Below are 72,089 nucleotides of genomic sequence, written 5' to 3' on the forward strand. Positions count from 1 at the left end.
ATGTTAGAGGTAATTTGATGATTGTTAAGGGGGAACTGTTAGGTAGGTATCAGTGAGTATGTCAGAGAGTGTTTCTGTTGCTGAGAATGGATGGTTTCTGTGGAAATGGAGGAGAGAAGCATGTAGCAACTGTTGTACTAGCAACAGCCAAATCAGTATTGCATGTACAGAATAATCAGTGCCTCAAAATATCAAGCTTGTATGAAGGAATCCTATGGACTGGTAAATAAATTGCATGCCGGTTCACTGTAACTCCTTTTTATTCAGCCTACAAAGTTGCATATAACTTGCTACCCTGTTGACTGTGATTGTGCCCATAAATGAATCAACTGACTATAAAATATTGCCACTGTCAAAAAATAGCAAAAATAAAACAAGCACAAAAAATACAGTTTTATTCTTTGTCTACTGAGGACTACCACTAAATTACAAGGAGAATACAATTACTGAAAAAAAACATGGTTTAGGATTTTATGTATTATTAACACATTGGCACAAACTGTGGACACTACATTGATTGCCATTTTAATGTGTTTCCAAAAGGTGGGACAAAAATGTTTTGTTGTAACTAGGGAAGGGGCCTTAATAACAATAGGAATCGACTAGTGCACAGTTAGAATTTGTTTAAATTACTCCAGGACTTCAATATCTCAGTGCAGCTTGTCTTTCTGTTCTTCATCTTACTATTCAGAATGGCGACAGTCTATAAGCATGTACAGCCAGGAAGGAGGAGTGTAGTTCAATTACTCAACTCACAAAAATTAGCAACCGCAACAAAACATCAGTCATCTTAGAGGATTGCATAATCTAACATGTTTTTGCCAGTCAGTATATGGAACAAGAAAATTCTCTTTTCTTCTTTTAAGGAACAAAGGTCAGCCTTCAGTCATGCAGGACCGTGCAGTTGTGGACTTTAAGAAGGACTCTTTGTTTGAACTAGTAGATTTGATGACTATACTATTTATCTTAACATAATGGGAAAGTTGGAAACAAGTTATCCATTCCAGGATCCTAGCCAAGGTGTTCAGTATTGAAATGGGTCTGTAGCTGCTTGTTGCAACCAAAGATACTCCCTTTACAGACATTGATTAGTGGAATTGGGAAAGCTTTCCTGAATAGCTGACCAAGACAGCTTTCACTAGTTTTGACTAGTATATAGGATAGCTACCGAGCATGATGCAAATGTAATTGATTTTTTGGGGGAACCTTCTGTCTTCAGCTTTTTGCTTTTGCTAGTAGTTATAATAATCACTAATCCACTGTGAGATATAAGCTCTGGTGTGTTCCACAATAAGAAAAGAGTTTGAGATAACAGACCAGACATACTACTGTGATGTTTTCAATGACTGCAGCTTAGCTACTTGCTATATTTGGCATATGTTTTTATGTTACCTCTCTGGCTACCCTTTTGTTGTAATTAAGAATATGCAGAATAATCCATGCCTCAAAAAATCAAGCTTGTATTCTAAGTCAACACAAATAAATAACATATGTGTTAGATCTTATTCACACAGGCATGTAGAGAAAATATGTGATCAATATCAAAAGCAAATCAATATTTATTGTAGCTTGCATTTCCTTAGCTCATCACAATACAAAGGCAAATACATAATATATAATAATACAACCAAACTACACTAGAATTAAGGAACCTGGCAAGCAGTAAAAAGATCAAGTTGTTAGAAAAGCTAAGCCTTACAAAGTATGCATGGTGATTCAGTACATTTGTTGTCCTCAAAATATCTCTACCTACTTCCTGTACAGAGCTAGGTGGAGCTGTACACAACAATTATGGGATGGGTTATACAGTACAAGCAGGCATCTGGAAGAACACTATTCTCAGAGCTCACACAATATTTATCCTGGACATGCACAGTTTTATGGCTTGGCTAAATACTGAAGAATTCTTTGTAGAACTTTTTTAGAACTCAATGGTCTGGGACAGAGTAGTGTTGGGAAAAGCATATTTTATTGAAATTACCTTGTATGAATGAAGAGGGGAGGGTTATGTAACAGTTGCGGCACAGCCTCCTTATGTAAAATAACTAACTATGGTGGTGGTGCTGTGGTAGCGTTGTCGCCTCACAGCAAGACGTTGTCCTGTTCAATTCTCATCTAAAGCGTCTTCTGTGTGGAGACATGCGTGAATGGGCGTACCTTCGTTGAAGGTTGTACGTCAGGGCTGGCAACTTTGTATGTAAAAATCTGCTGCCAATCATTAGCGGACCAGAGTTCCGCTGTGGCAACCCCTAACTGGGAAAAGCTGAAAGATACAACAACAACATCAGCTAAAAAAACAAAACAAAAAAACTCATGAAATGACAGACACATACACTCCTAGGCTATGGTGGGCAGTAATACAGTAGTCAGTAACAATTATCATAAATCTGACTCAGCCGTAAGAGATACTTTTACTCTTACTTGTATTGTGTCATTTTTGCTCTTATATGTAATGTGTCATTTTTTTGTAAACATACCATCTGTGGAATTAATGTTATCTTGTTGGTCCTCTCAACAGTCAATAAGAAATGTCTATGATAGACAAGGAAAATGTAATTATTCTGAATTGATGAAATCTGGAAATAGTCAAGAAAAACTATGAGCAGTATCTATTCCTAGAGCTCTCTCACTTATGTTATTTATGTTTATTTTAAGTGAGTTTGCAATATCTTCAAAACATAGAAGACCATTGTTTGCTACCATTAGTAAAATAGTTATTGGAACCAGAATCACATTTACTGGCCAAGTATGCACACATACTAGGAATTTGACTTCAGTTTGACTCACTCTGCAAGTATGAATTACCTAAATGACATACATGCAACTATTAAGAACAAGACAAATAACATACATGCAACTATTAAGAACAAGACAAAAAAAAAGTAAATAAGCATTTACATACAAGGTGCAAAGTGCAACTCAGTGCAAGAAATACTGAAATAAACTCTGAAAGAAACAAGTATTAACAATATGTAAGCAATACTGCAGAATCCTCAGAGGCTTGGTAAAAAGAATACCCCAGCCTAATAAGCTGAGTCAACCATTTATGAACCTGATGGTCTGAAGTAAAAAAAATGTTCTTATATCTGCTTGTTTTGGTGCATATTAATCTATAATGTCTGGCTGATGGTAATAGTGCAAAAAGATGGTGGCCTGGATGTGAAGGGCCGGTGATGATTTTCCCTGCCATTTTCATGACTTTGAAATAGTACAGGTTCTGTAATGAAGGTAAACTAACACCAATGATATTTTTGGCAGACCTAACCATTTGATGTAACCTAATTTTGTCATGATTAGACAGAGATCCAAACCATACTGTTATGGATGAGATGAAAACAGACTCAATGACTGCTGTATAGAACTGAATCAACAGCTCCTGTGGGAGGTTGAACTTCCTCAGCTGTTGCAGAATGTACATTTGCTGTTGTGTCTTTTTTATGATGGACCATACATTGGTCTCCCACTTCAAGTCCTGGGAGATTATAAATCCCAAAAACTTGAAGGATTCCATAACTGATACAATAGCATTAAATATAAAGCGAGGATGATATTGTAGTACCACTCCTAAAATCTGCTATCATCTCCAAAGTTTTAAGAGTGCTCATTTCCAGATTAGGGCCAGATAAGAGCCAGCTGCTCAGCCTCCAATCTGGTTGCAAACTCATCACCATTTCTGATGAGCCAGATGATAGTTGTCTTGTCTTGACAGAGAGGTCCTTAGAGGTGCAGTCATTAGTGTAGAGAAGAAAGCAGTGGGCAAGCACACATCCCTGGGGGGCACCTGTATTGATCGTGTGATAGTTAAATGTAAATTTCCCGAGTTTCACCTGCTGTTTCCTGTTGGTTAGAAAATTGGTGATCCATTGACAGATGGTAATAGACAGAAAATGCAGACAGGGTATTATGGACAGGAAAGGGATCAAAAGGCTGAATTTAGCCAGTACCTGTTGTATTTCTGTTTTCCAGGAAGTATATAAAATATAATTGTGAATTCTTTGCCCTGGAATGCAATACAAAATAGGGTGAATGATGCTTAAAAAGCTGTCTCAGTGAGTGATGTTGTATTTAGCTTTGCCTAGACTTTATCTTGTGAGAATCAAAGAATCAAGCACAGAAAATGGACTGGAAAAGGATTACATGGGCTCAGCTAGTCTTCTGTTTACCCCTAACAATGAGAAACTCCCACTTTAATCCACAAACATTAACAAACATTCCTTCATTTTGCTGAATTTTCCATATTTTAGAAAAGGCTGCTTCTAGCAAGTGCAACTGTGAGAATTAAAAAATCAGAAATTGACTTACATTTCACCTGATTGTCTCTGTTTTAAGCTGCACATCCTCATTATTCCTGTCCTGCAGTTCCCTTATTTAAAGGCAGGTATGTTTACTTCCAGTAACATTTCTCTTACTACTTCTGGTACAGAATTCATACCGCAGTCATGGGTCCTCTCTGAGCAGTTTCTATCATATGTTTGTTAATGTGGAAATACTAGATCTAAAGCTATAAAACTACTTATGGTGAGCAGGCTGGGGAGGGTCTGACCATTCTCTATGGCAAAAGAATATTAGCCTTTCCTCATTTTGTGAGTTTTATGTCTCTCTCTGCATCCCAAGATTCACCCAGTTTTTCTTATTGCCTTTTCTCAATGGTATGCCATATGCAATTTCATTGTGATAGATATCCAAAGATCAGTGACCTTAAAATCTTATCTATCAGGACAGATGAGCAGCCATCTCTCTGTCTTTTATAGACTTCTCCATGGAAACATATGTATAGTCTTTTGAGCCAAGAAATACTTAAGTCTCCATTCCTTCACAGAACAAATGGTAACTCAAATACCTGGTTCAAGGAACTAAACCATCATTAGATAAATAGGACATGTTGTGATGGAATCATGTCCCAGTATATCCCACACCTCTGGATCAAACGTCTACTGCATGTCAAGCACTGGACTGTCATTGCCTATATCAGGATAAGTCTTCATAGAATTGGGTGGACAGGCTCAAATTCTCCCCAGTCTAGCCATGCCTTTCTTTAGGACAAAGGTAACTTCTGAATGGAGCTTTTTTGGCTAAATTTGTACTGGTCTTTAGACCGACTAACTAGCACTTAAAACCTAAAGGTGTCTCTGCCACCCTTGCTGAAAGCACATTATCCTACATTATGTAGTCTGGCAAAGGGTTTTCCCACCATATTGTACTAAACTTCATTATCCTGCATTCATTTTAACTGCTGCACTTTAGAACAGTATTTAAAAATGAATGCTGTACATTAGAGCACTCAGGCAGTTTTGGCAAGTCTTATCTCATTACATTCTTATTGTCTTGTGCATACACTCTGCTGTAGAAGGTAATATAATCTGTGAACAACCTTTTCCCCTCAGTCCTGCTGCTGAAACAGATAAAACATAGCTTTTGCACTGCCCCCTACTGGATCCCAGCAATAACTGCCTCTTTCCCTCTCTGCACCATTTACCATCAGTCTTCACCATCTTTTGATCTGGAGATGCTTCAGACCACATACTATTCTTCCACCCATTGAATGCAGCACTGTCTTATCACCCACTTGAAAGCTATACTATCTGACCAACCATTCCCAAACTGCATTAAATTAACACCCACAAAAAACTGTCAGAATTGTGTTTTGGTTGGCACAGTGTCACTTGCCTACCTTAAAAGCCAAGAGAACTTATTACTATAGATTTATGACAGTTCATTCAGTTAGTATCAGTCAAAATTCTTTTCAGACATATCTAATATGATCTGTTCACTGTGAATCCACGCTATCTAAGTTCCTGAATTGCAATATTTTGTATGTATTGAGTAAGTTTTTCTGTCATAAAGGATTTCATTATTTCATCCACTAACTGGTCTGTAGTTTCCCCATCTTTATCTACATATACCCTTGTGAAGTGTAATCATGTTTCCCATTCTCCAGACCAGGGGAGCCTTTTTTGTTTTTTGTACAATTTTCTAGGGAGAGCTGTAACCTTAATTGTGTATTTTATATTTTGTCATCTGGGTTGTCCATCTGGTTTAAGGCCTATTTTCAGAGAGGGACCAGTGAGTAAAACTCCAGAAGTGTTAACATGATGGTTTACAAGTAGATCAACTACATTAAAATAATTGCATATGGCAATATTATACAATAATTAAGTATTTCAGAAACAAAGAAAATATTACATATCCAGTCAAAGAAAACAAAGTAGATGCAGTGTAGTACAATATAAAACTCAAGAGTAATACACAAGGCAATATAATAGCAAGATATTCAGTATGGCAAACAAACAAAATGTGTATATGCAACATGAAAAAAAAGACTACTTACAGTATATTAAAGACAAACAGGAAAAGTGGAAATGTTTCACAGCTATAATAATAGTAATAATAATAATAATAATAATAATAATAATAATAATAATAATAATAATACAAGGATAACAGGCAGAACTCTTAGATGGGTCTGAATAGCACTGAAAGTTATGATCACAAAACTGATTGCAGTATATGCATACTAAGACTGCGAATGAGTTGGTGGTATCTCAGAGAATCCTCCTCCCTGAGGTGCAGCACTTTCAGATTTAGTTTATATAAGTAGCAGGAGGGAGAGGCACAATTCCCCACACAGGAGGGGTGGAGGGTACTTGCAGTAATTCTAGATTTGTGCTATTTCACATGGAGCTGCTGTTTTGCCATCACACTTGTCAGCATCAGTCATATTATTTTGTGATGGATCCTAACAACTTATCAAGGGAAAAAAAGATGGAAATTAGGGAAAGTGGAAGAGAAATAAACAGGTAATAGCATCAGTTAGCAATGACAAGGGCAAAGAAACCTGCAAGAAAAAGGATAATATGCACCTAGAACAAGGAAAACAGAATTAGGTGAAGAATGGTAACAGCAGAAATCATAATGTAATGGTAATTTTTGTTGATACTTCTAATGGACTTGCGAAGACTGTTTCAGACATCAACAACATTTTAGAGAAACGGGAGCATTGTCGCATTTGCTGTGTGTTCTTGAATGTTTTATTAATTGGATTTAATGAGTGCTGCCTCTTACTAGAGACAATTAAAAAATGTAGTTGAATGGATTGTATTTTTGCATAAAAACTAAACCCAGTTTATTTCACTGCTGAGGACACAGTCATAAGTCCTAGACAAGGGCGACAGAGTAAATCTGGCAAATCTCTTCTGAATACTTTTCATTATAGAGGTTTACTGCCTGCAGAATGTCCCTTAACTGGGATGTGGCCAGGAAAAGATTTAGAGAGCAGAACAGAGGAGGTTAGTTAGGTAAAGGTAATAGTTGATAATATAGCCCAGTTACTGAATGCACTTTTATTCTTACAGTGTAATCAATGTTGTTACCTAGAACAAGGAAGCTAACAATAACAACACTAAGATATGTAAAGCAGTGCAGACATTTTGCAAACACTTCACTACTGATAGTGATGATGGGAGAAGGGGTGCTATGATAAGTGTTACTGCCGGAAAGGACTGATTACAGAAAAGAGGACTAAAACCAGTTTTCAGATTTACAAAATATCTACTGAAACCTATGCTCTACGACTATTCTAATATGATATTGTCATATCATAGGTTCATAGATTGGTACGAGTCAAACCCTGCACCTTAGGTTTGTAAGGCAAACACCTTAACCATTAGGCCACCCTCCCAACCAGTCAGTGTATTGGTCTATTTTAGATCCGTTGCCAGCAGTGAACTCAATGAAATAGGCTAATACCCACTTAACTTTCTATGTTTGATTGTCCAAACACCTAGAAAAGCACTTGAGGGTGTTACTTATAAATGCTAGAGTAGAAGTTTTGTTACTGTGTAGCTTTTGTTTGCAATAGTTTGAAAGTCCTTGGATAAGTGAGGAGACAGGGCAGGTACAACTCCCCCTTGTTAAGACCATCACAGAGGTACTCAGAAACATACCTTTGAACTGTACAGATTTTTGCAGACTGTCCAGATTTTTGCCTCGTATTTTTGGTCTGTTTTTCTCAAAATTGTGGTTTTCTAGGAAATCATTGACAAATTCATTGCAGACAGAGGACAGAAAATAATGACAGACATTGGAATCTCAGATTTCATACCCTTCAGAAAATTCATGCAAAGGTAAAACCTGTTATTCTATCAACTTTCTAAGTTGGTACAAGCAATATTAAAAAAATGTCCCTATTTTTGGGGTTTCTGTACCCCCATTATTTATGTCTTTGTCCACATTTGTTGCTCTAAGAGGTTGAGAGGTATGTTCAGAAATACAGATCAGTATTTACTGAGTGACCACTTCTGAATTCATACTGAAGTTTGATGAGGATTCTCGTGGACTCAACATAATGGCAAAGCTGGAGGTTGACTGCCTTTTCCAGGACCTTAACCAAGATGATCAATATAGAGATAGCTCTATGGGTGTTTGTTTTTATTTATTATTTATTAGCATTTATTGACCAGGAGAGTCTGATTTGTAACAGGGCCCCTTTTCAGCAAAGACCCAGGAAGAAAACCTCCATACTAAACAGATTAATTTAAAAGAAAGAGAAGTACAAGAATAATAAAACAAAACAAAACAGCTGTCAGTTAATGTTTAAGAGACAAAACAGTGGATTTTATACCAATGAGTATGCAGTTCTAACTATTAAACCAAAAGCAAATCAGTACAGAAGTATGTTATTTGCATTGTACATGTTACAGATAAGGCTATAGGTCTAAACCAAGCAGCAGCAAGAGAGAAAGACACGTGAGCAATCAACAGAATATAAGCAGGACAACTACAGTACAGTATACGTTATTAACTAGAGTACATTATTAACTACAGCACAGGGTACATCAACGTACATTATTAAGTACAGTATAGTGCACATTATTAACTGCAGTGCAGCATACATTAAGTACAATACCGTGGACATTAACTACAGTACAAGGTACATTACTAACAGTGTACATTATTAGCATTGTTTTGTAGGTTTAAGCTTATACAGATTGGTTCAATAAAAGACTCCCCTCCCCATGTTGTTCAGTGGCCTCAGGAAAGCTTGCTTCCATAGAAGAGAGGCACAACTTTCTTGGGTGCTGCTTATAACAAGCAGTTGTGGGATAGCTACTAGTTATGATTCATACGTCTCCCTTATCCAGCAGCTTACTTAGTGACACAGACTGATTTCGTATAGGCTGATGACAAAGTAAGGAGCAAGTCTTACATTATAGCAGTTCATGCTACAGTGATTCATGGGGACAAAGCTGCCTGCTTTACTAGTCTCATCCCTAGTGCCTAGTACCCATGGGTTCTCAGTTAACTCCTTGGCCTAAGCCACCTTCAGTCTCATGACTTTTTTTCCTTGACTCTTTCTTCTATTAACAAACTTTGACTTGAGTTTTTCCAAGAGCAACAATCGACTCATTACAAAAATATATTACTTCTGCATCAAACAAAAAGCAAAATTCATAAAAAAAAATATCAGTGAAAATCCCTGCATATAAATGTTCTGCCAACAGTCCCAGACACCCAACACAGTAATATGCAGTCACTATATTTAACTTTACCTCATCCCTCCTGCCCTTCTTATTGCATCTATCACACACACACACACACACACACACACACACACACACACACACACACACACACACGCACGCACGCACACACACACACACACACACACACACACACACACACACACACACCTGTATTTTATTTCATTTAATAATTTTTTTATGTACTAACCATTTGTTACCTTTTCCGTCTGTAATTTCATGTATGTGAACTATACTGTTGCTTTGTGCATTGTTAATGAGGCTTACATATGATGTTGCACTGAAAAGTAAATTATTGAATTACTTGCTTATCTTATTAAATTCTCCATTATAACTCCATATGATATGTGAATGAATTGTGCATAGTCTAAATGCAAATATATCTTGGCATGAATGACTTTCAAATAGCAGATGTTAATAGGTTCATAGGTTGGTACTGGGCTATCTGCCCGGAGGCATATATTAGCCCAGCCACGTTGTGCGGTATTCACCGCCCCTTTAGTAGTTCCCTAGACCCTTGTACTAGCAGCTAGTACCCTTGGCCCCTATCTAGTAGGGCTGTTGGTGTGATCCCCGGTGTGAACTTTCTGTTACCCATCCACTCATCAAGGTTCCTCTTGAAGAGTGATAGTGAGGGGCTCTGTCTTATGTAGATCGGGACCCTGTTCCATAGTAAGGGAAGTCTCTGCGAAGGGAATCTATCTCTCCAGCATGTTCTATTCATTGTTGTGTTGAGGTTTATATCCCTAGAGCATGTAGCTTGAGTAGATTTGGTTTTGCTAAGATGGAGCATGTTCAACAATTCTGGGTTGGACATGGCTCTGTACGTTAGACAGAGATCGCCTCTGAGAAAACGGTATGTAACAGAGAACAGTCTTAGCTTTTTCAATTGTGCTGCATAGGGCAACTGTTTGAGGCCAGTAATCCTCTTGGTTAGGTACCTCTGTGGTCTCTCCAGCTGCTGGAGAATGGAGATGTCTAGCCAGGTACATTCCAATTGGTGCATTGTACTCAATAATGGGTCTGATGAGGGAAGAGTAGAGGGGCACCATTACATCCTTAGATCTTGATGCAAACCCTTTCGTGATCAGATGGGTCACATAGAAGGATTTTCTAACCACTTTGGCAACATGGTTATCAAAGGAAAGCTGACTATCTACTTGGGTCCCTAGATCTCTTATTTTTTCTTCAGATTTCAGGGGATTACCTCCTATGTTGTAGTTTGCAGGTACTCTGTTTTTTCCAAAGGGGATTACTACTCATTTTTTTGCATTTAGCTTGAGACCATGGCTTTGGCACCATGCATCAGTCTCATTTAGGCCCTTCTGGAGGATCTCCATGTCGGCCAGAGACTCTATTATAGCACCCAGTTTTCAGTCATCCACAAACTTAGTCAGCCACAGCCCTTCCATGCTTGCCTGTACTTCTGAGAAGTATATGCCAAACAGGAGGGGCCCCAGGATAGAGCCCTGAGGCACACCACTCGTTACTGGTCTGGATTTGGACATAGATCCCACTACTCTTACTTTATGGGATCTGTCTGAGAGCCAGTTTGCGATCCATCTTGTGATGTAAGGGTTTATGCCCAGGCTGGTGAGCTTATCAATAATACCTGAATGGGGAATAGCCAATCACAGCCAATATTTACCATGTATTTAAAACATGCATAAGTTGTACATTAATGGCTACAGTTTATCACCAAAAATGGGAAGGAAATGTCTTCTCTGAAACTTCTTTAGAAGAGTGTTGTAGTGGCAACATATATAAAGTGCCACAGGAGGAGTCTAACTGGAGCAATATAAATCAAACAAACTTTGCATTACATGATATACTGTGAAAATGTTTCTTTTTACATGGTACAATTTAATGTGACTTACTGTATGTAGCACTATCTTCTGAATGGTTCTTGTGTCAGATTAATTATTTTTAGTTTATTTATTGGTACACATATTTATATATTACTTTTTGTAGCCTTACAGTACAAATACATCAGCATAAAATTAAGACAACTGGGGAAAAATGTTCCAATTTCCGAAATCTCTCTTACCGCACTGAGGATACTAAGAGATATGACAGTTTGCAGTGTGTGAGCTGGATTCAATACCTAATTAAAAATAAAATCCATGTGTGTTTCATAAGGGGTCGGTGTTGGACTATCTTTACATTGTGTGTGTGTGTGTGTGTGTGTGTGTGTGTGTGTGTGTGTGTGTGCGTGTGTGTGTGTGTGTGTGTGTGCGCGCGTGTGTGTGTGTGTGTGCGCGTGTGCTCGCGTGTGTGTGTGTGTGTGTGTGTGTGTGTGTGTGTGTGTGTGTGTGTGTGTGTGTCTTTTTCATCTGGAAAAAGGCAAATGTAATGACAATTTGAAGTGTTGTAAGAACATGTATTCAGCCTTTGCTGTGTCCATACAGAAAGGTGCGGCCACAGACCCTTAACTTTATCACATGTCTCCTGCCCTTCTGAGACATTGCTGATATGGAAAAGTGACATCAATAGGTAATAACACCAGGCTGATGTAAACAAAAGGGAGGGCCTCACTATCAGTGTTGCCATATCTAGGCAGAACGTATCTTCTTGTCCATAAAAGTCTGTGCAGGTACCACAATTTTGTAAGAGATTCTTGCAAAGTCATCTGTGATCTACTGACCAACAGACTGCAGTCATGGTTCATTGGGATGCAAGCGAGAGGAAGGCTATCACCTCTGTCTGGGCAAAAGTTGACTGTGAAGCAGATGGCCTTCAGGCTTTGCTAAGGTAGGGTAAATGTTCTATGATGATTTATATGCAGCTTGTATAAAATAAGGAGATTTGCACTGGCATAAATAATTGTACTGTTAAATGTAAGCAACATTCAAAGTTGGTAGTCTTAACTAATTCTTTGAGTTTAAGGGGGGCATTTTTACACAGCAGGTGAAGCTTCTACATGAGTCATTCATATTACAAAGCATAAAACAAATAAAGCTTGCAGTACGAGTTTATTTATAGAGCAGCAAAATATAATTTAACAGCCATACACTCACAGAACCATATTCAAACTTTAAATATATGAGAGCATCATAGTGCCCTTAATTATACATTCTGTATTAATTTTACATTAGTAAAAAGGTGATCAGCTGGCATTGTTAGTCTTAAACCTTAGATGAAACTCACCTCTCAAAACTTATTCCTCCTGTCAAAATTCACTCTTTAATATTATAACATGTGTGTTAGGTATGTTTATGAATGGAGCTATGTATTATGAATGTAGGTCTGTATTTTTTAAGTGGGAGCTCTTCCATTCATCATTTTTGTTCATTCATATGTTAGACTTGTCACATGATACAAGACTGAATTTTGATTGGAAGGACATGTTCTAAAGGGATATGCATGCCATCTAGTCTTTTATTTGGATATTGCTAATTTTTCGGTGAAATATCTCAATGTTTTACTGTTTGTTATGTTTAGCTTTGTTAAATAATGTAATCTGTTTATCTTTAAGTGGGTTTCTGGTACAATCACGAAGGAACTTTTCAGCACTGTTAATCACCATATTCTATATATATATATATATATATATATATATATATATATACATATATATATATATATATATATATATATAGCAGCTTGCATTTTTGTCTCTCATCTGTTTTAAGAGAAAGTAATAAAGACACACACACACACACACACACACACACACACACACACACACACACACACACACACACACACACACACACATACACAACAAGTCACTATATACTTTTTTGCTTCCATCCATAGTTCTTTAGTTCTCTATATGGGAAAGTCCTTTGCACAGAGTGAAAGCAAACAGTAACAATGAGAAAGTAGAAGCTCTGTTTAAAATCCACATGGAAAGGTCAGGATGATAAACAGGAATAAAGATATGGGGCTTCAAATGTCAGAAAGTAATCAAACTGGAAAGGGCTGTCTGCTGTAAAGGAAGTCATTGAAAGGTAGACATTATGTTTCAAGTCCTTCTAATGAGGGGAACAGTATCCTCTTTTAATGAAAGCAGGATCTGTTGGGGTGGATAGCATACATCTAAGTCTACAAAGCAATCTATATGTGTATAAAGACCACTTATTGTCTGAGGTGAATGAAGTGAGATAAGTCACTGCAGTCAGATGGCTGCAGTGTAAGGTATGACACAAGTGACTGTCAATCAAATAAGATTAAAAATGATCATTACTTGCCTTATTAAAGCAGAATTGGTTATGGGCTATGGGATCTGGAGATAATTAGGATAGCATTTTTCATGGCCATGAGAACTGAAAGGACCTGGGGACCAGCAGATAGGTAGGTATGACAGTATCTATTGAGCTGCTGTGAGAAACTATTACAGAAAGGCAAAATGTAATTTGTGATGGACAGTGGTAATCCCGTTTAGGAGAAAGGTGTGTTTACACCACAAAGACCATGACAAATAAAATTGTCTGATGTTGCTCATGATGTAGGAGCAGTTGATAATTCACTAATTTTGTTTACTAATCAACTACTTATGCATTTTGTTAACTTTCTTTGAAAATGTTAATCTAGGAGGCAGGAGAAACAATTATAAGTTTCACCCAATAACTTTTCCAAAGTAGGCCTCCAGAGCTGGAGTTCAGAGCTACAGTTAATACAAACTATTATTTAACAATTGTATTTGCAGTTAAATATGTCTGAAGAACCATACAACACTGAATTTACTTAACAAAAGCTTTCTGATCTGAGGTTAGGAATTTTAGTAAGAGTTAAGTGAAGGGCTAGTTATGCCTCTAGGAGTATTTAACACCAAGTACATGGAAACACTTGACTTCATTCATACATTTATCATTTAGCATTGTTGAAAAGGAACAAACTTTCTAAATGGTGGTAACTCATCAGACATTTTAAGTAGCAAGAATATATTCGTAGTGTTTATTTATCAGGCTGTATAATGCTGAAATATAAAAGAGACTGAAGGCACTAGGAATGTTTGCCAAAAAAAAGGACTATAACTGTCTTCCAAAAAGTGCAGCCATGAACACATACAAGCACAGGTTTAGAGTGCAATATTTATTAATGGGAACAGCTAAAAAAGCTGAATCATTTCTGTTTTACTCACAGACCTCTGTCAGCACCAATGGAATTATACTAATAGTTTTTAAATATAACAGGGATGGTAGTTCCTTAAACTAGAGTTCAGGAGCTGGAAGCTAAGTATGAGAAGAGACAGGAGGAAATGTTAGGATGCATGTGTGCAGAAGCATTTGTTTGGTAAAAAAGGGAAGTGAAACTGGCATGCATTGATACAAAAATGGAAGTAGATACCGAGGCTGCTGGTATTTTAAACACATATTGTAATACACAATATCTGTATATCTTAGAAGAGAGAGGGGAAAGTAAGGAGGGACAAAACATGGATAGGACTAATCTGCAAGGAACAAAGTATTTGAATAGAGTTAGAAAAATGCAAATTATTAGGGTGCCTTTTTTGTTCAGGTTTCAGATAAACAGTGTTTCATTTTGTTTGTAATACGTAGCTATTCACATTTTGTACAGCTCTTTTCAGAAAGGACCAACCTCTCTCTAGTCAATCAGGCAGTATATTTTACATGCTTCTAGAGCATTCTAAAGACTGCTTAATTTGAAAGTAGAAGTGAGTCTGGTCACTGCAAATAAACTTTACATTCTGTCCATAACAGCCTTTCATGACAATGTTTAGTGAATAGAGTTGCTACTTTTCAAGTTTACAATGTCTCAGATAGAATAAGAAGAACTGAACTACATCAGTATTCGTTATGCAGCGATTCCTCAGAAGTCATGTTTTAATCAACTTACAATGTGTTCAAGTTTAAAATGACAATGATAACATATACAGTGTTTCTCTTTATATATTTCAGGCTGCTGGTTGTATACCCCTGGACTCAGAGGTACTTCAGCAAATTTGGTGATTTATCTACTGCTGAAGCTATTATGTCAAACCCCAATGTGAAAGCTCATGGACTTAAGGTGTTCTCAGCACTCGATGAGGCCATCAAACATATGGACAACATCAAGGGGCACCTAAAAGAACTCAGCCTTCTTCATTCTGAGACACTCAATGTGGACCCTGCAAACTTCACTGTAAGTTCACTGAGTCAATAATCTACAAAGATGGGGAATATGCAGAATTTATTCAGACATAAATATTAACCGGAGATTATCGTACTGCATGAAATAGTGTTTTGCTTATAAACACATGAGTTTAATGTGGTGTTTACTTTGATTTATATTCCTTTTCCAGGGTTCTCTGGGAATACTAGGGCCTCTATATTTGATCACACTTCATCAGTTGTTAGGGCTTTTTGACATCAGACACGAGTCTGCAACTTTGCAGCCCAAGTAGCTGCACTACACATGTACCTTTTTGACCAATTCATATTCTAGTACTGGGACTGAAGTGCAGCATTAAAATTATGTGTATGTGGGGGGTTAGGGGTGCAACACATCTAAGGTATTATGCCTTGTATGAGATATTAAACTGAGGTCTCATCTTCCTGAAATGCAAGCAGCATAGGAAGATGTTAAATATCTCATGGAAAATCCTAAAAAAAGTGAAGGCATTTTTATCAAAACATTATCACTATACAAATAACCCCACTATTCAAAATTACTTCCATTTTAGACCTTAAGAAAATGATTTTAGGAAAAATACACAGTAATCTAGGAAGCCTACCATATACATCCCATTTCATCACCTGATACCTGAGTGAAGAAGTATTATTTATTTGTTTTTATGACTCAGAATGTATATTTCAATTGCATAACCACACCTCAAATGTGCCCCTAAATTCATCTGCTCCTTCCACAAGACTTCTTCATCCATATCACATATTTCATAAATGCAAACGCCATTCTCCAAATCTTGGTCCTTCAGTACACACACACACACACACACACACACACACACACACACACACACACACACACACACACACACACACACACAATCATGCGCACATGCAGACCCTCCCACCACACAGACCCACACACTCGCACTATGAATCCATATAAGCCATAAGCAACATCCACTAAATTACAATATGTTTAGCTTGTTAAGAAAAAGGGCTGTTGAATCTTGTTTATATTGTCATGCCTCTTTTAGGTGCCTTTTCTTCTTTAGAACTTTGTGTTTGTGTTTCTGTATGTTATGATCTCATTAACATTCAAACAGTAATAGGATAAGAAATAAACCAGTTAGGATCCAAGGCATAACCTGTTACATTTATTATTGTTGAATAAAGCTGATGTATCTGTTCCTCTTATGGATGAATATCCTTTGTTGTCTAGACCATTTGTAATATGCCATTTTTCTTGTTTGGTGCCCCTTCCATTTATACTTCTTTTAATTTCTGTTCCATTTCTTCAACCCCCCCCTGACATCTGCACTTTCAAGCTTCTTTTTGGCACTACTTTCCTGTTCTGCAACTCAATGACATCCATATTAATTTACCTAATTAATAATACCTACTCTGCAACTCAATGACATTCATATTAATTTGCCTAATTAACAATACCTGGAATGTAAAATCCAGAATTTCTTCTAAAACTATTAGAACTTAAACTAAGGCCATGCAATGCAGTCTGCTTTAGATTACACATTACCTAACTCGTTGTTTACCATCAAACATTTACCTTAAGTATCTCATATTGTTTTGTCAAACACCCCCTACTTCCCATTTCATTCCCTTCTTTATATCAAAATATAAAGTGTCCACCCCAGTCAGACAGAAATTAGCAAACTAAAATGTTTTACTATTAAGTGTCCATCTCATCTTTGTTTATTGTCTTGTATGAAATATGAATTTATTCATCTTAATACTCTTTTATTTTAATTAATGCCAATAATGAAATAGATTTGCCTTAAATAAAATGCTCACAGTTGAATAAACTGAAGCTATCTTCACTATCAGAAAAAATAAATATTAAAATGTCCATTTATGTTAATCCTTTACACAATACAAATATTTTCTACAAAGATTGCATCAGTTTTTGTCTTCACTAAACCTTTCAGTTCTACTTTCAGCTTCTGTTTATTCAAAGTGCTTTTAACATTAACATTTTAAAATTAACAGAAGTTATGCTTATTTAGTTTAAAAGTTTTTTTGCTTAAAATTCATTTTATTTCCCATTTTCCCCTCTTTTAGCCATCATTTATTCCTTGTCTAATTTACACTCCCACTTTCAATTGCATTTTATCAGTTTCTACTTTTTTCTGTTTAAAATTTTCTACCATCAAACCTTACATAGGAAGTTCAGATGTGTCTTCAAATGCAGTATAAATTTACTTGGCCTAGGCTTTGTGGTATTTAACTCTGAAAACTCCTTCCCAACAGTAATTGTCTTACTGAGCTTTCCTACCCCATTTCTTTGCTCTCCACCTTCGCATCTTCATCTTTGTCAAACATCACATGCCTGTTTCCATGCTCTTGATTTCTGTTTTGCCCAGCTTCAGTCATGTTGTGTATATCTGCATTAATACCTGCTTGCCCTAACAGCAAGCTTTATATTTATGGCATTTCAGTACTCGTTCTACATTTTTATTTACTTAAACATCCATCTTTGGTGTAACCAAACTGCATTAATAATTGCACTCAGGTGCCTTGCATTGCAACATAAGCTGTTGCTGTCTGTCATATTTATGACTGTACCTTATTTGTCAAAGTAATATAAAAATACCTTGTTCCATAACCCCCTCTGTATTCATTAACTTAATTTTCATTTTCTGCCTCCTTTCCATCTAAATAATCAGTACATTCAGAATCTGTGAAAGTGGCTTTATTACTTTAGACCTTCAGGAAACAATTTCACAAACCTTTTGAAAGAAACTCCTAATGTTTTCAACAGCAACTATATTTCTGGCTTTAGGTTTTGTAAGGGAAATTGCAGTAAAATCAAACCATGCAGCCCACAGTCTAACCTTCTGATATTTATCAAAATAATTCAAGATGCTGTAATATCTTGACAGAAATGTCATGATGTGGTTCCATTTCAAAAATAATTTTGCTGAAAAAATATACCATAAATGGCAGTGAGAGTTGGGATATAACTAAGAATGCAAGCACATTTTAATATAATGGAGCAATTTAGAGAGATGTTCTGGTTTAACAGAGGAGTCAGACCATATATAGCACTCATCTCTAATATGTAAGGTAATACTTTTAGAAAATAAATTATTGAGGACTATCAAAGTTAATATTAAGTGTAGAACTGGTGTTAAGTCCACCAGACTGTCTAGCTTTAGACAAATTAATAAAGCATGCATGATAAATGGTAAATTAGATAGAATAATAGGTCAGGTTTGTTCATTGATTGATAATACACAAATCTGTGTGTGTAATAAAGACAAGCAATGTGCAGGAGTAAGGTCCATATGTGCATATGTTACCCTGGTTTTAACATGGTCAGCTCTTTTCATTTCACTTATAACTATTTAACACCCTCAAATGGCTCTGCAAGTAGACCCTCCAGAGTAATTTATACAATAAAAGCAAGGTCTTCACTTTCTTATTTAACAAAGTACATTTTTCATCGGCTTGAGTTTTGACTGAGGCTGTTGAAGCTGTAGAGGACAGAGCCAAAGAATGCTGGCTAGAAACAATGCCCACGGTATTTCCATTACATGCCTTGGAAGTAAGTGGTCTGGCAGTAAATTCAGCTGGTAAGCCAAAGATTCTAACATGCCACTATGGTTCTGCAAAGTCCATGTCACTATCCACTGTCAGAAAGTCTCTAGTTATAGTTGTCATGTGTTGACTGTCTTGTCAGTAACCATAAGACAGCAATGAGTTTTCGAAGTCCTCCTCCCGAATCTGCTCTGTGATAGTGAGTAGTGAAACAACAAAGTAAAATGGATATATCTTCTTCTTCTTCATCTTTCGGCTTTTTCCCAGTTAGGAGTCGCTTGATTTAAAATCAGATATTGACCAGGAGTGTTAAAAGTAAAAGAATTAAAGGCAAGACAATAATCTATGCCTTGCATTTTTCACTGAGCATGGAATATAAACTCTCCTAAAGGGATGTAATGTAGATCAAGTAGTAGAAAAATAAGTTTTTGAATGCAATCCATTCGGTCTTACAAATTTTTTGTTTTTGAATTTTTTAAGAGTTACAGACCAGAAGAAGGGTTGGGAATGAGTGTGGCTCAGAGTTCCGTGTTGATTTGTAAAATATATATATTCTTGCCATCAGTGGCTACATAATTTGGAATATGAAAGATATGAAACAGCACTAATAAACCAAAAAAAAAGTGGTATTAATTGCCAAAAGTAGTGAAAATATATAATGAAATGCAAGACATTACTCATCAGACGCAAACAATGAAAGTGCAGAGAAAACAACTTAGGTGTTAGAAAACATATTGCTCATTTATTTAACTGCAAGCACATTTCATGTGACTAACATCAAAACATTTCCTGCCTTATTTTTCTGTCTTGCACAGACTACCAAATTTTATATATATTCCATTACAGGATGATGCTCAGACAGTGGATGTTCATTAAAAGGCATATGATATTATTTTGTAGTAGTATTTGTATAGATTTATAGCTAGTTCATATATTAACACACAGATTATTGTAAAAAGTAACAACAGTGATATCCATGAAATATAAAAGTACCTACAATCATTGAATAATTCTAATAGTATCACATGATTTTGGGCATTCAGTGTGTAATACAGGCTGCCACATAAATGAGCTGGCATGGGTTATAAGCTGAAGTAATATACAAAATTCATCATAGCAAGGCAGTAGAGGTCACATGAGTCACAGCTGTTGTTTGGGAACTGCAGGGATGACAACATCTTTGCAGTGTAATTAACCTTAATGTGTAAACTGAAGAGCTAAGATTTCAGTGCTGTAATCATAGGTTCATAGGTTCATAGGTAGGTACTAGGCTATCGGCCCAAGGGCCTACGTAAGCCTGGCCAACAAGGTTCCCTGGCTTACACCACTGTCGAGCAGAGGCACAGAAGTGATCTCCGGGGTGTATTTCCTATTCCCTATTCTCATCAATATTTTTCTTGAAGAGTGCTAATGAAGAACTTTGCTTGACATAGATGGGTAGCCTGTTCCAGAGTATGGGAAGACTCTGGGACAGGAATCTATCCCTCCAGCATGTCCTATTTATCGTGGTGACAAGGTTTAGGACCCTAGAGTGTGTTGCTTGGAGGGATTGGGATTTCTTTAGGTGTAGCATGTCCAACAGCTCTGGGTTTGACATAGCTTTATATGTTATGCAGAGATCACCTCGGAGTAGGTGATATGCTACGAAGTAAAGCTGCAGTTTTTTGAGGCGGTCAGTGTAGGGCATTTGTTTGAGGCCAGTAATCCTCTTTGTGAGGTAATTCTGTGGCCTTTCCAGATGCTGCAGATGTCTTGTGAGGTACATTCCAAAAGGGGCGTTGTACTCTATAATGGATCTAATGAGTGTCGAGTAGAGAGGAACAATGACCTCTTTTTTCCTGGATGAGAACCCTTTTATGATGAGGTGTGCCATGTAGAAGGACTTCCTGACTACTGTTGCGATGTGACTATTAAAGGAGGGACTACTGTCCACCTGGGTCCCAAGGTATCTTATCACACATTCAGTGTTAAGTAGATTGCTGCCTATGTGCTAGTTCATGGGTACAGAGTTTTTACCAAAGGGGATGACACTGCATTTTTTGGCATTAAGCTTGAGGCCATGGCTCTGACACCAGGCTTCTGCTTCAGCAAGGCCCTTCTGTAGGATGTCCACATCATTTGGGGACTTGACTATGGCTCCTAGTTTGCAGTCATCTGCGAACTTCGTTAGCTAGAGGCCTTCTGTGTTAGCCTGCACTTTAGAGAAGTAGATACCAAACAGGAGAGGTCCCAGGATGGAACCCTATGGGACTCCACTTGTCACTGCTTTGAGGTCAGATTTGGAGTCTGCAACTTTTACAGTGTGGGTTCTGTCAGTGAGCCAGTTGGAAACCCATCTTGTGACATAGGGATTTATACCTAGTTTAGTGAGTTTAACTATAATTCCAGAATGGGGGATGATGTCGAAAGCCTTGGCGAGGTCAAGATAGGCTGTGTGAACCACCTTACCCTCATCTACGGCTTTGGTGACTGCCTCAAAGAAGTCACTCAGGTTCAGGAGGCATGATCTGCCTTTCACAAAACTAAACTGTGTGGGATCCAGAGTTTGGAGGTTACCAATGTCTTTGTTTATGAGTTCCATGATGATACATTCCATGGCCTTGCAGACCAGGCTCATCAGGCTACTAGGTCGATAGTTCCCGGGATCAGTGGTGGCTCCCCCTTTGTAGAGTGGGATAACTGTTGCTGTGCTCCATTCAGTGGGCACAAAACCTGATGCGAGGTTATTACTGAACATGGTTCTTAAGTGGGGAGCCAGTTTGTTCTGAAGTTCATGTAAAATGCAGCCTGGGATGTTGTCTGGTCCCATGGATGATGTGTTTTTGGCTTTAGAGAGTGCAGCTTTTACCTGCATAGTTGTGATTACAGGGACTCTGCATTCTTCCTGTATAGATATGGGCCTTTTAGGGGGTGAGGGGGGGTAAAGTTAGCACTGAGCCTGTCTGCCAGGATGTTGGCAATATCAGTTGGTTCTGTAATTTTTGTGCCTTTGTGCTGTAACTCAGAGCAGATCTGGGTGTTGCCATTGAGATTCTTGACATAGCTATAGAATGCTTTGTGGTTGTCCTTAGAATTAGTGGCAGTTTTGTTTTCATAGCTAGCTTTGGAGGATCTTATAAGGGATCTCAGCTTCTTACTGAGGCTGACCAGGGAGCTCCTCCACTCATGGGATTTTACTCTCTTTTGCAACAGTTTCTTCCTTCTGTTGTACTGTTTGTTTATGGCAGGGGACCACCAGATTGGCTTCCTTTTTTGGAGGATAGCGTCTTGGTTCTGTTTAGGATAGCACCATCCATGCACTCGTGTAAGTGCTTATAGAGTGCATTTGTGTAGGATTCAGCAGTTGTAACTGTATTGTCCATCTGCATGGGTGTCATGAAGTTCACCACTTCTGTCTTAAGAAGCATGAAGTTGGCTTTGGAGAAAATTCTTACTGTGGTTTCCTTAATGGGGTTGGGGGCGGGATGTGGATATCAAGGGTGATTAGTTTATGGTCGGATCGGACCAACGAGGAGTTGACTTCAGGTGTGGAACACCGGTCACTCATGTTGGTAATGACTAGGTCTAGGATATTGTTGCCCCTGGTGGGGGTGTGGATAAGTTGATCCAGGGCATTGGAGTTTATGAATTCCAGAAAGCATTGAGCTAAGGAGTTGGTACACAAGTAGTTTTCCCAGTTAATGGTGGGGTAGTTGAAGTTGCCCATTATTAGGGTGTTCGGTTGAAGCCTAGTATTTTCCAGTACATCAAGAAAAGAGGAGTGGGAATCCTGGGGCATGGTGGGGGATCTGTAGCAAGCTACAATTTGGATTGCAGTTTTGCCCAGAGTTAGTTGCACATGGATAACCTCGGATGCATTATGCTGATCAACTAGCCTGGAGGTGTGGATATCCTTAATGAATTTGGACACACCTCGACCTTTGGAGTGTCCATATTCATTAAGGATATCCACTTTGTCATCCACAATCAAAGCATTTTTACTGGGATGAAGCACATAGTCATTTTGTTTTAACTTAATTTCATCAAGCTACACTTGGGAGGCTTCAAATCCATACCTTTTAGTTTTATGAAATAACACACCAGCAAGACATGGTAAGATATAAGTTTTAGTAAACTTATAAACTAAATAGTAGATTTCAAGTGTCCATGTGTTTGTCCCTACCTGTATGTTATTTACAGCTGTACATTTGAAGTATAGTTTTATTGCTTGAGTAGGGTAACATCTGTATCTAATATGACTAAATAAAAATACTTTCAACTGATTCAAACTCTTTTTGTTATTTACAGCTTCTGGGAAACTGTGTCCTGATTGTGCTGGCAGCCAAATTAGGTGCTGAAGAGTTTAATTCTGAAACTCATGCTACCTGGGAGAAATTGATGGCTGTCGTTTCAGCAGGTCTGTCCAAACAATACTACTAAATCACCCGTGTATGGTACAGAAGTTCAGAGCTTATCATCTAAGGAACATCTAGGAGTCACTGTCAGTGGACATCAAGATTGTGAATCAGATGTTTAATGTTGAAAGGCAAGAAATTTTGACCATGTATGAAACTGTTATAAAACCTGCATGTACCAGAGAGAAATCCTTGGCACACAGTGCACTTTTTGACAGTTTAGGAATTATGTACCAATAATATTCATGAAAGAATTATTTTGATGTCACCCGATCTTTCCAACAGACAGTATTCCTGTAAATATTATGTTAATCTGTATTGTAAAATAAAAGATATGTAAACAAGTTGATATTGTCATGTGAATTCCTTGCTGAGTGTAATTTACCATAAAAGATCACAGAAACACTGTGAATACAGGAGGCTGACATAATCATAAAATGCTTAAGAGAGGATTTCTTTGCAGAGGAAAAATATACTCTTTAATCTCACTACATAATATGCATGAAGTATTCTCAAATATTCTGAAGTGCTTTGTAAATGGCATTTTGATCTAGAACAAGAATCTTAATACTTTTTGAAGTAATATCTCACGCACTGCAGTTTATATAATCTGCCAAGTACTATTCTGAACTATAGGTATCTATGAGTGTCTGTGATTGTTTTTCACAAGTCCACAACACGAGTTTAGAGACAGCTTACATACTATAAAAATCTATGAAATTTCAGTAATCAGAGCCAAATTACACACAGATCTTTAAAATCATATAATTATTCAGGAGATTATTTCCCAACGTAGTATATAGTTAGATTTGTTATTACATTTTAGATCATATCACTCATTAATTGAAAAGGGAAATAAACTTGTAATAGAAATTATATTGTTAATGCTTGGGGGGGGTAAGTTGCATTCAAAAGTACCTGCCAACATAATTCCTATCTGTCTGCAAAGGGTTCCCAATTGCCTCCCCTTACAAAGCGCACTACTTTCTCCAATATAAAAAAACAAAAACTTTCTGAATTTTTCACACGACTTGAATGTTTGTATAATGCATTATTCATATTTTTTTTCTAATTGCATAATCATGTTGATAAATTCTAAGTTTTAATGCATTTATAGTCTTTCCTAGGAACAGGTAAATTAAAGGCAGTAACTTTTGAATGCAACTTATCTCCCAGGCATTAAGGACAGAATTTCTATTACAAGTTTATTAGTCAACTAAAGGTCCAAGACTCAGATTTTAACTACTCAATGAATATACTAACCATTTTATAACATTACAATATTATTTTTAGAAATATATGTAACTTATAGAAGTGTTTTAGTGATTTTAGAGGGACTATTGTTATGTACAATATACTTTCACGTTAAGTTAATAAAAGCAATATAGCCATACAACCACAAGAAGGCAGTTTGATCTTTAAGATTTAAAAGTTGGTGATGGGAGAACTGTTAGTTTTAATCTGAAGAAGTTTGCAATAATAAAGTGGACAAAAGTGCTCATTTTTCAATAAAAATTGTACCTGGAGCTAGTGGGCATCTGTGTTTTTTGTTTTTGATAATTTTACAATATAATAACATGGACATTATATGATATACTCATGTAGGAACCATTTTCATCTCGGTAATTGATATTTTAGACAATGCTGAAAACTTCATGTTTGACCATATGTTTATTTCAGATCTGTATAAATGCCAACACTTTATGAGATAATTTTGATATGAGTTGATTAAGTTTTGAGAACATACTATTCCTAGATGCTTCAGATGGATTGTAATACATTGTAGATTGAAAAGCTCTTAATCATCAGTTGGAGAACAATAATTATTATAATAAGTCTGGTTTATAATCTGAGAGGTCTAAGATTATTTGAATAGCTGTAAATAGTATTGGATTTTTTTCTGAAGGTTATGAAGTCTGAAACGCAAATGTCATGCCATTATGTAGGGACTTTAATCCTTAGATCATCCCAGTGATGTCTCCAAAAAAATGTTCATGAGGAACAGACCAAAGAGGCATAAACTTGACATTCTGTGAAAATCAATACAGTGGAGAGGTGTGCTAGATCAAAGGCTCAAAATATGAACAAATGTAATACCCTTCATTCTGTGTTCACCATTCAGCTCCCCTTCAGTTTCCTAAGCTATTAGGTTGCTAACCATATAGATTCAGGGCTGTCAGCATGGTTATGATGCCAATGAGGTCACAACTCATTAGAATTGCTGAATCCCAAAAAGTTGGATCCATGTAGGAATGTACACATCAGTGCTTGTGTTTATGGGTGGAAACTGTGATTGCTTATATCATCAGGTGGGTGTATCAGGTTGCACTTACAAAGTGTTACATGTAGGTCTGTCAAGTCTGGAAATGCAAGTAAGCAGTGCACAATTCACAGGTTCTGTTTCATTAACATCCAACCTCCTCTTCATTTGTTTGCAAACTATGTTTTCTCTGTCATGTTTTTAGTATTATTCAGTATAAAAGAAAAGAACAGAAAAAATAAAAAAAGGGAGAAATAATTGAAATGAGGAAAAGCAGTCTATGACATGCACAGTAGAAAATGTTAGTATATGTGAGATATGTCTACATAGGTCTGTAGTTCATCTTTCACTCTAATGCACCTTCAAAATACAGGATGAGTGCCTTATCCCTCTTTGTCACAGAAACAGCTTTGAAGCAAAGAACTGAAGTCATTCATAACACAACCAACTACAACAGCATGTACACTGACATCAAGCCATACACCACCAGGTTGAGCATTGGTATAATGATTATGATATTTGCCTTACAGACACAAGGTACAGCATTTGATTCTCACAGGAACTAATTGGATATGCTTAAATCTATGAACATTTTTTGTTATTATATTTGGACAATGCACTTTGAGGGTCATTCTGCTCAATGCTAGAAGTCTAAATTTCAAAATGCACTCACTCGAAGTACTCCTTAAAATAAAGAACATCGACATTTGTGCTGTAACAGAGACCTGGTTCAAGGCAGCAGAAAGCACCCCTGCACTTCCAGGCTACAACTCCTTCCACATCTTTCAGTCCCAGAACTTGGACCGAAGCTCCAAAGGCAGTGGTGTTTCCATATTCATAAAGGATGCGCACACCTCCAGACTGGTAGCTCAACATAATGCATTTGAGATACTTCAGGTGCAGCTAACATTGGGAAAGACAGCGATTCAGGTTGTAGCCTGCTATAGGTCCCCAACCATGTCCCAAGATTCACACTCCACATTCCTATGCACCCTGGAGAATTTTAGGGTCCAGTCTAACACTCTAATACTGGGCAACTTCAACTAACCCTCCATTAACTGGGAAAACTGCTTATGTACCAATACACTTGCCCAACGCTTTCTGGAATTCATTAATTCTAATGCCCTGGACCAGCTCATTCTTACTCCCACTAGTGTACCAACATCCTTGACCTGGTCATTACTAACATGGGCAACCGTTGCTCTACACCAATAGTCATCTCCTCCCTGGTTAGATCCAATCACAAGCTAATCACCTTGGAAATCCACATCCCACCCACCCCCCCAACAAAGGTAACCACCATGAAAAACTTCTCCAAAGCTAACTTAGGGCTCCTAAAAACAGAGGTGGCTAACTTCAAGGCACCCATGCAAATGGAGAATAGTTGCATGACTGCCAAATCATACACCAATGCACTATACGAACACGTACACAAATGCATGGATCTCACCATACCCAATAGAACTAAGATGCTCTCCTCAAAAAAAAGGAAGCCAATCTGGTGGTCCCCTGCCATAAACAAACTCTACAACAGAAGGAGAAAACTGATGTGGAATAAGGTGAAGTCCCAAGACTGGAAAAACTCCCTTATCATCCTCAACAAAAGGTTGAGATCCCTCATCAAATCCTCTAAAGCTAGCTATGAAAACAGAATTGCAGCAGATCATAAAGACAACCACAAGGCCTTCTATAGTTATGTAAAGAATCTCCATGGCAATACCCAGATTTGCACTGAGCTAATGCACAATGGCACCTCCTATACCAAGCCAACAGATATTGCAAATATGCTGGCGGACAGATTCAGTGTAACTTTCCCCCTCTCCCCCCCCCCAAAAAAAAACAATCACAATACCACTAGATTGCTATGCACCCAGTATTACTGCTACACAGGTTAAAACAGCACTGTCCAAGGCCAAGAATACAGCTTCTATGGGACCTGACAGTATCCCTGGCTATGTTCTAAATGAACTACAGAGTGAACTGGCACCTCACCTGTGTGCCCTGTTCAGTCACAGGCTCACCTCAGGCTTTGTCCCTACCGAATGGCGTACTGCTGCAGTCATTCCTCTCCACAAAGGAGGAGCAACTACAGACCCTGGGAACTATTGTCCCATTAGCCTTATGAGTCTATTATGCAAAGCTATGGAACACATCATCATGGACCTAATAAACAAGAATATAGGGAATCTCCAAACTCTGGATCCTACACAATTTGGTTTTGTGAAGGGTAGATCATGCCTGCTCAACTTAGTTGACTTCTTTGAGTCAGTCACCAGAGCTGTGGATGAAGGTAAGGTGGTTAATACAGCCTACCTCGATCTGGCCAAGGCCTTTGATACCATTCCCTACTCAGGAATCATAGAAAAACTTACTAAGCTAGGCATCAACCCCTATATCACTAGGTGGGTTGCAAACTAACTCACAAATAGAACCCGCAGTGTGAAAGTAGCTGACTCCAAGTCAGACTGCCAACCAGTCATGAGTGGAGTCCCACAGGGTTTGGTCATGGGTCCTCTCCTATTTGGTATCTACTTCTCTGAAGTCCAGGCCAACGCAAACGGACTCTGGCTGACAAAGTTTGCATATGATTGCAAGTTGGGAGCTACTATTCACTCCCCAAGTGATGTTGACATCCTACAGAAAGGCCTTAATGAGACCACCAACTGGTGTCAGAACCATGGGCTTAAGCTCAATGCCAAAACATGTGTCTTCTTCCCCTTTGGGAAAAACTCAGTTCCCTTGAATTACCATATTGATGGTAGTCCACTGAACACAGAAGACGTTATAAGAGATCTAGGAACACAGGTTGACAGCAACCTCTGTTTTGACCACCACATTAACACTGTGGTCAGAAAGTCCTTCTATGTGGCACATCTCATTACTATGGGTTTTGCATCCAGGAAGAAAGAGGTCATTGTCTACCTCTACTCTTCCCTTATTAGGCCAATCATCGAGTACAATGCCCCATTTGGCATGTACCTCACTAGACACCTGCAACAACTGGAGAGGCTGCAAAAGTACCTCACAAAGAGGATCCTAGGCCTTAAACATTTGTCCTATATGGACACATTCAAAAAACTCCAACTATTCTCTGTCTTATATTGTATACTTAGAGGTGATCTCTGCTTGACTTACAAAGCCCTGTCTGACCCAGCTCTGTTAGAAATGCTACATCTAAGGAAATCCCAATCCCGCCACACCACACGCTACATCTAAGGAAATCCCAATCCCTCTGTACCACATGCTCCAGAGACCTCAACTTCATTACCACAATCAACAGAACATGCTGGAGAGACAGGTTCATAACCCAGAGCCTGTCCATGCTCTGGAATAGACTTCCCATACATGTCAAGCAGAGCACCTCACTGGCCCTTTTCAAGAGAAGTCTTGATGAGTAGATGGGAAATAGAAAATTCACCCGGGAGATCACTCCAGTGGCTCTACTCAACAGAGGCACTAGGAACTAAGATTGGGTGGCACAATGCCAGGGTAATGCTATGGGCAAGGCTTTTAAGGCTCCAGGGCCATTAGTCTAGTACACACCTATGAACCTATGAACCTATGAACATAGTGCACTTAGTGATCACACAACCTGTTATGATTATTGCTTCAAATATACAGTTCTGTCTTAACATTCTGTGTTTCCTGATCATTCATCAGTTGTCTGACCGGTACTTTGAAACATGCAATCTATAAGCCATGCTATATCATTACCCTTAAAATGTGTGAGGATATTAACTGGCAATAATATGATATGCATTTGCAAACAACTGAAGGGCAGGTTGGATGGCACAAACAAGCATAGACTGTGCTTTTGGGGGGGCAAAAGTGAGTTACTATTATGGCACAAACAAGGATATGTTGCTCTTGTTACTTTCCTTGTTTTGCATCCTACCTGTTGTTTGATCTTGCGAGGGTTGTGAAGTCAGGAACTGTATTATTACTTTTTAACATGTCTCTTCAATGATTTTTAAGTACAAACATATGGCACTAAACTAAGGGCATGCAGTGATCATCAGTACTATTGAGAGGTATGACTGTGTAAAACTTTGATGCCTGAGGCCTACTACTTACTAATGGACACATACCATTCAAATATGTCTCTGCTGTCACATGTTATAGTAATGTTTGTGCATGTATGTACCTCATTATAGCATTCTTCCATGGGTGTGTGTGTGTGCACATCTGATGGGTGTCATCAGCCATGATTAAAGTGTATAGCCAGCATCCCCCAGTAAATGGCTCTGTGGGATGTCCCCCCTAGCAAACACTTGGTAGAACTGTGATGTGTGCCAGATATAAGAGTCATGATAACTGCCAGGCCTACTACTTACTAATGGATGCATATAAGTCAAATAAGTGTCTGCTGCCACATGCTACAATAATGTTTGTAGAAATCTTCCACCTTTTACTTGCTTGTTTCTGTTGGATCAGATTGTGGAGCATAGCACATACTGTGCATATTTGTGTACATGTGCATGGATTATATTGCAGGGCTCCACCAGATGTATCTAGGCATTGAAACTGTGACTTCAGACGCCCAAACACTTGCTTTATGATGTTTCTGGTTTGTGTGTGTGCCTTATTATAGCATTCTTCTGGGTGTGTGTGTGTATTTCTGACGGATGTCATCAGCCATGGTTTCAGTGCATAGCCAGCATCCCCCAGTAAATGGCCATTTGGGATGTTCCCCCCAGCAAACACCTGGTACAGCTGTGATGCGTGCCAGATATGGGAGTGATGATAACTGCCAGGGTTGACAGTACACACATTCAAGAAAATTCCTGGGCATTACACACAACTTGGCAGTTGATGGAGTAGTATCCCGTGCAGTTCATGTAGCTCCTACCCTGCTCACCAGGTCATGCCTTAATGTGTACATGAGAGCAATCTATGGTACTCAGTACTTCAGGGTAGTGTGCTACCTGGTAGCACTGCTGCATATTGCTGGCCCTCTCCTCAGAACTATGGGGATCTTCAGGATATATATGCACAGAGGAGTACTGAACTTCAGCAGATATGCTCCCATTTTATCACCTACATACTGCATATGCTGGAATGTATTTAAGAATAACATGAAGCAAAGGATTTTACACTTTTATCTGTATGCATTAGTTAGAAGTGTACTGATGGCATGGGCCTGTTTGTCAAGCCATTTCAGAGGTACACATGACTGACAAAACTTGAAAATGGAATGCTGTGATAAATATGTAAAAATGTGTCAGGGAAACATCCTTTGATAACACTTTTAGCATTTCAAAGAGGTTTTATTAGCAAAACGAGTAATTTGCCTGTTATTTTGTGTGTGTGTGTGTGGGGGACGGGGGACGGACCAAGGATGAATTACTGTTATGACACAATCAAAAATGGACTGTTCTTTAGGGGAGGGATCAAAGGTGACTTACTGTTATGGCACAAACAAGGATATGTTGCTCTTCTTACTCTCCTTGTTTTGCATCCTGCCTGTTGTTAGTATTTCACATATCTAGCCTGTTTTATGTTTCTCCAGTGGGTAATACTGAGTGGCTACCTTTTCTGTTTTATCTGGAAACAGCTATTTTGTAGTGAAGTCATACTTGTGTATATTAGTATATTATACTTCTGTTGCCTTTTAGGACACCTATAAATATGTCACTCAGGGGTGTCAATCCACGGAGAACCCCTTCATTGATGCTGAAAATCAAGTCATAGTGGATGGGTTTTGGCAATATGGGGCTTTTCTCCTGGAAAGGGGACAGGGAAATATGGCTTGTAAGATGCAAATATGGCAGCAGATTGCTCATAATGTTAGTGCCGTGGGTGGCCATGGAAGAACTTAAGAACAGGTGCACCACAGGGCCACTGACATGATAACATCTGCAAGGAGTAAGCAGCTGAAATAGTCCGTGACCAAATGGTCACCATGTGTGGGTCTGCTAGGGAACTACCACTAACCCCAGTTAAGAGGTCCTTGCTAATCTGAGAGATCCAGACAGCTCCCAGAAGAGAGCAATACAGCATGTCCTGGATGTGGATGCAACACCTTCCCAGACAGTAAGCACATTTCAAGAGGAGCTTCCAGGTAAGCTTTGATATCTCAACAATTGAATACCATTGTATAGTAAAACAACTGAAATAAATAAGTTAATTCTGTATCAACATGTCTTGTTTTGGTGGGTTTGAAAATTGCTGCAATTATAAGCTTAGTTTGGAGTTGTGAGTCAAGTTCTTGTTCAAAGTACCGTGAATGCACATATACAAGGGTAAATGTATTATCCCCAGTGTTATGTTAAATTGTGATGATGTTGCCCTTACTTCTTGTTTAACTTCTTCATGGACTGACTGGAGTACAGTGCAGTATGTCTTCTGCAGATGATAAGTCAAATATTTTTATGTCAGTAGTGCTGAGCAATTTAAAGAGATATTGTGGTTTGTGATTTTGATCTCAGGCCTGTTGTGTGTATTTCTGTACTGTCTATAATAGTGGCAACACTGTATGTTAGCATATATTGCACAATAGTAGTGCAGGTATTAATGTATTCCTGCGGTTCACGCTTTTTATCACAGGTGATCATGAGAGTGGGAGTATGGGCCCTGTGCCACCTGATGTCAGTGGATCCACAGACTCTGATGATGATGGTGGACAAACTGAGGCACAGTCAGGGGGTGTACAGTTTGAATCTGACATAGAGGTTGACATACATTCATTCCTTGCATTTCCATTGGACACAGCCAGTAGTGCTATGCCTAACCAGTCCACTGAGCATAACATATTGGATAGGTAGAGGACATGGCATTGATCAGTGAAGAGTGGCTTCAGTGTCTGTTGAGTCTGTCTGTAGCGTGAGTGAGGTGCCACACAGGAGAATTGATAGCAGTCCTCGGATGGGGTCTGCTGTCCCTCCGCCATCTGGTGCAGGTGTCACCTCCCGTGCCACTCAATGTATGTTTAGGGCCATTATGTCGGCACAGGTGCATTCTCATAGGTGCTCCAGGCATATGCTCAGGTTTGAGGATATGGCAGATTCTGACACGTGCAACTGTCTCCACTGTGTTGCCAGTTCACTGGATCGAATGCTGCCTGTCATGGAATGAGAAGTGTTTGTGATGGAACATCTGCTCGGAGGGGAAAGGCATCCTCTTGGGTGTAGGTGAGCCACATTATTTGCTGTCAGCCAACATGACAGTGACCAATCATGCTCCCATAGTGGCAGTAATTCCACTGCTCCATCAGTGAGTCTGTTGTCCATACTCAGACATGGCAGGCCATAGGGTCCCGATCCTGGGTGTCCCTGTGTAGACAGTGCACAGTCAGGTAGCAGCACTTCCCCTGACAGTGGGCACTGACGTGCCAGTGCAACTCCTGCTAGAACAAGTTCTTGTGGTTGGAGACAATGAACTGTCACATCTACCATGCACAGCTCACACTTGTCCAACAGATCAAGATGTAGGGCTAGCACAGAGTTTGGCTGTGTTCATGCAGACACTCACACCAATTTCACCTGGAGGACCCCTACAGACACACACACAACAATTAGTCAGTTTGCCTCACTGGCCATTTGTTCTTTTATTCCAATGTCTGCCTTTTTGACCTTCCTACTCACACACATTTACTGACCTTCTGTGTCAGCCTGGGCTTCCTTGCCCCCCCCCCCACAATTCCCTTTGCAAGTGATGATAACTGCACCATATCCCTGTTTTCTATCTTTTTGATTCAGAGATACAACAGGTGCATCTGATGCTCAGAATGCATAGCTAACCTTAGTGATTAGCATCTCTGCATGTGTGTTGTTGAACTGGTAATTATACCTTTGGCTTATATTGGCCTTTGAAAGTTAGGCAGTTGTTTGCATACAAATTTAACATTACAGTGCATGTTCTTGTAAGTATGTCAGAAAGTGCAATATATATCATTACTTTATAACTTCTCTCTTTAATGATCTTGCAGGAAAACATATGGTGCACATCATAAGTCATGCCATCATATTCAGATCTTATAATTGTGTAACAGCACTGTGGTCAAACTTCATCAAAACAGTAATACAGTATAATGCTGTATTTTGCATGTACCTCTACAGACACATGCAGCAGCTGGAAAGACAACAGTGTCCCACATGCTGCACTAAAAGTCTCTTTGTAATTCAAGAGCACACACAATTGACTACAGTGAGAATGGAACCCCTACCTATCTAGGTACACAGACTACAGAACACAATACATACTGCAAGCACCATGGCACAAGTCTGACTTTTGCAAGACTGCATCTGAACTTATATTTCATGACATTAGCAGCCCATGTGTGTGACAAGATGCTGGCAGGCCTGCATAGGTTTTATAGCTTCATAGGTTCATATAAGGCTACTACCATAATGGCCCGAGGTTCATAGGTTCATAGGAGGTTACTAGGCTAATGGCCCATGGGCCTTGTCAAGCCTAACCAAGTTGTCCCAATGTTCTCTTATACACCACAATATGAAGTCTATATTTGTGAATCCATTATCAGCACTGGTTGACCCTGTCTAAGAGTGATATAGGTGAAATCCCCAGGATAAATCTATGCTTTCCCATCCAATTGTCCCAGTTATGCTTAAATACGGTCACTGAGGAGCTCAGTTTCACATGAATTGTATGCTCCATAGGAGCCACCATCTCTAAGAGACATATCTGTCTCTGCAGCATGTCCTGTTGATGTCACAGGATAGGTTAAGGTCCCTAGAGTGAGTGAGTCTTGTCCCATGTGATTTGTGGAGGTGCAGCATTTCCGTTAAGGCAGGGTTCGTGGTTGCTCTGTTTGCCAGCTACAAGTCACCTCTCAGCAGTCTATATGATACAGAGTACGGTGACAGGGCCTTCAATCTGCCCATGTGGGTAATGTGTTGGAAGTCCCTGGATATTTTAGTGAGAAACCTCTGAGGTCTGTCCAGCTGCTGTAGGTGTCTGGTGATGTACATGCAAAAGAGAGCATCGTACTGTATTATTGGTCTGATGAGTGATGAGTACAGTGGAGTTATAACAACCATAGTCTTGGATGCTATGCCCTCACATATGAGGTGTCAACATAAATGGCCTTAATTACCACTGTGGACACGTATGATCAAAGGTGAGGGTGCCATCAACCTGCATCCCCAGATCTGTCACCATTGGGTTAGAACATAGGGGGTATTAATAATAGTGCACTTTGCACAGACTTGTCCTTTGCTGAAAGGGATAATGGTGCATTATTTTGGGTTAACTGTAAGTCTGGGGCTTTGGCAACAATCACTTATGGATGTAAACACATTTTATAGTATGTTAACATTGTTTGGGGATTCAATGATTGCACCCAGTTTGCAGTCTTCAGTGAACTTTTTGAGCCACAGGCCATCTTTTTCACATGATTTTTTGAGGAAAACATTCCACACAGTAGGGGGCCAAGCACAGGCCCTCATGGGACACCACTAGTAACAGGTCTGCTGGTAGAGGTGGAATCCCCACCTATGACTGTATGCATTATGTTGGTGAGCCAGTGGACTATCTATCTAATGACATATGGGTTATTCCCTAGGTGGGTGCATTCCACAATAATGCCTCAGTGTGGCAATGTTTCAAAGCCCTTGATCAAGCTGAGATAGGCAGTATGTACTGATTTTGCCTTAATCCAGGGCTTTGGGGACACACTCAAAGGATTCTACTAGATTTAACAGGCATGATCTGCTCTTGATGAAGCCAAAGTGGGTCAGGTGAAGAGTTTAGAGGTCACTAATGTCCTTGTTGATAAGGCCCAAGATGATTCTCTCCATGGCCTTAGAGACAAGGCTGCTCAGGCTTATGGGTGTATATTTCTCTGGGTTGTTTGAGGGACCCTTCTGTGCAAGTGTATTACAGTTGCTGTTTTCCCCTCTGACAGAACAAAGCCAGTAATTAGACTGTGATTGAAGAGAGTACCTAGTGGTTGTGCTAACTCTTGCTTTAGACTGTTTAGTAAGCAGCCTGGGATGTTATCCAGTCCCATAGAGGTTGTGCTTTTGTCATTGCAGAGTGTGGTTAGGACTGGTTATTTGGAGATAATAGAGAACTGTTGACAGGTATGCTGTAGGGTATGATCGATGGAGACACGGGTGTGTAATTGTTGCCAAACCTGTCTGCTACCAGGTTGACTATGTCCTCAGGTTCAGTATGCATGATGCTGTCCACTCTGAATTTGCTGCAAAGCTGGCCCTTCACTTTTACATTACAGACATAGCTAAAGAATGCCTTGTGATTATCCTTAGCTACGGATACTAATCTAGTTTCATAATCTGCTTTACAGGACTTTACAAGATGTCTAATTTGCTTGTTCAAGCTATGGAGGTGTTCTTCTGCAGAGACTATGCCCACTTATTCCTAGACATCAGTTTCTTTCTCTTGTTATATTATCTATTATAGTAGCTGTCCACCAGGGCAGCTTTTTGTGAGCAAATTTTGATCCATTCTGGTACAGCTAAGTCTATACACTTGTAAAGGTGTTTATACAGGGCATTTGTGTACATTTCCATATAGTAGTCTTTACTGTCAGTGGTGGTAGTAGGTTTGAAACTATATATGCCATCACTTAGGAGGCTATAGTTTGTTTTGCAGAGATTTTTCCACCTTTTGGATCCTTGTGTGTGTGTGTGTGTGTGTGTGTGGGGGGGTTCAAGTACAATTGTTAGATTGAACCTGACTAATTTATGGTCAGACCTTGCCAGGGTGGGTCTCACACATGGGGTGGTGCAGTGATCTCCTTTTTTGGTGAGTACTACTTCAAGGACATTCAAGCCCCTTGTGGGGGTGCAGGCTAACTGTTCCAGTCCATTCATGTTTACAAAGTGCAGGAAGCTTAGGCAAGTATGTTTGACCTCCTATATGTATCTAAATTTATGGAAAGATAGTTAAAGTTACCCATGCCTAGGGTGTTTGGCTGTATTATGAGTGACTCAAATAGGTCCAGGAAGGCACTTTGTGGTTTTCATGGTTCATGTTGGTGGACCTGTAGCTAACAATGACATGGAGGAGAGTTTCTCCTACAGTTTGTTGGACTTGTAATAACTGTACTAAGTCATACTGCTGAACCAGTCTTGAGGTGTACTTGTCTTTTATGAAAATGGATACACTTCGTCCTTCGGTTCTTTCACATTCATTTTGCAGCATGAACATGTGGAAGGCATTATAGCCTTTCATGACCAGAGCACGCTCTGTGGCCCAAAACTGTATCTCTGTGACTGCACAAACATCAACATCTTCTCAAGTAAAAAGTTTCTCCATTGAGTGCAGTTTCTGATTTAGACTCCTAGCATTAAGAAGCATAACCCTGAGTTCATCTTTTGAGGATATGTTCATGTCAGGAAGTTTGTTCTTATGACATTGTCTAAAATAATTTACTATGGGGGTGGCAAGTACTTTGGTCAGTAACCAAAACGTGAGTGGTGACAGATAAAGACCATCCCTGGCAAAGCAACATTATCTGTTGACCATATCCTCCCAGCCTGGCAACTACTTGATCCCCTCAGGAGTGACACCAGAATCTAAGCCAATTGTTGAAGTTGATAATTCTTTTGTTTTTTATTGAGGCATCATCCTGAGTGAAGGTAAAATGCTGCTTAGGGTGACTCACATATCTGTCTGGCACACATAATCTGAGAGGTCAGTCATATCACTCTTCATACAGTCCAGTGTGGTATGTCTCAAGTAATTTACTCCAAAATGGAGTACAACAGAGGTGTAACTGTGGTTGTTGTTGAGAGACTTAAGTACATGAGTGACTTTGAGGATCCTGGCACCTGACAGGCAGCTGACTGTGACTTTCTCCTTGTACAGCCTGGTGAGGGGGGCATCTGTGTGTCTCACTAAGGATTTGCCTATGACCAAGACATTGGTTTTGAGGTGTTTTGCCTTAAGGGCTTAATGGCTGAGACAATGATACATTTGCTTTTATGTGTAGTGGATTCCTTGGAGATTGTTATGTATGCAGAAGGTTTGCATTTGTAAGGTCTCTGCTCATTCAATAAGGTTCTAATGAGTACCTCTACATAAGTTAGTTTATGTGTTGTGGGCTTGGTTTGCTGAGGAGGTGAAGTGTGTGTGTGCTGACAACATGTTTGATATCTGGTTCATTGTTACCTGAGACAGAGAGAGAGAGAGAGAGAGAGCATTTATTCTAGATTCATTATATACTTGCATCTCTCACATATTGTATTGGTATGGTTTAGGAGTACATGGTTTTCACTATACATGAGGCAATAAAAACCTAGCTATGTAAAAACTCAAGTATCCTTATTAAGCATATATAGATGGTCATTGCTAGAAGAGTTATTTTGTGAGCAGCAACAACTGGGCCTGTCTATGAGGGACACAGGTGTCACCTCAGAGGCTGAAATAGGCACCTACTGCATGTGGAGAAGTGCTGGTCAATGACCCTGTTCAATCACAATCTTGACTACTGGTTTGGTAATTGTACAGTCACCTCTGACCTGGCAACTATGGCCATCATGGACAGGACCAGCTGATGCTGCTCACAAATACACTCTGCTACAAACAACCATCCAACTATGTTCAGTAAGGGTACTTGTGTTTTTACACAGCTAGGTTTCTACACACCATAGTGCTATTAGTCTAGTAGCCTCATATGTACCTATGTTGGCCTCAATACCTGTTGTCCCCCAAATGGCGTGCTGATGTCATCTACTAAAAGTTAACCAGCACTCCTGTATAAATCAGACTTGTGCCATGGTGCTTGTGTTATGTAATATGTTCTGTATTCTGTGTACTTAGATAGGCAGGGGTTCTGTTCTCACTGCAGTCAACTGTGTGTGTCTAGACAGAAGAGCAGAAGTATGTATCCCACAGTTACTACTCCAATGGCATGGATTGCCAGTATTTTATTACTTGCACATGCCTACATATCCATTTCATGCAGGACCCCAATCCCTTGTCTCCCATATGGCCTACTGATGTCATCTACTATAAGTTCACCTGCACTCCTGTATAAATCCAACTTGTGCCATGGTGCTTGCATTAAGTACTGTGGTCTGTCATCTGTGTACTTAGATAGGTAGGGGTTCTATTCTCACTGCAGTCAGCTGGGGGTGTGCGAGTGTGAGAGCTGTTGCTTGATATTACAGAGAGCCTTTTACATCAGCATGTGGAAGACTGTTATTACCATTTTCTCCTCACCAGGACACTGCTGATGCAATCAGTTATAAAGTGTTGTCTGACACACACCAAGTCAGACAAACGCTATGTTGCTGGTGTAAAGTACTGTGTTCTGTAGTCTGTGTACTTAGATAGTTATGCATTCTGTTCTCAGCCTAGTCAACTGGGAGTGTGGGTGTGAGATGTTGCTTGACATTACAGAGAGCTTTTTACACCAGCATGTGGAACACAGTTATTAGCATATTCTCTTCACCAGGCACTGATGATATTATCAGCTAAAAAGTGTGGTTTGACACACTTCAACTCAGACTTGAGCTGTGGAATTGGTATAAAGTAATGTGGCCTGTAGTCTGTGTATATAAAAAGATAGGGAAAGATGAGTGTGTATGCTCTGTTGTTTAATATTACAGAGACTGATCCACCAGCATGTGGAGCACTGCTATCTTGTCCCAACACACACTGCTGATGTCATAGCTATAATCACATTTTTGGATATGCAGTAGTCCCACCAGGGCAGGATCAAAGACTTGCCTGGGGGCCAGGCAGACATCACATCATCCTATAAAATAAAGTTTACAGTGACATGTTTTTTAAATTAGCAGCATACATCATGGCATGGTGTATAGGCCCTGTGTTATCTTGCTGAGAAAACCCTGTGGTCTTTCCAGCAGCTACATATGTCTGGTGAGGTACATGTGAAAAACAGCATTATACTCTATTAGTGCTGTAATGCAGTTTGACTACAGTGCTGTCATACAATCTTAAGATAAGATGTTAATATGATGGGATGACTTATGATGTGCACAACACAGGCTTTCAATAGCAGTTTGGACACTTGGTGGTCAAAGTTAAGATTGCTATCTAAATGTGTTCCCAGTTATTGCATCACTTGGTTGCTGCATAGCAGAACTGTTGTCAATGCTGTGATTAACATTGAACTCCACTTTTCAGACAGACAACATTACAAGCACACATTTCTGCATTTATTTGTAGATCATGTACCTTTGACACCATTCAGTTATGTGTTAGCTCCTCCTGTACTATGTTATCATCATTGGTAGACTCAATGATTGTACACAATATGCAAGACTCAGCAAACTTGATAAGCCAAATGTGATATACATTAGCCTGAACTGTCAATAAATACAGTTCAAACAGTGAACAGCCACGAACAGATCCCTGGGTTTGCCAATGGTGACAGCTACTGGTACAGATTGATTGACCAACTGTCACAGGATTTGTTCTGTCAGTGAGCAAATTTTTTGCCCATCAACTGATGTAAGGTTTAATCCCCAGCATGGGGGTTTTCTCAATGATAACTGTGTGTGTGATTGTGTCAAAACCCTAGGCCAGATCACATTAGGTAGTAATTACTGTCTTTCCTTCATCCAGGCCTATCCCACAGAATTAATGTGCTGTTACAAGATCACAGATCAGCTATGGTATGGCCCAGCACATGCACCTTCCTGATATGGTGGAACACACAGTTCAACATACAGTCCACCACATGGCCTATGCTTCCCTACAAGGCTGTACATCAACATGCATCCACCTGCATTTGGGAGACAACAATTGATGCATGCATGCATGTATAGAGACATCCTGACTTTCCTCGACTGTGAGGTACAGCAACATGTCATCATGGACCTCTTCTACATGTATACTAGTAATATTCCAGATGTATGCAACAAAGCTGTGTGAGTTATTATTGCTACATCAGGTCAATTACATCTGATAGTTGTCCTCAAAGAAGTCATCAAGGGCATGCATGATGACAATAGTATCATCTTGTGGAACTTGACCAGGTCAAGGAATTTGACCCAAATCCTCACTGAGGTATTCAGTCAACACTGTCATGTAGCCATAAACAGCTATATCACCGAATGGTTAGACCTGCGTATGACATATGTGTTATCTGACTATATTGAAATGTGTGATGTGACATATATCTCAGGTCCAGTGATCAGATCAGTGCATCAGCGGTGTCTGCTAGGCCCTTGTCTACCCCTCAGTGATGGACATCACAGATGACATCTACATTTTTTGTGTCAAAACAGCTGCCTGAAAGACTACAGATTGTGGGCAATCATTGAATACAACGGTGATATTAGTATAATACACACAGTATCAACACATACCAGAGACTGCTGCCACACCCATGACAACACCTACATTGATGAGACACATGGAGGGATGTGTTGCTTCAGGAAACAGACATAACACCCAAGTATAATGTGGACATCACACCCTATAATCTGACCAATAGGTATGTGACCTGTGTCCTGGCGTAGAGGGTAAATGGTACATCCACCAGCATGTGGTCACAGTGCTGACTACTCCCTTGACTGTAACGCACGTACTGAGTATGTGAAGGGCATGGACATCAGAGGCCATAATAACTTTATGGCTCCCAGACTTCATCACACCAATAACTGTGTACAATGCACCCTTCTTCAAGTACTTCCCTACAAATCTTCAAGTAATGTGTAACTGAAATGTACCACCTTTGTCACAGTACATTGTTACATAACTTATTGTCCATACCTAGGTGTTCTTTCTGTGTAATATACATGACTGCCTGATGGTGCTGAACAATCATGTTGTTACACCAGATGCATGGGTGTTACCTGTTCACTTTATGCACACATTGCATACATAGGTATTTGACAACATTAATGGCATGTATATCATTTGTGACAGTGTAAATTGTACCACTGAGATATGCCATGCACACAAGGCAATTAGCCTGTAGTGTCCATACTGTCACATACAGGTATAGCAGTGTCCCCCCTAACACCTCATGCAGATACTACAGTACCAGGACAATGGTATGGTTACTGTAAGCAACCAAATGGAGAACGAGCCAAGTTAAATGATTTATTCAATCCACAAAAATCAAGTAATGCGTTATTAACGCTGTAAATATCCTTGGTGTTTTCGTAAAAAAACTTCATGAGATACACACACTTGAATGCCTTAACCTTATTTAAATAGTGAGCTAAAATGATGAAATGGAACACCATTGGACGAACAATTAATTAATTAAATGGTACTAAAGAAGAAAACATGAACAATTTGTTAAAAAATAATAGATAAAACTGTTAAAATCCCTAAATGCCAATAGATCTAACTTTTATAAGAAACACAACTATATTTATACTTAAAAATGTATGTGTGCAATACATAATACAGTCTTTAACATAAGAAGCCACATTTTTGTGGATTGAATAAATCATTTAACTCGGCTCATTCTCAATTTGGTTGCTTACAGTGAATTGTGGCACTGTTTCTTAGTAATTTACATTCACTGACATCTTTATTTTGGTTATTGGTCGTGTGTGAGATGGCTGAGCAACCAGGGGTTGAGCCTGAGGATGAATTCAGAGGAGGTGAAAGGGGTGAATTTCACAAAATGATCGGACAGCTATCACAGTTAGTAGAACTGTTAACCCCAGCCTGCCAGTCCATTGTTATGTTGATGTCAGGTGTTCCTGGCAACCAGGAAATGCTGAGAAGCCAGCACAGGATGGCACCTATGGGTTTAGTAGCCTCACAGTGTTCTTTTGTTGCTAAAAGCCCATCTCTGGTCAACGAATTAACGGATCTACCTAATCTTTTTATAACCAACGAAGAAGGGGCAGGAACTCAGGCGAGGGATACGACAGTTATCAGCGCCACTTCTAATGCTAAAAAAGGTGATTTACCTACTAACATTGCTCCTAACATTAAAACTGTTTTCAGTTTTAATGACATTATTAGAAAGAATTATGACTTTAACAGTAAGCTGAACAAAACTAAAATGGACAGCAGAATTCTTTCCTACAAAGAGAATTTAGACAAGCTGTATTTTTTGACTGACAATTATAAAAGTATTGATTGTGACAATGTGTATTTAAATGAATGCCTTAAATGCAAAATTGTTCCTAAGGGACTGAGAGTTTGTAAATATACAGAGTACAAGATGGCTTTGAATTTCACTCGAGTCTCATTACCATTTTTGATAATTGTGGCTTAGAGATTGTTAAAGCTATTAGGGATGAGAATGATAGGGAGAAAATGTTTTTAATGAAAGAAATGGAAAAGACCAATGAATGTATACTTAATGACTTGTTGTTTACAGTCGAGTGTGAAAAGGCCAAATACTATGACATTTTTGAACAAGTGGAAAGGAAATGTACCAGTAATGTAGTTAGAAAGCAGGGCAAAATTGAAAGGGACCTTAAGGAATACAAGGAAGGTACAGCATACCCCAAACCTAGACCTTTTTTAAATTTAGGGAACAGGACACAAGGGGAATTAACAACAGCCATTCACCTGATGATGGTCACCAGTTTGGTGAACCTGATTACGGTCAGTGTAATTACCAAGGAGAAATCCCTTTAGAACATTCTTACCCCCCACCCCTCAGGAGATACAACAGAATATGGAACAAACCACAAGTGTATTACAATTACAACAATTACGGGAACAATCAGGGAAGGAAAACATGGTATTAGCAGAACATAATTCTGAAGTTATTTCTGTAGTGGGTAATGCTTATTCATTTAAAGGCTACAATATTTTCAACTACAGTGGTCTTTCTATTAACGCCGAACACTTCAATTTATTTTCTAAAGGTTTCAAGTTCATATCATCAAGAAAGGTCAATGTGGCTAGGGCTATAGTTGACTTGAAGCTTTTTATTAGGAAAAAGAATTTAGCTATATTTTTTAATAATCATAAACATATTAATACATCATAAACACCTTTGAGGAGAAAGCGTGCTTTTAATCCCCCCCCCTCCACCCACAACTTAAAAATCTAGAAAGTATTATGGAAAGGGAAATTAGGAAGGAAATCCAGAACCACAGGATTCATCCTAATCTTTCCAAGGACGAGAAAGATTTACTTGATTCCCTAAAAATGACCATACTATGAGAATTATGCAGCCTGATAAAGGTGGAGGGACTGTATTGATGGATAGCATTGTTTATGAGTCCAAAATGAAGGATGAACCTAGCAATTCTTCTAAATATGCCTTGGCTTCTATTAATGAGGTCAACATTGCCAATTCCAGAATCCACCTCATGCTCAATGATTTACTTTTAGAAAGTTCCATTAATCTGGACACAGTCAACTCTTTAATCAACAAACATCCCAGGGTTCCTTCGGTGTTTGGTATTCCGAAGGTTCACAAGAGTACACTGGATCTTCCACTAAGGCTCATTGTTTCCTCAGAAGGTGCCATCACATCGCCCCTCTCCAAATATGTTGATACCAAGCTTAAAGATCTGTCCTGGACAGGTGCAGTAGTGTTAAAGGATTCTTGGGATTTTCTTAATATTTGAAACCTGAACTGTACAGTGACAGTTTGCTTTTCATTACATTGGACATTGTGGACCTTTTTGGTAGTATACCTCATGATTGGATTGCAATGGTTGGAAGATTACATGAGGACATTTGGTAATTTTTCCAACAATGATTTTACTAATGTTCTTTTGTTCATGGAAATTATTCTCAACAACAATTACATGTTTTTTGAAGGTGAATTTTACAAACAGATCCAAGGTGTGGAGATGGGGGCCAGTTGTGCCCCCACTTATGCCAATATTGTTCTGACCTGGTGGGAACACACCTATGTTCTTAATAGTGAATTCACCAGTTGTTGGTCTCTATACAAATGCTTCTTGGATGATGTTTGTATTCTGTGGACGGCAAGCAAAGAACATTTTTTTGAATTTTTGACATTTAAAAAGAACAACCAGTTTTCTAGATTTTACTTACAACTTGAATTATGAGGTACTTAACTATCTGGACGTAAGCATTACAAAGAATAATGGCAAGTTTTCATCCAAAATATATAGAAATAATACCTTCTCAAATTCCTACCTTCATTTTAGTAGTGGGCATCCTTTTTCTCAAAAGAAAAATCGTATAAAAGGGCAAATGGTCAGGACTAGCCATATGACGTCTAATGACAAAGATTTCATTATTGAATGTAATACTGTGAGTGAAATGTTTAAAGACAGCGGTTATCCCACCAATTTAATTCAACAGGTTATTATGGACATTCGTGAAGATAGATCAAATAGATTTGCACCTGTTTTAGGTCACGATTCCTGTCCATCAACTGGATCACCCCCTCCAACACACTAACAGGAATTATGATTGGGAAGATGCATACATTTTAGATTTCAACGGAGATTCAGGAGTTATAAGAAATGTTGTTAGTAGATAATGAGATAGATTTAAAGAAATCACTGATCTAGATCAATTATGTACTAGTCAGTTAAAATTCACCTATAGAAGGGATATGAATTTAAAACATTTTTTTGAGTATGGACGTGGTTCTGGATTTTCACACCAACGCACAAGAACTGGTGCTTACAAATGCGGTGCATGTTCGCAGTGTACTTATATTTGTAATGCTTCTTCTATAGAAATTCCAAGCAGGAATAGAAATATCAGGAGCAATTGTTATTCAAACTGTAACACTAGTGGACTTGTCTATCTTGCCCTGTGCAAGGAATATAAATCCTTTTACATTGGCAAGACAGAGAGGAAACTTAAGACTCGCATGTACAAACATTTATATGAAATAAGTAAGGCCAACTTAATGCACTTTTTTGTCATAAGGTAGTTTGTCATCAAGCATTATTTTCATTTTACGTTTTGGAAGTTGTACCTAAGGAAATAAGAGGGGGCATGTGGGAAGCTAAACTAGAATATCGTGAGCTTTATTGGCAAATAATGTTGGAAGCTACTCAACAGCCAGGGCTAAATGATAGGCTTTCCATTCTGCCTGTTTTAAAACTAAGAGCTGCCAAATTGCAAATATGTTTTACATCACTAGGGGACAGCACACAATAATTGATTAAACATTACAGTTTATGCAAATTGAATTTTCTTATGTTAAAGACTATTATGTATTGCATACATACATTTTTAAGTATAAATATACTTGTGTTTCTTATAAAAGTTAGATCTATTGGCATTTAGGGATTTTAACAGTTTTATCTATTATTTTTTAACAAATTGTTCATGTTTTCTTCTTTAGTACCATTTAATTAATTAATTGTTCATCCAATGGTGTTCTGTTTCATCATTTTAGCTCACTATTTAAATAAGGTTAAGGCATTCAAGTGTGTGTATCTGATGAAGTTTTTTTTTATGAAAACGCCAAGGATATTTACAGCGTTAATCACGCATTACTTGATTTTTGTGGATTGAATGAATCATTTAACTTGGCTCGTTCTCCATTTGGTTGCTTACAGTGAATTGTGGTATTGTTTCTTAGTAATTTACATTCACTGACATCTTTATTTTGGACAATGGTATGGTTACCCTCATAGAGCATGGAGTATCATACTAGTTGACAGAGTGTGTGTGTGCAGGCTCATCTGTTATTACTCTGCATCACATATGTTATGTCAGAGGCATGAGATTAGTGGTGGTATTATTCAGATAGTGTCCATAATTGTGGTTGGTTCTTGTACTGTTTGCCATATTGTTTTACCTATGGCCCTCATGCTAGAGACATCTGCTGAGAGTACACTTACATTCAGGTATATCAGTTTGCACAGCTTCCTTTTATGCACCCTGCCTCAATTGTTTGTCAGATCCCTGATAAATGTCCTCTTCATTATTCATGTAAGGATGCTTATCTCACACACACATCCTCCCCATTGTTATAGCACTTTGTGTGTCAGTCATAGACAATACATATTCACTGTACAGTCAGTAACGTACCATATAAATATGTGCTTGGTGTTGCTGCTACAACCATCTTCCATTGACATGACCTCCTCTGCTGTACATGCGGGAGTTTAACCTGTACTCTTTCCCTATGTTCATTCCTACAGTTCATCTTTGCATCACTATTCAATACAGACACTTCTCCTGAGTGATCATTTTCTGTGGCAGTGCCATGTTTTGTTACAAATTATTAACACAGCTTCAGTAAAGAATTGCAGGAATGGGATAACACAATACTCTGCACTGTAGGCAAACTGTCCTGTACTGTGTTTGTACCATATGCTTCCCAATCATACCTCTCAAATGTCCAGATATTCCCAGGATGTCAAGATATTTCCTTATGGAATATGTGGCTTTCTGCCATATCACTGGGATGATTACTGGACTGCTGTGACTCAATATTACAGACCTTTGGGTGCATACCTTTCAACTGTCCAGATCTGTGCAGAATGTCCAGTTTTTGTCTCATACTTGTGATCTTTTTCTCATAACATGTTGTTTTCCTGGAAAATCATTAGCATGTCATTGCAGAGTGCAGTCAGTAACTGATGAGTATCAAACTCCATGCTCTTCAGAAAGGTCAAGTTTGGATGTGGAATATTAACAATCTGTCCCTATTTCTGGCTCCTTGCCTGACCCCCCCCCCCCCATTTTTTTTGGCTTTGTCCACATTTCATACTCTAAGAGGTTCTTTGTCTTCTTATTAAGTTGGCCTCTGTGCAGATAGGTTGCAGTAACAGAATGACAGCTATTTGTACAGCCATACCTCTCAGCTGTACATTTTCCAGAATATCCAGATTTTGGCTCATATTTTTGGGTGTATTTCTCATGCAATTGTGGTTTTCTGGCAAATCATTGGTAAATTATTCAGGACTGAATTCAGAAAATAGTGAAAGACATTTCAGTCTCAGACTTCATACCTTTCTGAAAAATCATGGGAATGCAAAACCTGTCATTCTATCAGCTTTCTAAGTTTGTAAGAGCAACATTGAATAAGTGTATCCCTAACATACCTCTCAACTGTCCAGATGGTAACAGAATTTCCAGATTTTTGCCTCTAATTTTTGTCTAGTTCCTCATACAATTTATGGTTTTCTGATAAATCACTATTATGATCTCAGGATTAAAGTTACTAAATAATGACATGCTTTTGAGTTTCAGACTTTATATCCTTCAGAAATCCAGATTTTTGCATCATGGATTTGGTCTATTCCTCATAAATTTGTGTTTTTTTCTGGAATTTTGTAGCAAATCAGTGAGGACAGAATTCCCTTAATAATGACAGGTATTTGAGTTTCAGCCTTCATATCAAAGATATTTTATTCTGCAACTTTCTAAGTTTATAAGAGTAATATTTAAAATTCGTCAATACTGTTGAGGCTTTGTCCCCATTATTTTTGTCTTTGCCCAGATTTTTGTTAAGAAGTTGAGAGCTATGCCTTTGTTCCCACATTATTTATGGCTTTTGTCCAATTTTCTTGCTGTATTCTGAAATGTATAACCCTAGTGAGCATTGTGGCATTCCAGAGAAATCTGTGGACTATATGTGCTCTCCTTTACATCAAATTCATATCCGTGTTTGTTTACAATGTTTCTCTGCCAACAATACTGTTGTGAGCTGCAAAACCCAGCTTAGGTATGCTGCACCTCATTAATATCACCACTGTGGTGGCAGCTACTCTCAGTATAGGCTCTGTGTGGAGATAATCTTCTTTTACAAATACAATTTAAATAAGCTTTAAAAATCTATCCAAATGTGGAAGTCTTGTTATCGTACCTACCATTGTCTTGTATTAATTATATTTGCCAGCAGCATGTGATTACCTCATTGGGTGAGTAGATGTTGGTCATAACTGCCTGCTTACATAACTGTAATATAAAAATGACCCACTTGTTATATTAGCAGTGTGGTAATTGACTACCACATTTTGGTCAGAGTATTAAATGTAAGATATTTTCAGTTACCTATATTACTATGTAAATGTATTGGCATTATAATTTACAATAACTACAGGCTATATATCTAATGATATTATATGTTATCTGTTCATATAATTAATGCAAGATGGTGGAAGTTGTACTTTTGTACTTAACAGGCCAGTTTTTAAAGTTAAATTTTCACAATTCTATTGAGATGCAAAGTTTCTGAGGAAAAACAAAACATGTTTGCAGACGATCTTGAAGTATTTTCAGGATTATCTGAAAAGGAATATAGAAGATAAAGACACACAGGAATTACTATGGTTTACATCTTATTTAAACAACCGACAGCAAGCAGTCCTTTGGAATAATAAGCTCTCAACTCCCCTCCCTGTAAACATTGGAGTACCTCAAGGCTCAATCCTTGGCCCTCTTCTCTTTTCTATGTTTATTAATGAACTAAATACTAAAATTCCTCAAGCCACCTGCATACAATATGCTGATGATTCAACTTTAATATGCTCAGCTAGAACCTCAACTTTACTCCAGACCCTCACACAATCGTTTTTTCAGACTGTGGAAAATTGGTTCATGCAACACTGTTTCCTCCTGAACCCCAAAAAACAAAATTATTACTCTTTGCACCTACTCATAAATCACCACAACTTCACTTCACAATAACCTCTAACAATGGAACCACCATATCCCCTGATACTACAACCCATCTCCTGGGGATCACCATAGATAACAGCCTCACCTATGACGATCATATTAACACTACCATAAAATCTGTCAACAAAAAACTAGGTTCCCTGTATAGAATTAAACCATTTCTGAACCCAACAGCTAGAACCACTATTGCCCAGACCCACCTGACCTCTACCCTATACTATGCTTCTGCCATTTATACCAGTCTTTCTAAAAACAACCTTAAAAAACTTGCAACTAGCTATAATAACATATCCAGATTTGCCACTGGTAAACCTTTCAGAACCCACCACTGTCTCAACCTCAAACAATTGGGATGGCTAGAACTGCAGCACCAGCTACTCTGTTCCCAACTTACTATAACCCAAAAGATACTTCACCACCCTAATAATACCCCTATCCTCACTAATCTGACTACCCCATACAAAAACCTTACAACTCTTCACTCAGCCCATAGGCTCCTAGACTCCACTATTAAATCTAACAACAAAGCTGGGGACTCACTTTTCACAAACACAGCGGGAAAAGCCTGGAACTTGCTAACAAGTGACCTGTCTTCTCTCTCCTCCACACATCTTTTTAAAAATCATCTCAAAGAACATCTTAAACCTCACAGGTTGTGTCCATGTACTAACCCTGACTGATTATCCACTCCACCCACTCCTGCTCTCCTTTTATTTCACTTCCTTACTGTAGTATATCACTCAAACCTTTCTCTGTCCTACACTACTGAACTATGTTGCCTGCCTGTTCTCACAATTAAGCTAACCTCTGTAAAAAAAAAAAAAAAATTCACTATCCTTTTTTTCCCTTATTCTTAAGAGTGTTAGAAATTACTACTCATTGTGTATTTCCCCTCTAATATTCAATATTATTCTATATTTTATGCTAGCTCTCTCCTCACCAAATAATCTCTGTACACTTTTATTCTCTCTCTCAATTATGGTTATTATCTGCACTATAGTATGCAGCTTAATATTTTGTATTTCATATTAATATTGTTGATGATATTTTTGCCTGTACTTGGAGCTTTTCTCCCTGGGCCTCTACTGAAAATGGACATGTATCCAGTTAGACTAGCCCGGTCAACAAATGTAAATAAATAAAAATAAATAAAGATAAATATTTGTATCATACGCAAATGCTGTGAAGGGTAGTTTGATGACAGGGAAATGGAGTTAATATGTATTTATTTATTATACAGAAAAAGATGGCTTAGTTAAATAAGGAGATAACATCTTTTCTTGAATCATTTGAAACAGGAATTGTTTTAAGTGAATGTGACGACCCACCACTGCCAGCCAGTAATCAAGGAGCCTCAATCCTCACCCCTGGCAACATTCACTGAGAGGATAACAGGTACACACAGCATTTTTCAGATGCAGCTCTCTGCATTAAGTGCAATTTCACTTAAGAGCACAGAGAGACCACAGTTAGTCTGGGGTTGGTTTCTCATTCTTTCTCCAGATCCCCAGTAGGATTCACCACCTTAAGGCCCTTAACAAATGGTGTCCAATCTTACTGTGTAATATTAATATTAATACAAATGGCAGTTTGACCAAGAGCAAGGCTGTTAGGAGTGACCCACACACACTGTCACCAAATAAATATGAAAGTACTATTAAAATGTAAATATCTCTACACAGATTAGCCACAATGAAAGGTTTAAATATATGTAATAATAAATAAAAGAACAAGACAATACTAAATATATATTCACAGTGACATCAGAGTTCAAAACCACAGGTTGTTGTTGTTTGTCTTTCGGCTTTTCCTGGTTAGGGGTCGCCACAGCAGAGCTCCAGTCTGCTAACGATTGGCAGTAGATTTTCATGAACACTGAGGTGCCAGCTCTACATCCAACCTTCAACAAAGGCACACCCTTACTCATGTCTTTCGAACACCACCCAACCGTGGGGAGGACATGCAGACTCCATACAGAAGGCACTCCTCGCACTCCAGCCGAGAATCGAACGGGAGAACCTCTTGCTGTGAAACCACAGGAAATATTTAAAACAGCATTGCAGGACAGTCTCAAATAAATAAAACATATCTAAACTAAGCTTCACTATATTCACTACATTTCTGATTGAATCTAAGAGAATTATACTATAACCTAAGAACTTACTAATAAAGCTAGGCAGATATGGTGAATGGCTCTTCTTGTTGTCAGGTCCAAGACAGAATGCAGAATGCACTGTCTCACTAAGAGACTTCTCAAATTAATATCTAAAATATTACTTCTGTGATATCTTGCAGAATGACATAATTTCTTGTCATCTGACTGTTAGTTCTCATGCAAACCCCCCATTGCTAGAAGCTGACAGCATTTAGCATCTATCTGTAAAAATATACAGACAGGGGCTTCTCCTCAGATCTCTGGCATATGCTGGAAGTCATAAAACAATTGCATTTCTTCATGCTTTTAAGACTAGTGATTAGTTCACCCTAAAGACAGTACAGAAAGTTTCTTAGTACAGACATTGTGCACCTTGCTGCATTGAAAACTGAAAGCTACCATCTTTTATGGCCTAGCCAAAAAGTAATTTAATTTCAGTTATTTTTCTGAAGTTTACTGGACTGAAGCTAACCTCCTGTATTCCAGTTTCCACTGTTAAAATATATACATTAAAACATTTACAATAGTGCATGTACATTTCTGTTCTCTAACAGTAGAGCAAACTGTGGATGTAGCTTAAACAGAGAACTTAGAAATGCCTTTTCAACACAAACATCTGTACAGAGCAGTTTGATATACACATGACATACAGTTCTAATACATTTGTAAACCAAGCATCTTATATACATCATTTTGATATTCACCAATGACATATAATTATTTACAAAATTCTAGCTAGCTGTGCTGGCAGTATCTCCTTTCATCACACTTCTTCCCCCTTCAAAGACTCAAGCTAGTTTTTCAAGTGACTCTTGAGAAACATTGCTTGAGAGGAATGAGCCTATCTAGGAATACCTCATCTCATTCCCTGTCTTGAGATCCCAGCTGCCTTGGCATTGCTGACCCCATTACAGTGCTGCATTGTCATATCATATGGCTGCAAACCTAGTGGCCACCATAGTAACTTGGGATTTTGCTGGCTGGCTCCCTGACTCCTCCTTTCCTCTACTACAAATACTTAGCACCAGGGCCTCTCTAGCCTGGTAAGGTTTCATCATGTTGACATGGTACAGTTTGTGCCACTGCCTCCTGCCTAGCAGTTCTACAATGTAGTTGACATCACTGACCTTCCTTACCACTTTGAAGGGTCATTCCCAAGCTGCCTGGAGCTTGTTTTGTCTGACAGGAATGAAAACCATAATCAGCTGCCCCCACATCATATTTTCTGGTGTGAGCATTCCTGTCATATGAGACCTTTTTCTGCTCTTGGGCTTCTGACAGGTTATCTTAGGTCAAGGCCATGAGTTATTTGATCCTTGTCCTAAGGTTTAGGACATATGCCACAAAAGACTCCTTTTGGGATTCACACTCACCCTCCCACTCATTGTGAATCAAATCTAAAGGTCCCCTCACCCTATGCCCATACAGCAACTCAAAGGGTGAAAAACCTGTGGATTCCTGGGGCACCTATCTGTAAGCAAACAACAGATGGGGCAAATATTTGTCCCACTCCCTCTTAAACTGGTCTGCCTCTCCTGCAGATCATTAGTCTGGGGATGGTAGGGGTGGTCTTTAGGTGCTTCACCCCACAGTGCATCCATAAACAAGCCAGCAATTCTGACATGAAATTGGCACTTCTCTTAGTTGGTATTTATTTTGGGAAACCTACCCTGCTGAAAATTTCTAATGAAGCATTTGCCATCTTTTCTTCCTCAATGGATGACAGAGCCACCGCCTCAGGGTATCTGGTAGCATAATCTACTACCACTAGGATATATTTCTTCTCTGTGGAACTTGGGGTACTCAAAGGCCTCACAATATCCATAGCTACCCTCTAAGACAGCTCCTCAATCAGAGGCAAAGGCATCAAAGGAGTTATTCTCCTGTCTTGCCTACTTTTTGGCACTGCTCACAGGTCCTGCAGTACCCTGTTATATCCCTGGAAATGCCAGGCCAATAAAAGTTGTGCATAATATGTCTCTTTGTACACTTTATGCCCATACAGCCTGTAAAGGGAATGTCACTGGCTATGGCTAGAAGTACCAGATGGTAGGTTCTGGGCACTACCAACTGCTATATTACCTCTGCTTCTACCCCTCCAAAGGGGTACACTCTCTATACAGTAACTCTTTCTCCAAGTATACAGATTCACCCTTTCTTTGAGAATCAGGTGCCTCCCTGGCTGCCTCCTCAAACCTTGTAATGTAGGGTCTGAGCCTGTCTCAACTCTTTCTTTGTAACCCTTCCCAGTTCCCCTTCCACAGGAAGTGTGGTATCCTCTGACAGCGGTGTCTCACTGTCAGCCTGGGTATTACTATTCACCTCTGCCCTTCCAGTCACTCTGTCCAAGGGAACATCAATACCCACAAACAGCTGTGGCTCACCTTCAGTCTCACTGCTACAGGGCAGCTCCATCCCTGAAGTAGCCACCTCACCAATCCTAGCTTCAAGTGTGCAGTCTGTCTGGATCCCCCCAGACTACCAGACCCACATGCCTGTTTTCAAGCCTGACTGCGTGCAACTGCATGCACACAAGGTACTGAATTATCAATATTATTCCCTATCAGGACATCTGCAGGTATATCCTCAAACACACCTACTTGCTTGCTTTCTCCTAAACAATATAAAAAGCCAGAATTTTTACTTAAACACAAACAGCTGCAAAACCTAGCCAAAAAACAAGTCATTAAAGATAAAATATCCTACTACATCAGACTCCAAATAAATCATGCAAAAAATCCCAAACAATTCTGGAACTCTATTAATTCCCTCCTTAGGCCGGGTACCAAAAACAACCACTGTCCTGACACTAGCAAATCTGATCTTGAAATTGCCGAACTATTCAATACCTTCTTTACCTCTTCTATTGCTGAGCTAAGACCTTCCCCAACAATAACCTTCCACCCCTCTCTACTCAAACTTCCCCTCCATCCTCTCCCCCACCCCCTGCTTTCGAACTCAAACCCATCTCCACCTACCTTATAAAAAAAACTTCTCTCCAAACTTAAGCCTTGCACCAATGCCTCCGACAGCATTCCTTCCTCCTTCTTAAAAATAGCCTGAGATGGTATTGCTCTCCATATCAGCATCCTGATAAATAGATCACTACTTGAATCCTATGTACCCAAACTATGGCATTTTGCATTTATCCTTCCACTTCACAAGGGTGGCAAAAGCTGTAACATCTCCAATTTCTGCTCTATAGCTATCCTCTCCCCAATCTCCAAACTTCTTGAAAAATGCATACACCTGCAACTCATGCCATTCCTTACCAAACACCAGTTACTCTCTCTTACCCAACACAGCTTCCACCCAGAATAAGTACCAATACAGCCCTTATCTCCTTCTTACACTCCATCAATTTAGCTCTTGACTCTAGTAACATAGTTTCCTCAGTTCTACTGGACTTATCTAAAGCTTTTGATACCATCTCCCATACCCATCTACTAAACCATCTGTCAAATCTCAACCTCTCCCTAAAAACTCTTTCCTGGTTCTCCTACTATCTTTCTGACAAGTCCCAAGCCGTGAAATGGGGCCAGGCCTCTTCCACTTTCCTTCCCACCCCCACTGCTGTACCCCAAGTTTCCATACTTGGCCCATTGCTATTTAACATCTTTATTAATGATTTCCACAAAGCCATACCTAATACCCATATTGTCCAATACGCAGATGATTCCACTTTGATCTGCTGCACCTCTAACCTAACAGATCTCCAATCTCTAACACAAACCTCCTTCTCTACCACCGAAAACTGGATGCTCCAAAATCAACTCTCACTAAACGCCAACAAAACTAAGATTCTTCTATTCTCTCCCTCAAAATCCACTCATATTGATAAAAACTTATTTCAAATTGCCAGCCTTAACAATTCCATTATTGAGATCGTACCCTCCGTCAAACTTCTTGGTGTCACCATCAATGAACACCTAAAATTTAACACTCACATCCAGCTAAACATCAAGAAAACCCACATAAAACTAGGCCTACTTTACAGAAACAACCACTTCCTCTCTCCCTCTGCCAGAAAATCTCTGGCCACTACCTATCACCTCCCCTCTCTTTTATATGGCACTCCTCTGCTTACTAATTTATCTTCCACTCTTACCTACAAACTGGAAGCATGCTACAATAAAATCTCCAGATTCGCTACCAAGGCCAAATTGTCCTCTCATCATTGTACCTCCCTTCACTCTTTAAACTGGCTTGAACTCCCCAATCAACTTGACTTCCTCCAGATCACCACAGCCCACAAATTATTATTCCAACCTACTAGCTGCCCTGCACTATCTAATATTCTACAACCATATACCCCTCTCAGATACCTTAGATCTACTCATCAAAACCTAATAACCGTCCAAAAACCCAAAAGCCCAGCTGGTCAGCTGCTACTATCCTTTTCTCTAGCTAAAAAATGGAATGCTCTGCCCTCCACACTGAGGACCTGTGACAACCTTAACACCTTCAAAACTCAACTTCATTCCTATGTCTATCTACACAGGAAATGTAACTGTATTCTCCATCCCATACCTCCCAAGCTCTCCACTTCCTTTTCTCCTGGCTAACCCTCTAACCTTCCTTACTTCTCTCATATATATAGAATGTATATGTAACTAAACAGTATCATCTAGCCATGATACTGTTATGCCTGTCTTTCTCATTTAATTTCAATTTAATTTCAATTATTTAAAATTATGTAACTATTTATGTTTTATGCACTTTGTACAGACCTAAACAAAGGATTAGGAAGTTGTTATTTTTTATTTATTCATCAATTATTCAACTTATTTATTTATTTATTCAACAATTTTAACAATATTTATTTATAACATTTACAATATTTATATATTATAAATTATAAATTCTATACATATCAAATTTATTTTTTAACACATCAAACATTTACATATTTACATTAGTTTTTTATTTACATTTAATATTTACATTTATATTTATATTTTAACAAACACAAACATATTTATATTCAAATTCTTACCATTGTATCATTTACTTTCCTTGAGGTAATATTCTACCTATCTGTTTGTCCCTTTAAATAGTTCATTCATTCATTCATTCTTTTTTCTGTTCTTTAAAGATACGAACTGCTTCATTTCACTTTATTTAATGATTTAACTAATTGTTTAATTAATTACTATTATTCACTTAATGTTTTAGCATTTAGTATTTAAGGGATGATGTGTAATGAATTTTTGTACTCTGATGATGCCCTAAGCTCGAGGGTGAAAGCGCTTAGTGTCCTGTGGATTTTATCGTGGATTGTATCTTCTTGTTTGGTCAAGTTATATTCACTTAAAGTTTTTTTGAAACCAGGATCCAAGGTTTGCTGAAATTATTAGCTTATTGGTTCTTTTGGTGCTTGGACAACTTTCTCATGAACAAATCTATATTTTTTGTGCTCTGCATTGAATGCTACCTGTCGATTGTAATGCAAATTTTTCTTTGTAATTCATCATGTAATGTAACGTTTGTATTGTGGAGCTTTTCTCCCCGGGCCTCCACTGAAAATGGGCTCCCCGAGCCCAGTGGACCTCACCAGTCATCAAACTGGAATAAATAAATAAATAAATAAATAAATAAATAAATAAATAAATAAATAAATGCATTTTTTTCTACCCTCCCAGTCAAGGTGAACCCTAGCCAAAGGTGTTTGGAATGCGGTCCCTCCTAAAGCTCTGACTGGAATAGACTGCCTAAGCAAGTAGTGCTCCTCTTTAATCACTGCAGGCTTCACAATGGTTAGGTCAGAGACTGTGTCTCTCTCAGCAGTGGCCTGTTTTCCATCTACTAAGATAGGATATAACCTCTTGTGGTAGTTTGGTACCCTTGTTGTATCCAGACAAGTTATTGCTGGCATTCTGTTATTCCCACTTATTGGCACCCCTACCTTTTGTTCCCCACCTTGCCTCCATGGACATCTATATGCTACATGGCCCCACTGGTTACATTTAACACATTTAACCCTTGATCCTGGCTGTGGACCTGAACTAGTGGCTTCCCGTGTTACTGGTGGATTCTGTTGGGGCAGTTTAGGCTGCACACCAGGGGTTCTGTTAGACCCATGTTTGGCACTGGGTATCCCTTTCCTGTGCAGTGATGCCTGCTTGCTAGGTATAGGTCTTTTTTCCCTAACTCATCTGTGGTATTGCATTCCCTATCTGCCAGATTCCCACATTCTCAGGCAAAGTGCTAAGGGCTTGTTCCCCCTTACCAAAAGGTCTGCCAGCCATTCAAAAGTGATGACCTGGCAGCCACTCACCCATCTATAAAAATAAGAGCTTAACTCAGCAATATATTCATACACACTTTCATCTGCCTTATGTTTATGCTCACAAAACTTTTTTCTATAAGCTTCAGGTGTTAACTTAAAACACTCTAATAAATAATTTTTACGGCATTATAATTTAAGCAGCCAGCATCAGACAATTTAGAAACAGCAGTTACAGCTTTATCATGGTGTAAGGGGGTCAGGAACCGCACCCAGAACCCCTGGTCAACATTAAACTATTTTACATACCCTTTCAAACATATGAATAAAACTATCAAAATTATCACCCTCTGTAAACTGTGGAAGACATTTACTGACCTTTATTACTTCTGGAGTTTGGTTATTCCCTTCCCCATTACCTCCATGACCCTGGTGAAGAGTCAGAATTTCCTTTTCATGTTGCTTCTGCCTCTCATTTTCTTTGGCTTCCAGATGTCTCAGTCTCTCTGCCGATTCTAATGACATCTTTGTCCTTTTCTTCAGCCGCCAAATGCTGCAGTCTCTCTGCTGATTCTAGTTCCAACCATCTGGCCTCTAGTTCAAGTCTCTTTAACTCCAGATGGATTTTTAAGTCCTCTGAGGGAAAGTTGAACTGTCCATTTTCTGAAAGTTGCCCATCCCCAAGGCTAGTCTAGCTGTATTCCTGTTTGCTGGTCTGTGATGCAGCTGTGGTTAAGACTATGCAGGGTATGGAAGCCCAGCGACAAATTGATATCTTTGCAGTGCAATCAGAGGGTGAAATGTTTTATTGGTACAGCCAAGACTTGGTTACGACTGGTCCAGGGGCGGTGACTGAGGAGTTGATGAACGTAGCCATCAGCAAGTTCCCCTCCCTTGACATTGATAAACAGCATTTGTTGCACTGTACTCTGTATTATTGTAATACATCAGGACCTGATAAGGAATATCAGCAAGAATTGTTTAGAAATCGTGCAAACAGATTGGTATTACGTAATCTGTACTGGGACACAGAAGGGAACAGTGTAGCCAGCTGTTCATTGCCCCAGGAGTTCTTTGCACTCTATAAATCTAATTGATTACCACATGTTAGCTTAACCAAGGACAAGAATGTAAAATGGGTAGACTTAGGAGAAAAAGTCACGAGATGGGAAAAACAGACAGAGTTAGAACTGTCAGAACAGGGAATACAAATGCAGAAGCTGAACTGGATAACTCAGACCCACCCAGCTGTACACTAGCACTCTAGCAAGGACAGCTGATTGGCACTCCTATTGAAGGAGGAAGAGAATGCCTTACAGAATATACCAGAAAATCTCTGGTCAACAGGAAAATCAGATGTAGGACTTATTTGTACAGCAGGACCAGTTACTATTATGCCAAAGTCAGCATTTAGACCACAAAAGAGACAGTATCCCTTAAGAAAAGATGCAGAGGTAGGAATCAAACCTTTTATAGCAGCTTTACTTAAGGAAGGGGTGCGGGTGGAATCTCCTGATTCACCATGTAACACACCCTTATTTCCTGTTAAGAAAGCGAATAGAGAGTGGCGTATGGTCCAAGATTTACAAGCTATAAATGAAGCAGTAATACCAAGGGCACCTACAGTGCCAGACCCACACACCCTGTTGAATGATTTAAAACCTAAACAGAAATATTTTTCTGTGGTAGATATCAGCAATGCGTTCTTTTCGATACCGATACACCCTGACAGCCAGCATTGGTTTGCATTAACATTTCAGGGGAAAAGGTATACATATACGTGACTATCACAGGGGTATTGCGAAAGTCCAACAATATTCTCACTAGAAATGGCAAGCAACTTGGCGGGATTTACCCCACCAAGAGGTAGTCAGATTTTGCTTTATGTTGACGATATCCTGCTGGCATCCCCCACCCAGCAAGACTGTAAAGAGGATACCATAGCGCTATTACAATTTTTGGCCACTGAAGGACATAAAATAAACTAAAATAAACTGCAGCTTTGGAAAAAACAAGTTAAATACCTAGGATATGTAATATCCAAGGAAGGTAGGGCATTAGACGAGGACAGAAAAATAGCGATTTTGCAAGCACCAAAACCCACTGCCAAGAAGGAAATTATGTCCTTCCTGGGTACGACTAATTTTTGTCGGAGTTGGATTCCAAACTATGCCTTGGAATCTGCACCGTTGACTAACCTGATTTATAAAAAGCCTATGGCAGCACAGGATTTATTACAATGGACAGCAGAAGCAGAATCTGCTTTCTGCAAACTGAAACAGTTAATAGCGTCCTCATTAGTTTTGGGATTACCAAACTATCATAAACATTTTTTCCAAACTGTAGATTGTAAGCAAGGTTATATGACATCAGTGTTAACACAGCAGCATGGGGACAAGCAATGCCTTATTGCTTATTATTCATCACAACTGGACCCAGTGGCATCGTCTTTACCTCATTGTCTACAAGCAGTAGTTGCAGCTGCAATGGCAGTACAGACTTCGGCATCAGTAGTGTTGTTCCTCCCTCTCACATTGAGAGTGCCTCATACAGTCACGATTATTTTACTGCAAGAAAAGGTAGCATATCTTTCCCCTGCTAGGCATCTTTCCTGTATGACTATATTGTTGAGCCAACCTCATATGACAATCGAATGATATACAACTTTGAACCCTTCTACCTTGCTCCCAATACCTGCAGATGGCACACCACACAGCTGCCTGCAGGTGATTGAGCAAAAGACACTGCTTAGAAAAGATCTTATGGATGTTCCCTTGGATGATGCCGAGGTGACGTACTATGTGGATGGCTCATGCAAAAGGTGTCCTGCAGGACAGAACCTAGTAGGATATGCAGTAGTTTCTGACAGAGACATTATAGAAGCGAAATCTTTACCACATAGTTTATCTGCACAGGCAGCAGAATTGATTGCCTTGACATAGGCATGTACCTTAGCAAAGGATAAATGTGTGAACATTTTTACTGATAGCCAGTATGCTTTTTCTACTGTACATGTTTCTGCGCAACAATGGAAAAATCGAGGAATGATAACATCTACTGGCAAACCAATCAATCATGCACAGTTTATTTTAGATCTTTTAGAATCTATTCAGTTACCTCAGAAAGTAGCTATTTGTAAATGCACAGCTCATACCAAACAAAAGGACAGGATTTCAAAAGATAATGCGAGAGCTGACACAGCTGCAAAGCAGGCAGCTTCAGAAGTATTTCTTTTGAATGAGGAATTACAACCCTCTGAGATTTTAGACTTAGAAATGTTGAAGACAATGCAAACACTTACTATGCAAACTGAAAAACAAAGATGGGCAAAACGAGGAGCAATTCTCGAAAAGGGGCTGTATATCTCTAAAGAAGGGGAAACCGATATTGACGTCTAATTTGTTTAGATATGCAGCTTTGTTGAGCCATGGGCAGTGCCATGTCTCAACAGGGGGGATGGTACAGCTGGTGAACCAAGTGTTCACGACGTATGGATTCACAAATTATTCTAAAAAATTCTGTTCGTTATGCCACACCTGTAATAAACATCATGCATAAGGGGCATTAAAGCCCAAGCAAGGGAGTTTCCCTACATCACCGTATCCGTTTCATGCTACTTGTATGGATTTCATAGAGTTGAATAAATGTGAAAATAAGAAGTATTGTCTTGTCATTGTAGATATGTTTTCCAGATGGGTGGAAGCCTTTCTGACTAGAAATCCAGACACTACGACAGTGGCCAAAGTTCTTGTTAAAGAAATCATCCCTAGATTCGGCATTCCAGAAAGGATCTACAGTGACAGTGGCACACACTTTGTGAATCAGACCATACAGCAGTTAAGTAAATATTTTTGCATTTCCCTAAAAAATCATTGTGCGTATTACCCTCAATCAGCAGGGCTAGTAGAGAGGCACAATGGGATTTTAAAGAGCAAGCTAAGAAAATTAGTAGCAGAAACGCAGAGAAACTGGGTGCACTGTCTGCTCCTGGCACTGTTGAGCATGAGAACTGTTCTGAATGCAAAAGGATTGACTCCTTTTGAAAAGCTCTTTGGAAGGGCTTACTATATACCTCAGTGGAAATCTCTCATGCCTGCAGACCAGGAAGCTGACAGTACATTAGCAAAGTATATGCGTAATTTGTTAAATTCTAAACATTTGTTACAGTTAAATTCTGTTTCGGATAAAGAACGAACCAGACCGTCAGAGGTGACAGTGCCCCCTGGAGCGTGGATCTGGCTGAAGGTGGTCAAAAAGAAGAATTGGGCATCTCCAAAGTGGGAAGGTCCATAACAAGTGCTTTTGTCAACACCCACTGCAGTCAAAATTGCGGAGCATGCCTCTTGGATCCACCTGATGCACTGTAAATTAGTTAAAAACTTTGAACTGGAAAAAAATCTTGTTACATGCCAAGAGCAAAAATGATAGAGTCCAGAAGAAACAGGAATGCAGAACAACCCTTTCTTCAGAGGTATTGCATAATCATCCTGTTAACTGTATTTGTGACAATAATCTTTTTGTTGTGGCCTTTTCTTTTCCCAGCCACACAGACTGAACTGAATAAATGTGAAGCGTTACTCATAAACTGTCATCCAAACTTTAACACTTACCAGGCAATTAAATATGTGTATGCTGAGACTTTCAATGTTTCGAATTGCTGGATTTGTACAGCTTTGCCGACAGCATATGGGGTTTATTACTACAGTCCCCCTATGGGTCAATGAGACCGGGGAGAACTTGATTTATGATACCTCAACCATTACAGCACAAGATAAAATAGCATTGCACTTGTCTGTTCCACAAAAGGGAACTGTGTGTTTTTATAAAAATGATACTGTTCAGGTGGGTTGGAGCAATTGCAATGTGACTGTTCCTTATAGATGTTACACTAAAGGTAACAAAGTAGATCTTTATTGTAATACAAACTATGATTCATTTCTTGGATTGATGCACAAAACACGAAGTAAAACATAATTCTGTTCTTTATAAACAGCTGTCTACAATTGATAGAAAAATGTTTCATGCAGGGTGAGTGTATATTCATAGCAAGGTTACTACTAAAGTAGAGGATTGTTATTTTGTGTGTGGCAGAAAGGCATACAAATGGTTACCTGAGAATTGGTCCGGCAGTTTTTTTTGGGTTACCTGTTTCTGGCCATACGACACATTGCAGTTTTGCCTCATGGGAAAATTCGAAATGTCTGAGAAGTCGTCAAGAAACCTGTAAATCCAGTGGGACAAATCAATGCGTGTTGGAAAGACCATCACTCTTTAGGTAAAGGACTGACACACATGGACTTGAGTGATAGCGTTATATCGTGGGCAGGCATATTACCAGCATATGGAGCGGTGAAATCGATCTGGGAGCTGAGAAAACTGTCAAAACTTTTCGAAGTAATGAGCAATGCAACTTTTTCTGCTCTCGAATTGGTGACTGATGAACTGAATGCTATGAGAACTGTAGTGCTCCAAAACTGCATGGCTCTCGACTTCACCCTAGCGGCGAGAGGTGGTACATGCACTTTAATCCAAGAAGAATGCTGTTTGTATATTCCTGACCATAAACACGAGATAGACAATCATCTTGAGGTAATTCACCAAGTGTCAGCCATGACCAAACCAGGCCCAAACCCACTAATGGACTTCTTCCAGAAATGGTTTGGGTGTGGGGTACCATCCTAATGAACATCCTGATTGCCATTTGTGTAGGTATGCTCCTACTGGGAGTATGTGTTTGTTGTGGTATCCCCTGCATGAAAAGACTGGTTAAAGACCTGATAGACATTTCAGTTTCTGAAACCTTATATCAAAGTACTGAGTTTGAAGAACTGTTAAAAGACTAAAATTGCTTTCATAAGTCTAAACTGAATGACTCTCTTAACTGCAAATCCTGAGTGGAAGAGGTTAGGAGAAGAAAACTGTTTATGCTTATTTTGAAAGTAGAATAAAAGTATTAATAGGGGGAAATGTTAGAAAATATGTATTAATGTGTGTATTAGCAATATGTTTAGTGCTTTTAGAGCTTGGGAAGTGTTAACACATTTATTCTATTTCATACTGCATAAATCTGTACAAACTGCAGTTGCTTTCTGACCTTGTATTGTTAGATAAAATCTTGCTTGTGCCTTGGAAATTTACTGAGAAGCAGGTGATTTCTGCTTGCATTAGGAAAATAATGAATAGAACAATACTACTTGTATGAAACTTAGACAAGAAGTTCCGCTGTGCCATGAGAAAATACACAGCTGTAGAGATTACAGATAATTAATGCAAAGCCTGCTTGAAAATATGAACTGCAATCAGCATTTGCTTGTATCTGTGTTAGAAGAGTACCTTGAAATGTAACACTGCACAATAGATGCTTGTAAACGGATTAATAGTCACCAAGGCCAAGTTGTTTTTCTGAAAAGTTTCTCACAAATCTAGTCATGTCAGCAGAAAATCTGAAGTAACAGCTGCTGTAGAACAATGCTAAAAGTTGTGTTTGATTACGTCAGCTTAGAAGGCCATGTCTTGTAAAACAGTATAAGAATGAACATACTTCCTGTTAGTAGTTAGACAAATCCTTGTATTTGCATGTTTTTGTCTCCTTGCTGCAAGTAAATTAAAGTACCTTAACTGAACCTTACGTGTATTGGTCTTTGAAGTTTTTTCCTTTGACAGGTAACTAGGAATTAGTAGTCAATGCCATGCAAATGAGGCAGGCAATAGTGAATCGCAAACGTCCCGCCGGACTAAGGATGTACCATACGGCACAGCGCTACAACACTGAGGAGTGGCTTAGAGGTATACATGACATCAGCAGTGGGGTGTGCCACCGTAGTGTAAGCACATTGGAGCAATGCAAATCCGGCCTGTCTGCTGCTAAGCAAAGCCGCAGGACAGGGGTGGGGAGATAGGTATAGCATCGTTTAGCTGAGAGCACATATGGTGCCCGAAAGCGCATGTGTACGGGGAAGAAAACGTTCCCAAAACCTGGTAAGCGGACGCATGAGTCGCGCACCATAGCTCAAACAGGAAGTTCAGGGGAAGAAAATAAGGAAATGCCGCAGTAGGGTAATTGGAGTACCACTGAGCAAGTAACACCTATTAACTCACAGCGGGCAATCGACGGCATCTGACAAGTCTGCTCGCAAAACAGGATAGGGGAGGTGTCGGATTGCAAAGAAAAGAGAACCGTCATAGCAGAGCAAAGCAAACCTGCAGCAGACCAGCCATAGAACACATTACACAAGATAAGCCAGGTGTAGGAAAGTAGAAATGAAAGCAGGCTGCTGGATGCATGCCAGAAAATGGGAGGTGAAACGAAGAAATGTAAAGGGAAGGGCAAGAGGTAATCCACGGCAGCCAAATGTAATTCAACACCAAAGGCACCACAGTAGTAGTTCCTGTCGTAAAACACATAAGATACCCTGTAGCTATGATCGTACATACCCACCCTATGACATAATCGGTGTTCACAGCACAATAGTATAAAGCGTGAAAGCATCCCACACACACCTGTGTATTCCCAAACACTGCACCATAGGTGTAAACATATGGGGAACTTTTACAATATACATGTTGGGAGCTGCCATAGCTGTGATTCATCACCATGTGTTAGAGACTGACAGTGTTGTGGAGGATGATGCTGACAACCACCGCAGGCCCCGGAGGAGGAGAAGAGTGTTCAGACCAAGGGTAACCTACCAGGGGCTACATGATCTGGAGATAGTAGAGCATTACAGGCTGGACAGGGACATCTTACAGCAAATAGTTGAGCAGTGCCGGCCATGCCTGAGATCCAGAAAAAACAAAGGGGAACCCATCCCAGTGGACACGAAGGTATGTGTAAGCTTGCGAATACTAGCCACAAGTACCTTTCAAAGGCCAACTGGAGATATAATGGGGATCTCACAGGCATCAGCATCGAAGGTACTACACCAGTTCCTGGATGCCATGTTATCACATGCCAATGAGCATATATACTTCCCCCGAACTCAGGAGGAGTTGGCCAGCAATATGCGTCTCTTCCACCATGTGGCACACTACCCGGAGGTACTGGGTGCGATAGACTGCATGCACATACATATCAAGTCACCCCCCAGTGAGCATGGTAGGTGCTACATAAACCGCAAGGGATACCACTCCATCAACTGACAGGTCATGTGCAGTGCCCAGGGCATTATCATGGATGTGTGTGCTGGCAGCCCTGGAAGCTACCATGACTCCCACAGCTGGCATGCCTCACAGCTGTATCAAGTATTTGTCAGGGGGGACATCCCACATGGCCACCTTGTGGGGGATGCTGGCTATGCACTGGAGCTGTGCATGATGACTCCCATCAGAAATGCACATACACCCATGCAAGAACGCCATAATGAGGCACACGCACAAACCAGAATCATCATAGAGCGAGTGTTTGGGATGCTGAAATCATGGTTCCGTTGCTTGGACATATCTGGTAGAGCCTTGCAGTACTCTTCATGCACATGTGCCCTCATCCTCATAGTATGTGCCATGCTACATAATATGATTCTGCTGAAACAGCTGCAGCAGGGACAAAATGGTGAAGGCCCTCACAGCTCACGCAATTGCCAAGGCCATCACAGGAACAGAGGGATTCAGACCACAAACACCCTGTGCCAGCCCCAGTAGGCAGAGGAAGGCGTGCCCAATATGCCTATGCCTTGGCAAAGAGGGAACGTATAGCACATACTCTGACAGTGTAGGCCCCTATGGACTGACACACCTCTCCACCTGCACACACAGTAAAATGGATGGCACACACACACGACCACCTGTAAATTGTAATGTATAGGTGGCCTACTGTGTGAATCCTACATAGGCAGCCCTCAACCTTTGTACACACAACAGCTATTGAAACAAGGAATGTCAACACCTGAACAGTACACGCACCTATCAGCATATGTTGGTACTGTGTGTATAGGTTCCTAGGTACATTGGTAGGTACACGCCCGATTGTCAGAGGCCATTCATCAATCGAGGCAAACAGTGTCTGCTGTCGCCATCACATCAAGTAACCAACTGTCGCTCAGTGGAGCAGAGCCAATTGCGGGATCCATGTGTGTAATCACTGTTCCCCACACACTCTGAATGGATTCCCTAGTGCATTAATGAGGGGCTCCATATAATGTAATCATGGATGTAGTGGCAAAGCATGGGGTATACCCATGACAGGTATCTGTCACCCCAGCATGCTCCCACCTATGGTTGTGTGAAGGTGTAGCACATTATAGTGTGTGGCTCACTGTGACATACATACCCAATGCTGGAGCACATCCATTAAACATCACTTGGACATACCATTAATAGGTCTCATCCATATGTAAACTAACTGAGTTACCCATTTGATCGCAGTATGGAGTAACAGCCATAGTACAGTCCACATACAAAACACCATAACATGTGTACAAATCCCAGATGCCCAAGTGGTAAATGCAGTGACTGTTGTGCATGTTTCCGGTCCCATGTCCTGCAAGGGGTGTAACGTAATCCCGAAGGCATGAATAATGCATGTTGGATGCAGGTCATCAGATCATGTTTAGCACATGTTAGTGGGAATATGCGTTGCCCATTGCTGGTAAGCATCGTTTAAATATGACTATACGAATATGCACAAAACAGGGCTAAGCTTCTCTGAATATCACGCAGATCACGGTCAATGATGTCCAGAAAAGGTGAAACCAGCATTATTCACCCCTGTACTAATAGTGCCTGCTCTGAAGGGTAAAATGACCACTGCCAGGAGTAGAACATGCAATCATGTACACAATCACCTAACACTAAGCTACCCAAGATATACCAACGGCAGGTGTGTAATGTGACAGGTTCAAACACAAACGTGCGGAGTCTAGGTAACAGTATACACTGACATGTACACAATGAAAGGTGTATTCTGCCTGTCACTCTCTTTGTCATATATATATATATATATATATATATATATATATATATATATATATATATATATATATATATATATATATATATATATTTATATATGTATATACATATACATAATAGAGATAGAAAGGGTGATAGAGAGATATATGTTGATATATACGGATTCACCTATATCTGCAAATATGTAGATAGGTCAACGACATGTACACAACCATGGAGGTACAAATAAATAGGATACTGCCAACTATGGAATGTGTCACATACCGACGCGTGTAATCACGAGGCTGAAAGACCAAAAGAACACAGTACCAGAACACTAGAACCACGTGTAATATTATCATTTAGTTATCGCTGCCAGTGTTGCGGTCCACATAGGTACTGTGTTCAACTGTGTTTGTGATTGCCGTAGTATGTGTATGTGTGTGTTGAGGGTGCCATGTGCATTTCCGTGGGACTGTAATTTGTGTGTGTGTGTGTGTGTTTGCATCGTGTGTCTGTTAGTGCTAACTCAGAGGTAGATCATTACGGTAGGAGTGATTATAGCTGGCCGTAGGCATACGGTTACCACCTGTCCCACTTTAGGAGGGACAGCCCCTCCCTGGGCAGTTGTGTCCTGACAAAAAATATTAAAAAGGGCAAATGTCCAAGATTGTAGGACATAAGTATGTCCCATATATTATGTAATAGTTGCATTAAATAGTTATGCCTGTATCTAAAAAATGTAAATGTTACATGAAACATGATAAGTAGCTAAAGTGCTACAAGAATAAGTATGTATTCAGGATAAACGTATGTGCTATCCTGTGTACTGACCATGGGTATGTGTCGGCCTGTAAACACCGATGTGTGTCCTGCAAATGTCCCACTATGGCCATTTGAAAAGGTGGCAACCTATGCCAAAGAGGTTCAGTCACCAACACAACTGCAATGAGTGCAAATATCTGTGATAGAAATACACGAGACAGCTGTCATTTAGTAACATTCCTTTACATATCGCTATATTTCCGGAGGTATGGAAGTATCAACCTCACCTGCATACTATATAGAAACCAATTAACAATGGCCCAATGCATAAGCCCATAACAACCATAGTTTCAGTCTACTAACTGATAGGTCTTCAATTAGGGAAGAAGCCCACACACATATATGGAATAAGTAGAAATGCAGTCCCCACAAACCTGTATATGCTATGTACACCCACCTACACCTCCCACACATGAAACAATAGCAATACAGACTGTAATAACATCACAAACATCCACTCACTCAATTACATATGCAGAAGCATTAACATACCTTGTGAGAAACACATTTGTAAAGGTGCCATGTGAAATCATAGCTGTTGTATAATGGAACAGACGGCGGTGTTACAGGTTTTGTTTGCAATAGTCCCTTATCAGATGGTTGAGATGACAGGTACTCTCACATGTAGAACCACATACTCTAGCCGTCACACACAATCCACGGGGGACATGAATCCAAAATATCCGTGTCTCTACAAATAGCAGTTGCAATTCCACACAACAAAACACATACAGGCCGTCTCCCCAAAGGTAGGGCAAAAGGGCAACGCCCAAGTGGAGAATTCAATTATACCCCACTGTTGTCACGTAATTGGCAAATGGAGTAGCTGCACAGCTGATGTGCATGTAATAATTTACTCAGGAACACCAATTGGCAGCAGGAAACCTCATGTTACAGGTATCGACGTATATAAGGATGACTTGCCAGACATTCAAACTGCATGCTCATACCATAGAACCGTTTAAACAGTAAAGATGTAAGAGAGATATGTACGAAAGTTCGGAACGCTAACAAGGTATGTAGAACACTCAGTATGTTAGTGTATGTATAGCCTGTTTTGTATTAATTAAAAGTGTCCGCAATGCATAAAGTGGGAAAAGGTATTATGTATTGATGCCTTGCTGAGCATAGTAACGCTTGTAGAAATTGTATGTCCTGCTGTGGGCCACAAGGTAAATATCACAGACACCACAAGGGATGCTACATGAGGGCTTTAAACAGAACAATTCCACACCACCCGCCGTCAGTGGTAGTGTATGTCCCAACAAGTACGTGCCATAGCAGGGGATAGTACATGTTGATATAACTGTCACAGCAGGCATGTGTATGGGCATATAATGACAATAACATGCCTAAGGTGGTCCTGCTGTGCAAGTATGCTTTGCATTATGGGATAATATGTAAAATATGTGTAATGTACAGTACTGTAGGTAGATATGTCAGATATTCTACACAGCATAACAGTTATATCATGCAAACAAAAGGCATTGTCTATTGGCATGTACAATACACAATAACAGGATACATATGGCTTGTAATCACGGGACACTGTAACAGCATAATAGCTAATCAAAATAGAAGAGCTACTCAATTAACCATGCACAAAGGACATGTAACAGCTTCACAGGTTCATAGTGAGGTACTATGCTGTCTGGCAAGTCTATGCATAAGCCCAACTACAGTGTTTACACCGGCAGTACCTCTCTAGGGTAGTGTCCTGTCTGTGAACAGCAGAGCCATGTGTTATCTGCACCTCTGCACAGTACAGCCACTGCAGTGATCCCTGGCATACATGTGTGTCTCCCATCCACCGACTGAGGTATCTCATAAACAGTGCTACTGAGTGTCCCTGCGTGATGTACATAGGAATCATGTTCCAATGCATGGTGAGTGTCTGGTTTGGGAATGTAACCCTCAAGAACATCCCACTCATCGTTGCGTTTGTGCACATATCCATGAGCATGTTGCTCTCAGTGGCTTTTGCTTATGTCGCTTATGTGGAGTATATCCATGGATATTGTTGTGGACATGGGCCCTGTATGTTCAGCAGAGGTCACCCCTGAGTATGCAGTATGCAAATGTGTACAGTCATGGTGTCCGTAGTTCTGTCGCATATGTCAACCTTCGGAGCTCAATAATCCTCATGGTGTGTTAATGTTGTGGTATGTAAAGCTGTTGCTGTTTTCTAAGGTACACCCTAAACGGGGTGTTGTATCCTTGAATGTGTGTATACATCAGGAGTTTAGAGGTAGAATGGGTGCCTTTGTTCCAGCTACAAACCCAGTACAGATAAGGGTGGCCACATAGAAGGATATCCACGCCACATTGGCAATATGGTTATCAAAGGAGTGGGTGCTACATACGTGTGTACTAAGATCCCGTATAATATCACATGTATGTAGGGGACTACCACCTATGTGATAGTCAGTGGGTGATGGGTGTAATCCAAAGGGGATGTTCATGCACCATGTGTCATGCAGCTTGAGGCCATGTTATCGACATCAGGTATCCGTCACAGTGAAACCCTTATGGAGGGAGTCTGTATCAGCTGGTGGATCAATCATGGCACCTTGTATGTAGTTGTCTGGCAAGCTAGTCAGGGAAAGTCCCTCTGTGCTAGCCTGTACCTCAGGGAAGCATATACCGAACATGAGGGGCCCTATGACTGAGGACTGTGGTATGCCAAGTGTAACTGAAATACAGTAGGTACTATGGTATGCTACCCTCATTGTGTGGGTCCTGTCCATGAGCCACTTTGCATAACATCCTGAGATGTAGGGATCGATGTGCAGGTGGATGTGTATGTTGTCAATACCAGAATGGAGAACGGTGCTGAAAGCCAATGAGAGCACAATGTAGGCTGTGTGGACCCCCTTACCGTCATCAACTACCCTGGTAACTGTATCAAAGGAGTCCACCAGGTGTAGGAGCCATGGTCTGGCCCTAACAAGTCCAACCTGGGTGGCATCAAAGGTCTGGAGCCCACCAATGTCTCTGTGAATGACTTCCATGATGATGTGCCCCATAGCCTTGCAGAACAGTCCAGTCAGGCGTATAGGGCAATAGTCCCTCTGGTTCATTGTGGCACCACCTGTGTGGAGTGTGATAACTGTTGCTGTGTGCCATTCAGGGGCCACCATGTCTGATACAAGGCAATTAGTGAATCTAGTGGCCAAGTGGGGAGACATGTTGTTCTGAGGTTTGTGTAAATCACAGCCTGGGATGTTGGACGGTCACATGGAGTCTGTGTTCCAGGCCTTAGAGAGTGCAGGTTAGAACTGTGTAGTTGTGACTGCAGGGACCCCGCAATGTTCCTACATGGATTATGGCCCTGTAGGGAGTGAGAGGGTGTAAAGTTAGCATTGAGCCCATCCGCCAGGATGTTGCCAACATCACTCAGTTCTGTAATGTTCCTGAGTAACCGTCGTATGTTAGAGCAGATGTGGGTATTGCCATTGCCTACTGACATACCTCCATAATGCTTTGTGGTACACCCTGGAATGTGTTGCAGTAATGTTTACATAGCTAGGTTTGGAGGATGTGATAAGGGATCCCGGAGCCCTACTGAGGCTGACCAGTGAGCTACCCCACCCATGGGATTGTACTCCACTTTGCAACAGCCTCCACCTTTTGTTGTACATTATGTTCAAGGAACTGGACCCCCAGAGTGGCGTCGGTTATCTGGTGGGTACCATCATGGCTCTGTTTGGAATAGCATGATC

At 39.7% G+C, this 72,089-nt stretch overlaps 1 protein-coding gene across 1 annotated transcript; it reads left to right on the plus strand.

The window, feature by feature from the left end:
- Positions 1-12,198: 12,198 nt before the first annotated feature.
- Positions 12,199-23,825, plus strand: LOC122804051 (hemoglobin cathodic subunit beta-like). The gene is made up of 3 exons (XM_044073725.1): positions 12,199-12,290; positions 15,404-15,626; positions 23,456-23,825. The coding sequence occupies exons 1-3, from the start codon at positions 12,199-12,201 to the stop codon at positions 23,585-23,587; spliced, it is 447 nt and encodes a 148-aa protein (XP_043929660.1). The 3' UTR covers positions 23,588-23,825.
- The last annotated feature ends 48,264 nt before the right edge of the window (positions 23,826-72,089 follow it).

The sequence above is a fragment of the Protopterus annectens genome, chromosome 6.part0, assembly GCF_019279795.1.
Source record: "Protopterus annectens isolate FY-2018-M chromosome 6.part0, PAN1.0, whole genome shotgun sequence".
Taxonomy (NCBI): Eukaryota; Metazoa; Chordata; order Ceratodontiformes; family Protopteridae; genus Protopterus; species Protopterus annectens.

Coding starts and splice junctions, on each gene's coding strand:
- LOC122804051 (XM_044073725.1), top strand. CDS start 12,199: ATGGTTCATTGGGATGCAAGCGAGAGGAAGGCTATCACCTCTGTCTGG. Junction 12,291..15,403: donor GGCCTTCAGGCTTTGCTAAG/GTAGGGTAAATG, acceptor TATATATTTCAG/GCTGCTGGTTGTATACCCCT. Junction 15,627..23,455: donor TGGACCCTGCAAACTTCACT/GTAAGTTCACTG, acceptor TGTTATTTACAG/CTTCTGGGAAACTGTGTCCT.